This window comes from Notamacropus eugenii, chromosome 1 (genome assembly GCF_028372415.1).
Source record: "Notamacropus eugenii isolate mMacEug1 chromosome 1, mMacEug1.pri_v2, whole genome shotgun sequence".
NCBI classification, from domain to species: domain Eukaryota; kingdom Metazoa; phylum Chordata; class Mammalia; order Diprotodontia; family Macropodidae; genus Notamacropus; species Notamacropus eugenii.
This window is the reverse complement of record NC_092872.1, coordinates 717,408,841-717,480,929: the sequence shown is the minus strand read 5'-3', so window position 1 is coordinate 717,480,929 and position 72,089 is coordinate 717,408,841. Positions and strand designations below refer to the sequence as shown.

The 72,089-nt window shown below is 41.0% G+C and overlaps 1 protein-coding gene across 4 annotated transcripts; it reads right to left on the bottom strand.

Moving 5' to 3' along the window:
- Positions 1-18,285: 18,285 nt before the first annotated feature.
- Positions 18,286-43,846, bottom strand: LOC140521573 (interleukin-36 alpha-like). Of its 4 annotated transcripts, none has more exons than XM_072636757.1 (9): positions 43,640-43,846; positions 36,867-37,054; positions 36,661-36,752; positions 36,478-36,549; positions 29,213-29,530; positions 28,260-28,312; positions 24,586-24,693; positions 22,502-22,638; positions 18,286-19,121 (listed from the first exon to the last, which is right to left on the bottom strand). In XM_072636757.1, exons 6-9 carry the CDS (start codon positions 28,291-28,293, stop codon positions 18,888-18,890), a joined length of 513 nt encoding a protein of 170 aa, XP_072492858.1. In that variant the 5' UTR covers positions 28,294-28,312; positions 29,213-29,530; positions 36,478-36,549; positions 36,661-36,752; positions 36,867-37,054; positions 43,640-43,846; the 3' UTR covers positions 18,286-18,887. The 4 variants fall into 4 exon arrangements, with proteins under 4 accessions (XP_072492858.1, XP_072492859.1, XP_072492861.1 ...); XM_072636758.1 differs by having other exon boundaries at positions 43,656-43,846; XM_072636760.1 differs by lacking the exon at positions 36,867-37,054.
- Positions 43,847-72,089: the final 28,243 nt, after the last annotated feature.

Here is a 72,089-nt window from a genome sequence, read left to right as displayed (position 1 = left end):
ACAGGTCCCCAGACAGATCCTTGAGGCACATCCACAGTTACTGGATAAAGATACAACAAAGAATAAGCAGAAGAAGCAGTGAGGAGGGTAGAAGAGGAACCAAGAGTGAATAATGTCATGATACATTCAGAAAGGAGATGGAAGACAGAGCAATGATGCCCAATAACTCAGAAAGTTCAAGAAGAATGAGGATCGACAAAATGCCATGAAGCTCAATGATTCAGAAACCACTGAGAGCTTTGAAGAGAGTGATATCAAGTGAAGGGTGAAGTTGGAAACCAGATTCAAGAGAGTTTATTAGGGAGTCAGGAGAGAGGAAATGGATGCATCTAATATAAACAGCTTTCTTAAGGAATTCAGTTGAGAAAGAGAGGAGAGATATATAACTATATATGTATATATAACTATATATATATATATATATATATATATATATATATATATATATATATATATATATATATATATATATATATATATATATATACTATGTATACCTATCAGGGATGGCAGGATTCAATGAGGGTGTTGAAGTTTTCTTAAGGATATCATAGATGAAAGAGAGGGACAAATAGGAGAGAGAGAAGAAGAAGAAGAAGAAGAAGAAGAAGAAGAAGAAGAAGAAGAAGAAGATGTCAAGAGGAAGTTTGTCAGTTATAGAGCAGGTGTTGCAGAAGCCATGATGGAAGAGGAAGGCAAATCTGGAATGGGACTTTGGTGGACTAGGTTAGAAGGGGATGAAAATGAGGAATAGGGGAATGGTAATGTCCTTCAGCAGAAGTTCAGAAGGTTGAGGACTGAGAAAAGACCACGAGATTTGTCCACAGAGAACATTAGTAACTGGAGAGAGTAGGTTCAATCAAAACAGTACGGTCAAAAACCTTAGTGCAATGGGTTGAGTGAATGAGAGAAAAGAAAGGGAAGTGATACAATAGACACATTGTTTCTAGGAGTTTATCTAAGCAACAGAGATCTCCATAGTAGGAGCTTGAAGGGATGGTAGTGACAATGTGTTTGAAGAATTATAAATAGCTTGTCTCGTGCAGCTTGAATTTCTTCCTCTAGATATCTATATTTTGAAACATTTTCAATCAACAAAGGTTGGAGAGGAGGAATATTCAGTACAGTGACAAATATTAAAAAGGCTCTTCTTAAAAGATCTGGTTCATTACAATGCTCCAGCTCCACTAAAGTTCATTTATTGATTTACTGAAGATATTTTAGGGTCTGTATTTTTAATACGGAAATTTCTTCTCTCTTTGTTCAAAAAGATGAACACAATTGTGGTTTAAAATTCTGGCCACCTCAGTAACTACAGATAGCTCTGTCACAACTTTAAGAGTTCATTGGAATACTTTGGAAATGTCAGTTTGACTAACAGTTTGGAGAATTTGGGACAGCTAGATGGCACAGTGGTTAGAGTGCTAAGACTGGAGTCAGGAAGACTCATCTTTCTGAGTTGACATCTACCCTTAGACACTGACTAGCTGTGTGACTCTGGGCAAGTTACTTAACCCTGTTTGCCTCAGTTCCCTCATCTCTCTGGGTCTCTGTCTGTGTGTGTGTCTCCGTCTCTATCTCTGTCTCCCCTGTTCTCCCTCCTTCCATTTTCTGGCACTCACTGAGACCTGACTCTGTCCAGAAGACTGGATAATCACTTGTCAGGGATGTTACACTGGTAATTCTTTTGGGATATGGATTAAATAACCACCTAAGACTTTGCAATTGTCTCATTAGGATTACGTGAACTTTAATTCTACAAACGGAAGGTATTGGTGTCTCTCTGAAGGTTTAAGTTTTGGTATGGCCTAGGTCAAAGTAGACAAGTCTCTCTCTTTATCTTCCTCTCTTCCCTCTCCCTCCCTCTGTCCCATCCCTCTCACACTCCCTTCTTCTCCTTACCCCTTCCTCTCTCTCTCTCTCTCTCTCTCTCTCTCTCTCTCTCTCTCTCTCTCTCTCTCTCTCTTTCTCTCTCTCTTTCTCTTCCATTCCTCTTTCTCTCTAGCATATTTTTCTTCCTCTTCCCCTCTCTCCTATTCTCACTTTCTGCATTCCCTCTTTCCATTCTATGCAGCTATCTTTGCACATGTAGCTGTGACTCAGAATCACTGAAGGCTCTTGCCACAGTTTCCTGTCCCTTATGTTCATTTGCTTTAAGCTCCTTGAAAGAAAAAACTTTCAATTTTGTCTTTCTCTCTAGCAACTAGAACAGGACATTTCACATAGTAGGTGGTTGATGAATGCTTGTTTTCCTTGAAACAGTTTAAGTCTAAATCCCTCTTCATTGGGAAAATGGAGCTTTATGGTAAGAAAATGAACTTTTGTATTGGTTCATCCATGACTATGGCAGGCTGAAAGGGAGAGAACATATTTCAACCTACAAGAGAGATTTTACCTAGATAGAGATGAGGCTGAGAAATGTTTGGATGTTGGATTCTATGGTACATCAATATAATGCATCTTGATTTTTATTAATCCAATTAAATGACTCTATAACTATGTACTTGAGGTCAAAGTGACTGTTAACAACTTGTCCTTGGATCCACTAGTTTGATATACAAAGGATAGAGATATGTCTCAATGCCTGAAAAATGATGATTGACTGGTAATTCAAAGACAGAGTCCAGGAGGTAAGAGTAGGGCAGAATGCTGTTCAATTGACAGCCTGCCTGTATTAGGTATCCCTTTTTATCAACTTGGGCAGCTAGGTGGGATTATGGATAGAATGTTGGGCATGGAGTAAGGAAGACCTGAATTCAAACCTGACCTCAAACACTCACGAGGTCAACTTGTTTAAGCTCTGTTTTCTTTAAATCGCTGGAGAAGAAAATGGAAAACTACTCCAGTATCTGTATCAAGAAATACACATACATATTCATGAAGAGTCAGACACAACTGAACAACAACATTTATAGCAGTGACATAATTTTGCACAAGGAACTCAATATCTATTATACACCTACCCATCCATTCATTCATACACATGGTTTCACAGAGATGGCAGTTGGTGAATATTAGTACTCACATCCAGGTAACAAAATGCAGTGAGATCCATCCAGACTTGCTCGTGGCTCAGGACTAATGATGGTTCTGATTATGACACTTATATAGAAATGCTAATGCGACTTGGATGCTTCACCAATACCTTAGTTATCAGACTGCACAATCTTTCATGATGGGTTGAATTATGATTCAAACCATTCGTAACTAAAAGGAGGCAGGAAAGTGCAGGCGTGGAGGTGGGGGGAATCGGGAGTTGGCAGGTCTGGATTCTCATCCAAGTTCTTTTGCAACAAACTGTGAGCTAAGGAGAGACACAACATCTCTAGATCTTTATCTCTGATGTGAGAGGTTCCCTCCCACTTCTGCCTGTGTATGAGGCTGAAAATCCATCATTCCACCTATTTTCTATGAGCCTTTGCCAACATTTATTCAACCTTAGGATGATGGAATCCTGGATTTAGAGCTGCAAGGGACCTCAGAGGCCCACTAGTCCAATACTCTCATTTTACAGGAGGGGAGACTGAGGCCTGGGAGAGGTTAAATGACTTGGCCACAATTATACAAGTAATAAGAAGGACAATGAGAATTTGAATCCAGGTCATCTGAATCTCATTCATTGTCATTATCAGCTATGCTCTGCAACCTGGTCAGGATATGCAAACATTTCATGTGTGTGTGTGTGTGTGTGTGTGTGTATGCATGCTTATGTTTCTATGTGTAATCCATTAAATATAATTTTATATATAAAGGAAACATAAAAATATCAGATACTTATATATAATGAAATATTAAAAAATGAAATGTGTTACTTATACATATGTGTGTGTGTTTGTCCTTTGTTGCCAAAGAAGACCATGCCATAAAAGAAATAATGACATGACTTGCACCTGACTTTCTTGTGAGTGAGGGAGGGCTGTGCAGGTCACCAGCCTCACTTTTTCTCCAGAGCCATCTGAATTCGGTAACCACATATTCATCATGATGGCTAGAGATGACTCAGGATGAGGAAATTGGGGTTAAGGGACTTGCTCAAGGTCACACAGCTGGTGAGTGTCAAGTGTCTGAGGTGAGATTTGAACTCAGGTCCTCCTGACTCCTGCACTGGTGCTCTATTCACTGCACCACCTAGCTGTCCTATGTATACATATATGTATTTTGTGCCTGAATACAGGCAAACATCTTTTTCCAACAACCCTAATATTCTGACCAACTCATTCAGTTCCTATCCAGAGACCTGTGGGGACAGCATCGTTTATATATGTGTGTGTATATGTGTATATGTGTATATGTGTGTGTGTGTGTGTATATATATATATATATATATATATATATATATATATATATATATATATATATATATAAAAGCCTCCTCCTCAGAGCAATTGCAGAAGAGAAACATTCCCAACTACCACCTGACCAAGGGCCCCATGCCTGTTATCAGCCTTCCCCCTGTCACTAGGACCCACTCTGTTGGGTGGCTGCTCCTTGGGAAATGTGAAGGAAATTGGCTGGACAAGTTCAGGGGATGAGATACTAAAAGCCTCATCACAAGGACATCTGTATCAATGACTCCAACTATTGACATATGGGTTTATTTAAATGAGCAATATTAAATGCTAAGCCCCTAGAAGGCAGGAATACATCCTAGTTGTATTCATGTCTCCCAACACAGGCACAAATTTAATACATATGAAGGTGTTTTGGAACATTTGGTATACTGTGTAAGCAGCGCCAGCTTTTGTTGAACTGAAGCTGCATGGCCCAGGACAGGCTCAACTCCTGGGATTTAAATAGCAATTTACATTATCTTTTCCCACATCCTTGGTCATCCTGATGGGTTTCCAATTCTCCCTTGAACTAGAGATGAACTAGCCAGGATAGGCAGCTGACCCATAGGTAGAAGTGTTGCCATTTGCATTTTGGTAAAATACAAAAGACTTCTCTGCTTTTGGGGCATGATATAATTCCATGATGTCCCTTTCCTCAAAAGCAAGAAGGAAAAGCCCACTAAATGGGGTTAGAGAAGCTCAGAATTTGGGAAAGGATCAAAATGACCATCAAGTTAAACATATACAGGAAAAAATTACTACCAAAACCTCCAAAGACTGGGACCCCATCTTGTCCTGAAACTGTCCATCCCACTCTGTGACAACTGTAACCATTAGGATGGGTTTGGGGATATTGCGCCCAAATCTGCCTCTTTTTCCCAAGCTATTTATTTATTTATTTTTAGTTTTCTGCATTTGTTTCCACAAGATTTTGAGTTTCAAATTTTCTCCTCATTTCTCCTCTCCCCCACCCCAAAACACCATGCATTCTGATTATCTCTTCCCCCAATCTGCCCTCCCTTCTATCACACCCTCCCTTCCCTTATCTTCATCTTCTCTCTTTTCTTGTAGGGCAAGATAGATTTTTATACCCCATTACCTATATTTCTTATTTCCCAGTTACATGCAAAACAATTCTCAACATTCATTCCTAAAACTTTGAGTTTCAACTTCTCTCCCTTCCTCCCTCCCCACTCATCCCCACTGAGAAGGCAAGCAATTCAATACAGGCTATATATGTGTAATTTTGCTAAAGACTTCCATAATAGTCATGTTGTGAAAGACTACCTATATTTCCCTCCATTTTATCCTACCCCCCATTTACTCTAGTATCTCTTTTGACCTTATCTCTCCCCGAAAGTGTTTACTTCTAATTACCCCCTCCTTTCATTTGCTCTCCCTTCCATCATCCCCTCACACCCCACTTATCCCTTTCTTTCCTACTTTCCTGTAATGTAAGATAGATTTTCATACCAAATTGGGTGTGCATGTTATTCCCTCCTTAAGCCAAATGTGATGAGATTAAGCTTTACTTTTTCCCTCTCACCTCCCCTTTTCCCCCTTCACTGGAAAAGCTTTTTTTGCCTCTTTTATGAGAGATAACCTGCCCTATTCCATTTCTCCCTTTTTCCTCCCAATATATTCCTCTCTCATCCCTAAATTTTATTTTCTATCCCTTCTTATTCATCTCACCCTGTGCCCTCTGTGTGTGTGTGTGTGTGTGTGTGTGTGTATAATCCCTTCAATGACCCAAATACTGAGAGAAGTTACAAGAGTTACAAATATTATCTTTCCATGTAGGAATGTAAACAGTTCAGCTTTAGTAAGTCCCTTATGATTTCTCTTTCCTGTTTACCTTTTCATGCTTCTCTTGATTCCTGATTTGAAAGTCAAATTTTCTATTCAGTTCTGATCTTTTCATCAAAAATATTTGAAAGTCCTCTATTTCATTGAATGACCATTTTTTCCCTTGAAGTGTTATATCCAGTTTTGCTGGGTAGATGATTCTTGGTTTCAGTTCCAGCTCTTTCGACTTCTGTAATATCATATTCTAAATTCTTCAGTCCCTTAATTTAGAAGCTGCCAGATACTGTGTTACCCTTATTATATTTCCACAATACTTGAATTATTTCTTTTTGACTGCTTGCAATATTTTCTCCTTGACCTGGAAACTCTGTAATTTGGCTGCCATATTCCTAGGAGTTTTTCTTTTTGGATCTCTTTCAGGAGGTGATTGGTGAATTCTTTCAATATTTATTTTATCCTCTGGTTCTAGAATATCAGGGCAGTTTTCCTTCAAAATTACATGAAAGATGATGTCTAGGCTCTTTTCTTGATCATGGCTTTCAGGTAGTCCCATAATTTTTAAATTGTCTCTCCTGGATCTATTTTCCAGAACTGTTGTTTTTCCAATGAGATATTTCACATTGTCCCCTAATTTTTCATTCTTTTGGTTTTGTTATGTAATTTCCTGATTTCTCATAAAGTCATTAGCTTCCATCTGCTCCATCCTAATTTTTAAAGAACTGTTTTCTTCAGTGAGCTTTTGAACCTCCTTTGCCATTTGGTTAATTCTACTCTTTAAAGTATTCTTCTCCTTATTGGCTTTTTGGACCTCTTTTGCCATTTGAGCTAGTCTGTCATTAAAGGTGTTAATTTGGGTCTCCCTTAGCAAGCAATTTGGACTTGCTTTTCATGATTTTCTTGCATTGCTCCCATTTTCTTCCCAAGTTTTCCTCCACCTATATTCTTGATTTTCAAAATTCTTTTTGAGCTCTTCCATGGCCTGAGACCATATTTATTTTGCATATTTGTTTTAGAGATTTTTGATGCAGAAGCCTTGACTTTTAGTTCTTCCTCTGATGGTATGCATTGTTCCTCCTCACCCAAAAGGATGGAAGAAAATACCTGCTCAGCAAGAAAGTGACCTCCTATTGTCTTATTCTTTTTCCCTTTTTTGGGCATGTTCCCAGCGAGTCACTTGATCTTTGAGTTCTTTGTCAAGGGAAGGGTATACTCTGGGAATCTGTAAGGTCTCAGTTCCTCCAAGGTGGCACAATCAAGGGAGAGGAGTTTATTCCTCTCTTGGCTTGCACTCTGGTCTGTGAGAAGTATTCTCTCTCCAGGGTCCCCATCAAATCTACCAGACCAGCACTTCTCCCCACTCCTGGGCAGCCCCTCGGGGCTGAGATCCAGATCAACTGCTCAATCCCTCCAGGGGCTCCAGGCCAGGGTTCCAATATTGGAAGTTCTCATTGTCTGGGGCTGGGGCTAGACCACTTAGTTCCCTTCTCATTCAAGTGAAAGAGCCAGAGAGCCTCATTTATGCCTAATGACTGCCCAAGGTAATCAAAGTATTGTGCCTAAGGGAGGAGCCTAACACAAGTCTCCCTAATGCCAACCTCATTGCCTATCCACTGCGCCACCCAGGTTTGCCTGCAAAGGAATATCACATGGAGGAAGCCCCGATCCCTTTCCTGGATGTCTACAACCTAGGTCAAATCCATTTGCTCTGTCCTTGTGCTCTATTCTGTTCTCCTCCCATTATCCCCTCCTCCCAGCCCCATTCTTCCCATAATGCCCTTTCATTAGAACCCTCCCGGGTTGGATTGCAAAAAGATCAATCCACCTGAATTTCCCTCTCCCTTCTCCATGTTTCCTAAGTTCTACTGTCTCTGTCTTCATGGAACAGCATAGTTTATCTCTAGCAAAGCCCAGCCTGCCCCTCCCTTACCAACATTCACTGTCTGGTATAAGACTTTCCCCTTCTCCCACGTTTTATGCCTAAAAACTGCCCAAATCATCCCTGCAATTTGTTGAGTTACAGGCATCTGTCCTGGGGAACACTATAAAGAGAAGGTGACCCAAAGTGTGAGACTGACCTCAGAGAAAGAAAATAGGGCCAGAGTTCCTACTCACTTGGGTGCACCATTCCACAGTCAGGAACTGAGATGAGAGTCTTCCCTTGAAGGACCATGTGTTGATACAAGTCACAAATTTCCAGCAGGTAAGGTCTCTCTCACACTTTCAAATAAAAATTGTTACAATGCAAATGTCACCGACTGGTGAAGTTTAGAGTTGAGTTAATGGGTTGATTTCCAGGTGCCAATTCTCTGTCAGCACATGAAGAAGGATGGATTAGTGTTGATGGAATACAGTCCCAAGAGAATCTACACATGCCCACTTCTCTCTATATATAAATCCCTCCTGTTATGATCGAAGAGTTGTGACTGTGCATGAGAGAACTGCAGAATTTCAGAAATGGAAGGGAACTTAGACTCCATCCTGATTCAATCCACCCCAAACACTGAGTACATCTAGCAAATAGCCATTCATTAAAAACAAACAAACTTTTGATGATGAGGGACCCACCATACCAGGAGACAGCCCAGTTTCACTTGGGGACATCTCTATTTGTTGGAAGATTTTTCCTGACATTGATTCTAAATTTGCCTCTTTGTAAACCACACCCTTTATGCTTCATTTTTTGACAAGAAAGGTCTAATCCCTCTCCCCAGGTTGGCCTTTAAAGACGTAAAGACAGTTGTTTGACCACTGAGTCTTCTTTTCTCCATGGTAAATGTGCCTTATTTCTGTAAATCAGCCTCACGTGGGATGGACTTGAAGCCTGTCCCTCATTCAGCTGCTTGCCTCTCCCTACTTCCAGCTTCTCTCAATATCCTCCCTTATATCTCAGAAGGAACACAACCTTCGAGGTGTGAGGACAGTCATAATCACCTTCTTGCTGGAAGCTGTGATTAGTTCTCTTAAGCATCGCCATGTCACATCAGAAGTGTGTATGTGTGTGTCTGTGTGGGTGTGATTGCTTGTCATTATCTCACTGTTGTCAATATCAAGACATTGAATTGGGTCTCCCTTCTCTGAGTACTCTCCAGTTTATTAAAGTCCTTACTGGGTGAAAGGCTCAGGTCTTTTTCAGATAAACTGCTACCAAACACCACAATCTAGTACTTTTTAAGTCCATTTTTTAAACCTAATTTTAAGACTTCATTTGTCCCTATTATATTGATTATTATCAGCATGAGAGCAGTCTTCTAGCCTGCCAGAATCTATTTGAAACCTGATTTCATATTTCTTCCTATTGACTATCCCCCCTAGTTCTGCTACCATGTGAAAGTTTGAGAAGCATCCCATTTGTCATTGATACACATGTTAAACGTCCCAGGATTCAGAACAGATTCTTGGGGCACTCCACTAGAGAGCTCCTTCCATCCACTTTTTTTTTTAATTTTGGATTTGTTGTTACCCAAGTCATGTCTGACTCTTCAGGACCCTATGTGAGGTTTTCTTGGCAAAGATACTGGAGTGGTTTGCCATTTGTTTTCCAGCTCATTTCACAGAGGAGAAACTGAGCCAAATGGGGTTAACATTCTTGTCTAGGGTCACATATCTGGTAAATGGTTGGATTTGAATTCAGGTCTTCCTGACTTCAGAGCTGAGCCTCTATCCAGCTATCCATTAATGAATCCAACCAATCCTGAATACATCTGAATTCTACTTGTCCCATATTATGGCCAGAATCTATCTTTCCTCACAGGAATAGCATGAGATCCTTTACTGCTTTGACAAATTCAGCAGAATTTTATCTGTGGCATCTCACTGATCTTCCCTCCAGTTAATCCATCAGACAACGAAATAAATTTAGAAAAATATGACTTATCTTCCTTATAGCCATGCTAATAATCTGTGATCAATGCCTCTTTCTCTAGTTGTTCCTCAAGTATCACTTGAATGGTTTTTTTTACAATTTTGTAGAAATTCAAGACAAATTGACTGGCCTATAGTTGGCAGAGCAGATCCTATTCCTTTCTTGTTGAGGGAAATTAGGATACTTGCCTTTCTCCAGGCCTCAAGCACCATGGCTATTCCCCAGGATCTTTCTGATGTCCCTGACAGTGCCTTCCCCACCTCTGCCAAGAAGTAGCTCACTTGGACCAGGACACATGAATTCAAGAGTTACCCCCTTAATATCTCTTTGCTTGTCTGTGGTCTCCATTCTCAATTACCATTACCATAGAAATGGACAATTGGACCCATCATGTCTCCATTCATGGAGGGCTTAGTGTCAGCAGGGCACTGCATGAGCCTAGGTCAAGCTTCCTCTTACCCCACTCAGGGAATGCAGACAAGCATGCATGGGGAGGGGAGCAAGCACAGCCATGTCTCACCTTTCTCTTGTGATTGTTTTGGTAAACCAGAAAAATAGTGAAAGCAGAAAAATGAAAATCTAGGCACTGTGTCATTTAGAGGCTAAAAGGGGCATGCTGTCCTGCAATCAAAGAATCAACAGGCAATTCTACTATATGGTAGGCCCAATGCCTGCCCACAAACATCTTAAATTCTAACAGAGGAGATAATATGGACACATACAGACAGTTCTTTTTATGTCAGTGTGTTGTTCAGCAACAATGTGAATGTACCTCAGACTTGGGGAAGGGAGGGATGAGGAAGAAAGGGGGCTGTGAAGGGGTTGCCTCCTGGGGAGGGAAAGGGACAGCAGTTCAAGGACAGGGACAGAGAAGGAAGAACAAAAGGAGGAGCAGGAGGCATGGGGGCCAGAACCTAGAGGAAGAACAGGGTAAGGGGCTGGGAGACATGTAGGGGTCTGTCCTTTGCAGAGTTGAGGGTAGTCTAGACTTCAGCTAATGGTGAATTTCATAGAACTGCAGGTTTGGAAGGTTCCTCAAATGTCAACTGGGATCACAGCTTCATTCTTGGGAATCAAAATAAGACTATGATCCCAAAGGACCCAGACTTGCTGTTAAGTGTCCTGAACTTTCCCTTTATAAGGGCTTTTGAGGACTATAAGAAATATGTATAATGAAAATCCAGTTAATCTAAGAAGACTTGGTTTCTTTGACTGATGTCCCAGAAACTGGCCAACCTGAAGCTAGGGACTTGGGGAAGGTGGTTTGAGATGTACAGAAGTAAGACTGGGTCAACATGTCTCCATTTCCTGGACCCTATTTCCACACTGTGTACTGGTGGTCCTCCACTTTCCCCAAGCACCAAGCAAAGGAAGGTACACTGTTTTGCTTATCCCCCTGAAGCAGTAGAAGAATCAGGCTAGGAGAAGATGGACATTCAAGAACCAGTGCAATGTCCAGGAAGAGGTCAAAGTGAATAGAACCTTGTTAGTGCTAATATCCTGGAGACCTGTCAGTCAGAGAAATGTGAATATACAAGCAATCTCATACCCCTAAGAAACTATGCCCAAAACACATGAGAACTGAAGGCTAAAACTGGAACCAAAGGTGAAAACATTGGGGAATCACCAAGTAGATCTTGAATGTTGAGAATGAGAAGATGGCATGATGAAAGTGGCATAATGGATGGAGCACTGGACTTAAGGTCAGGTTCAAATACATCCCATTCAATTTTACAAATGGAAGGTACCAGTGACTCTGTGAAGGCTTAAGGTTTGGTTCAAACCTAAGTCAAAGTAGACTAAGTCTCTCTCTTCATCTCTCTCCCTTTTTCCCTCTCCCTCTCTGTGTGCCCTCTCTCTTACCTTCCTTTTTTCCTGCTCGCTTTCACCATATCTCTCTGTCATTCTCTGTCTCTCTGGCTCTCTCTCTCTCTGTGCCTATCTCTCTGCCTCTTCTTCAGTCTTTGTCTCACTGTCTCTCTTGCTCTCTATGTGTCTCTGTGTCTCTCTCTGTCTCTTTCTCTCTCCTCTCCTCTTCCATTTTCTGGAGACCTGGCTCTGTCCAAAAGATACTACATCCCTGGTTAGAGAAGAAATGGCAAACAACTCTAGGATATTTGCCAAGAAAATCCCAAATGGGGTCATGAAGTGTCAGACACAAACAATAGCAACAAATTAGAGAGTTATGATTGTTATTATGAAGTGTTACCTCTCTTTCTTTATATGAGAAGTCAGTTTGAAGAAAATGTTGACAGTGATAACTTAACAGAACCTGAAGAGACTGTTTTCCTATCATGGTTAGAAAGAAGCTGAGGAAGATAGAAATTCTCTCTTGGTGTCTTAACATTTATTTTATGGAACAGGTGAAGAGAATTCTTGAGTGGAGACTTTGCTTGCGATCTTGAGTAAAATGAATGATGGAACTCTTGTTTCCAGAAGGTAAGGAAAAGTGTTCTGCATCATAATCATGATCTGAGGTCACTCTGGCTACGTGTTTGCCCTTCTGCTGTTTAGTACTGAGTCAATCCTAGCAAATAAGGGTGTTTAATTTGAGAAATAAAAGCAAGTTTTCCTTTAAAAACTGGGGTGGGATTCTGAACTAATTGACTAATTAGTCAGAGATCTTTCAGCTTGCTAATTAATAAGGAAATACCCAAAACTGAATTGTCCTACAGTTCAGGATGATAAAAATGAACAAGCCCACAGGTCGTGTAGCAGACCAAGAAATGACCAGCAAGTGAGGTTTGTTGACACTTGCTCTACTAGGGATTCATTAGGTGCTAAATTTTTGTCACTTGCCCTGATTATTGTATTTTCTACCATTTCCTTGAATACTATATAACAAATGGTAGTCTAGGACAAAATTAATAACAATAATAGTTGCTGTAATTCAACCGTTCTGTATAGTAGGGTTTTGCTAAGAAGTGAGGTGTGTTTAATAAACCAAAAGTTTGTTTTGTCAAAAAGAATAGTGTTTTATCAGTTTAAGAAATGTTTTGTGCTTGCTTGGAGGAATAAATTCTCATGATTTCCATCTAGTGGCCAGATGCAGCTAGTGTCCAATGAAATTCAATCTGCTCTAATTCCCAGATCCAAAGATTCATGTGTTGGGCAGATCATTGTATGGGTAATGGTGCACTGCAGAAACATGATGCCCAGGAGGAATCATAGGGCTAGCCTTGGAAACCCAAACTTTTGAAATGTCATAATACTCAATCACAACAACCCTCAGTATCTGGTTATAACACCAAAATAGCTAAGATCAATACCTAGAAAGGATCAGAGAATCATAGATTCAGAGCAGTAAGGCACATTAGAAGCCATCTAATAGAGGTCCCTTCATTTTGGGGATGAGGAACACAAGACACAGAGAGCTTCTATGATTTGCCCAAGATCACACAAATAATAAGTTGCTGAGGGGATATGTTTAAATGACGAACCCAGACTCTAACTTCAACATTGTGTTCGCTACACATCTCTCTCTCCTTCCACGGTCACCTAGCACAAGTCTTCGTGTTACAGAAGGGGCAAATGAGGGCCAGGGCCATGATAAAACTTGCTTGGTCCCCATTTCTCTCTTCCTCCTTAAGATTTGATGTGACTTTCCTCCCCAAAGTATTTGAAACCTCAAATCAGTCAGTGAGTTAGAGTGGAGTCTACAGCAAACATGTGAAGACTTCCCCTGGCTTGATGGGCAAATGAGAACAATTTGTTCTAATGACCATGAAGGCACTGGAGAGCTTAGAGCTTGCTCAAATATCAAAGATGCCAAAATAATCCAGAGCATCATCTGACTGTCATTGGACTTTGATGACTCTAGTAGACAGTGAGGCTGACTCCTTTATGCAACTCTGCCTCAGTTAAATCCAGTTCATGAGCAAGTCAAGATATCACTCCTTGATGTCATTGGTCCTCTTCAAAACAAAGAATGAACTCTTGAAGTCACTGACATATAAAAATCAGACATAAATTAAGACAAAACCTCAACCAAATTATAAATCGGTGGAAACAGAAGATCCCATTTCAGGGTCATATCTATTCATGTCATTGAAGGAATGTGGAACCAAAGGCTGAATGGAGAGAGTTGGTTCGTGGTTCTTCTCTTTCTGCCTAAAATCCCCCCTCAAAGGATTCCAGGACTCTGCCTAAAACATATTTGCCTCACACACACAGTTCTTTGAAGTGGGTGGCAATGTATTCAATTCACTCAACAATTATTTATTAAGTCCTGATACTGAGATTGGGGGTGGAAATAGATGGATAACAATAAATTGTCCCAAAGTTTACTAGAAGAAAACAAGTCATATAAAAAGAAAGAATATTTAGAAAGTGCAAAATAATTTCTACCATGATTAACATAAAATTAACACATTTCTTTAGACTTGCTGACATTCAGTAATTTGGAAAATACCCTTTCCTTGTGAGTACTTACATTTTGAAAAAAAACACTAAACTTGTCATTATAGGGCTTGTAACCTTCCTGCCTATGCTGTTGCTTATGAAAAGCCCTTTCCCACAAAGACTGAGCAAGCATAATCCAGACAATGATCTCTGCTGGCAATCTTTCATCCACCCCTGCTTCCCCAAAGTCTCATTCCTACCCATCCTTCCATGCCCAATGATGAAGATAAGGGGAGCAGAGAGAGCACAACCCCTGCAGTCAGAGGGCCCAGGGACAATGCCTCTCTCTGATGCTCACTACTTGGGAGACCTTGAGCAAGTGAAGTAGTTTTTTGGGCCTCAGTTTCTTCATCAGTAAAATGGGAGTGTAGGATGGTGCACCAGATGACTCTAAGGCCCCTTCCAGATCTAATTCCATGCTCCCATCATTCCACCTGGGTTCTATTTTCATTTCTCCATGGAACAGTTGCATCAAGATGTACTTTCTTCTCCTTTCTGTCTTCCCCTGACATGTTTTCAAGGGACAACTCTTTTTTCCCTTAAAATGTTCTAAGTTCTTCATTAAGAATAAAAGTTTATAAAGCACCATGTACCACCACAGACCTACCTGCCCTGCAGGAACTCCAAGTTGATTCGTTCTCCACCCCATCCCACAGCCAGAGAAAAAACAGTAGTCCCTGCTCATCAAGTCTAATATCCCATCTCAGGGTCTTACCCTGATTACAGCATTATAAATGCATCACCTTGTACTTGACCCTCCTCCCTCCATGCAGGGTGTGCCCAAATGAAGCTGTCAGGTATGTCTCTGCCTAGGACACCAGCACCCGCCAGGATACCACCCCAACTATGTCATGGCTTTCAAAATGAGTTTATGAAGAGTTTACTGTGTCAGACACTGCCAATGTGCTAGGGAGACAAAAGACCGAAAGGGACATATCTTTACTTTCAGGTAAGTTACACTGCATCAGGGGACACATGGTGGCCTGTAAGTATATAGAAAATATATTGAAGAAGCCCCTACAAGGCAGCAGGAGGAGGAGGGAAATGGTTCTGGGAGCAGGGCTTCTCAGTCTGGGGACACTAAACTTGTTTTTCTTTTTTAATATTTTGATAATGATATTTCAGTGTAATTGCTCTCCTTTGTAATTTTTGTACGTTACCATTTTTCATGAAATTTTAGGCATTTCTTAATTCTCATATCTTCTCTTTATTAATGGTTTCTTATCTATATCTATCCTCTATGTAGATTGCTTTATATGCATTTGTTCGCTTCTTGTTTCCCTTATTAGAATATAACCTCCCAGAGGGCAGGAACTGTCTCTTGACTCTCTTTGCATCCTCAGAGCTAGCATGGGGCCTGACACATGGTAGGTGCTTAATATATGTCTATTGCCTGATTGATTAATTACGTCTTTTGCATTTAAAAGCATGACTGTGAGGAATTCACAGACTTTGCCAGACTGCCACACGGTCATGACACAGACAAAAATTGTTTGTGCTGGAGAATCACATGGGAGGTGATGCTTCACCTGAACTTTAAAGGAAACCAGGAGTTCTGAGAGGCAGAGATCCTAGAAAAAAAATAGTTGGCTAGGAGATAGAAGGGATGTGTCGTTGGAGTCCACAAAGACTTCCTGAAATTTGGAGCCATCAAGGTTTTCAAATAGAAGCTGAATAACCAATTCTCAGTGGTGTTGTAGTGGGAATTCTTTTGGGATATGGATTAAATAACCACCAAAGACTTTGCAATTGTCTCATTAGGATTACGTGAACTCTAATTCTACAAACGGAAGGTATTGGTGTCTCTCTGAAGGTTTAAGTTTTGGTATGACCTAGGTCAAAGTAGACAAGTCTCTCTCTTTATCTTCCTCTCTTCCCTCTCCCTCCCTCTGTCCCATCCCTCTCACACTCCCTTCTTCTCCTTACCCCTCCCTTTCTCTCTCTCTGTCTCTCTCTCTCTCTCTCTTCCACTGTCTCTCTCTTTCACTCTCTTTCTCTCTGTCTCTCTGTCACTCACTCTGCCCCTGTCTCTCTCTGTCCCCTCTCTTCCTCTTTTTCTCTCTTTACCTTCTTTTCCTTCCTCCCTCCCTCTCTCTCTCTTACTCTCTCTTTCTCTGTTCCCTCTTCCCAAACTATGCAGCCCTGTTTGCCCATGTACCTGTAAATGAGAATCAACGATGGCTCCTGCCACAGCCCACTGTCCCTGATGTTCACTTCCTTTAAGCTCCCTAAAAGAAAAGACTATTGCAATGTTGTCTTTCTCCCAGCAACTAGAACAGGCCCTTGCACAAAGCAGTTGGTTAATAAATGCTTGTTTTCCTTGAAACATTGTAGATCACAGTCCCCCTTCACTGGAGTAAGGGAACTTTCTGAGAAGATAATGAACCTTTGTGTTGGCTCTCTCACAACTATGGCAGGCTGAAAGGGGAGGAAACATATTTCAACCTACAAGAGCATTTTGGCCAGGAGAGGGTTGGGGCTGAGGAATGTTTGGAATGTTGGATTCTATGGTACATCTATATACTGCTTCTTATGTTTTACTAATCCAATTAAACCATTGTTTACCTATGTACTTAAGTTCAAAGTGACTGTTAACCACCCTGATCCCTGGATCTACCAATTTGAGATGCAAGGGATAGAGATATGTCTCAGTGCCTGAAAAGTGATGATTGAGGGGTAATTCCTAGACAGACCCCAGGAGGGAAGAGTAGGGAAGAGTGCTGTGCAATTGACAGCCTGCCTAGAGTAGGTATCCCTTTGGTCAGCTTGCACAGTCAGGTGTAATTGTGGATAGAGTACTGGGCATTCAGTCAGGAAGACCTAAATTCAAATCTGGCCTCAAACATTCACTAGCTGTGGGATCCAGGGCAACTTGTCTAACATCTGTTTGCTTTAATTCTCTGAGGAAGGAAATGAAAAACTAGTCCAGTATCTATGCCAAGAAATTCTCAGACAGATTCATTAAGAGTCAGAAACAACTAAACAACATTTATAGCAGTGACATAATTTTGCACAAGGAACTAAATATCTCTTATACATCTGCATTTCCATTTATTTCTACACATGGCTTCACAGAGATGGCAGATGGTGAAATATTAGTTCTCCCATCCAGGTAACAAAAGGAACTGACATCTACGAAGACATTGGCTCAGGACTAATGATTGCTCTGATTATGACACTAGGATAGAAATGTTGATGTGAGCTGGGTGCCTCACCAATACCTTCTTGTCTTCAGATTCTGCACAATTTTTCACAATATGTTGAATTGCGTTTCAAACCACTCACAACTCAGGGACACAGAGAAGAACTGGGGTAGAGATGGGGGAATTAGGAGTTGGCAGGTCTGTATTTTTGTACTATATCTTTCACAACAAACTGTGTGAGCTAAGGGGAGACACAATATCCTTGCATCTTCATCTTCAGAGGGAGAGGTCCATCCAAGTTCCCTCTGTCTTTGAGGCTCAAAAGTGATCACTCCACGTATTTCCTATGAACCACTGCCAATATTTATTCAGCCTTAGGATAATAGGTCCCTGGGTGAGAGATGGAAAGAACCTCACAGTCCAATCCTCTCATTTGACAGGTCAGGAGACTGAGGCCTGGGGAAGTTGAGTGACTGGACCACAGTCACACATGTAACAAGAGGTACAGTTAGAATTTGAATCCATGTTGTCTGCATCTCATTCAGTGCCATTGTCAACTATACTCTGCAACCTGGTCAAAGTATACATACATTCGTGTGTGTGTGTGTGTGTGTGTGTGTGTGTGTAAGTGTGTCTCAAAGTATGTGTGTGTGTGTATAATCCATTAATTTCATATTTTATATATGACATAACTATAAAATATATCACATTCATATGTAACATTGCATTAAATACACAAGTATGAGATATATACAAATTTAATCAAGTTATTTCCTGCCTGAGCATATGCAAACTCATATTATTCCAATAACCCTAACATTCTGACCAACTCTTTCAGTTCATATCCAGAGGTCAGTAGGGACAGCAAATTTTTCTAAGACTCATGTTGCTAATGCTTTTGGTCTAGAAACAGCCACAAAACTTCAGCACCTGGGACAGATCTGATCTGGAAAACAGCCTCCTCAGAGTAATTCCAGAAGACAAACACATTCCCAAATGCCACTTGGCAAAGGCCCCCATGTCTTCTATCAACGTTCTCCCTGTCACTAGGAACTGCTCTACTGGGTGGCTGCTCCTTTTGAGGAATGTGAGGGAAATTGACTGGATAGGGAGTTCAGGAACTGAGGTGCTAAAAGCCTCAGTCACCCAGGACATCTTGTATCAATGACTGCAACAGTTAACAGATAGTTTTATGTAACTCAGTGGTATTCATTGCTAAGCCCCTAGAAGGCAGGAAGACATCCTAGTTATATTTCATGTCTCTCATCATAGGCACAAATTTAATATATATGAAAATGTTTTAGAACATGTGGTATACGGTGCAAGGACAGGTTTTTGTTGAATTTAGGCTACTTGGCCCAGGCCAGGCTCAATCCTGAGACGGAAATAGAAATTTACATTATCTTTTCCCACATCCTTGGTCATCTTGATGGGTTTCCCATTCTCCTTTGAACTAGAGATGAACCAGCCAGGATAGGCAGCTGACTCAAAGGTAGAAGTGTTACCATTTGCATTATGGTAAAATACAAAAGACTTCTCTGCTTTCTGAGTTCGATATAATATCATGATGTCCTTGTCCTAAAAAAAAAAAAAAAGAAAGAAAGAAGAAGAAATTCACTAGATTGGGTTATAGAATTTCAGAATTTGGGAATGGGAAGGGATCTCAATGGCCATCGACTTCAACACATACACACACAAAAATCCCTACTAAAACCTCCAAGTACTGGGACCCCATATTCTCCTGAGGCTGTCCCTCCCACTCTGAGACAATTCTAATTGTTGGAATGGGTTTGCTGATAAACCAAAATCTGCCTCTTTCAACTTCCACTGCTTGATCCCAGTTCTGCCCACTGAAGCCAAATGGATTAAGTCCCTCTTCCAAGAGATAGTCCTTCAAAGATGTGAAGACAGATATAATGTCTCTCTCACACCCCCAAGCCTTTTCTTCTTCAGACTGAGCATGCTCAGTTCTATCAACTCATCCTTAAATGATAAGGAATCAAAACCCTCCACCATCTTTATTATCCTCCTATAGACTTTCTCAATTTTATCAATGTCCTTTTTAAACCATGGTGCTCAAAACTGAATACAATGCTCCATATGAGGTGAGACAGGAGCAGTGTACAATTAGGTTGTCATCCAGCCCTTCCTGGAAATTATTGCTTATAAATGTAGCCAAAGGTTGCATTGAGTTTGTTGTGGGTGTGCACTTTGGAAGGGGGTGGAGGGAGAGCTGCTTCTTCTCCTGAGAATATTAATCAAATTAACTCTCCCACTGGCAGTTTAATTCTGCTAAATGAGGATCAGAAAGACCTAAATTCTAATCCTGCCTCAGATATTTGCTCACTAGGTGACATTAGATAAGTCATGTAACATCCAGTTGCCTCAGTTTCCACATCTTTACAATGTAGATGTATGTGTGTGTGTATACATATATATATATATATATATAAATACACAAGCAGATATACATATATACACTTACACACATACACACACACACACACATTCCCTCCACTACCCTAATACTGAGAAAGGTCTCATGAGTTACAAATATCGTCTTCCCACGTAGGAATGTAAACAGTTCAACTTTAGTAACTCCCTTATTATTTCTCTTTCTGTTTACCTTTTCAGGTTTCTCTTGATTCTTTTATTTGAAAGTCAATTTTTTTAATTCAGCTAATTTAATTCTGGTCTTTTCAACAAGAATACTCAGAAGCCCTCTATTTCATTGTAATTTCATTTTTCCTCTGAAGCATTATACTCAGTTTTATTGGGTAGGTGATTCTTTGTTTTAATCCCAGCTCCTTTGACTTCTAGAATGCCATATTCTAAGACCTCCAGTCCTTTAACGTAGAAGCTGCTAAATATTGTGTTACCCTGATTGCATTTCCATGACACTTGAATTGTTTCTTTCTGGCTGCTTTTAATATTTTCTTCTTGACCTGGGAACTCTGGAATTTGATGACAATATTCCTAGGAATTTCCTTTTGGGATCTCTTTCTGGAGGTGATTGGTGAATTATTTCTATTTTGCCTCTGATTCTAGAATATCAGGGCAGTTTTCCTTGATAATTTCATGAAAGATAATGTGTAGGCTCCTTTTTTGATCATGGTTCTCAGGTAGTCCAAGAATTTTTAAATTATCTCTCCTAGATCTATTTTTCAGATCAGTTATTTTTCCAATGAGATACTTCACATTGTCTTCTATTATTTCATTCTTATGTTTTTTTATAATTACTTGTTTGGTTTTTTTTTGTTTGTTTCATAATTTCTCATAATGTCATTAGCTTCCATTTCCTCCATTCTCATTTTTAAGGAATTATTTTCATCAGTGAACTTTTGGACCTCTTTTTCCATTTGCCCCATTCTGCTTTTTTAAGGCATTCTTATTGGTATTGGCTTTTTGGACCTCTTTTGCCATTTGGATTAGTCTAATTTTTAAAATGTTATTTTCTTCAGCATTTTTTGGGTCTCCTTTAGCAAGCTATTGATTACATTTTCATGATTTTCCTTCATCGCTTTCATTTCTCTTTCCAGTTTTTCTTCTACTTTTCTTACTTGATTTTCAAAATCCTTTTTCAGCTCTTCCATGGCCTGTACCCAATTCATATTTTCCTTGGAGAGTTTGGATGCAGGAGTTTTGACTTCATTGTCTTCTTCTGGTTGTATGTTTTGATCTTCTTCATCACCAATGACATAAGAAAATACCTTTTCACCAAGGAAGTAAGAATTTCTATTCGGTTTTCTCCCTTGGATGCCCATTTGCCTAGTGAATTACTTGACTTTTGAGCTCATTGTTAAGTGGGGGGGCTCCAGAAGCAGCCTACCCTTCTGCATTGGGTGCTACCATCCTGGGGCTGGCACTGAGATCAGGACTGGGGCCAGACCTCACTCACCTTTTAGCCAGGTTAGAGCCCCTTCCCACTGAAATTTGAAGCTGTCTTTGGAGTTTGTGGGTTGAGAAGTCTGGAATCCACCACAACTACTAGTGACTCAGTCCCCTAAGGCCTGTTCCAGCTCCCTCTGCACTGAGGTGACACATACCAAACTGTGCTCCACTCCCAGCTGGTGAACCTTCTAGATTTTCTTGGGCTGGAAATTGCTTCTGTCTGTCCAATTGGGGCTTCAGGTGCTCTAAAATGTGTTTAGAGTCATTTTTACAAGTTTATTGAGGGCTTTCAGGGGAGAGCTCAAGCCAGCCCCTGCTTCTACTCCACCATCCTTGCTGCACCTCCCTAGCCCAGGGACATGATATTTTTTTCAAGAGTCAGATAGCCTTATATGGAGAAGAAGGATTTAAATATTCTCTGCTTGGTCCCAAACAATGGAATTAGGAAGAAAGTGTGAATATTGAAACAAAGATTCAGGATTAATATAAGGTAAAACAATCTAATGATTAAAGATTAATTATTAATAATTAAAGATTAAGGAGGAATCAGTTGCTTTGAAAGGCAATGGCAGGAAGAAGGGAAGAAAAGAAGGAAGGAAAGAAAGGAGAGAAAGAAAAACATAAGTAAGGAAGGAACAAAAAAAGAAGGAAAGAAGGAGGAAGGAATGGAGGAAGGAAGAGAGAAAGGAAGAGAAATGCATTTATTAAGGGTTTATGGTATATGGCAGGAACTATGTCAACTACTATGGTTATATTTATCAACAAATAAGGTAGTGTTGCCCCCAAGGAACTAACATTAAAATGCAGGAAGACAACACATAAAACAAAGCAAAAAGCATATGAGGAGAAGATGGGGTTGGGAAATAGCCAGGAAATGTCAAGATGGTCTGGTTTGAGCAACATAGGGCAAAAGCTCATTTATCAGAACCCAAGAACTTTCATTGGAACCTGGATGACCATTACTTTGTGCCATTTTCTAGGAGATTCTGTTTCAAGTATTAGTTGAACTAGGTGACCTCTGAAATCCTTTCCCATTCTGAAATTTTATGAGATGCTGTGAAACTCACCTCCAGCTTCAGTATGGGCTGCCCTCCACTCTCTGCACAGGACAAACACAGTTTCTGGTCTGCTATCCCCAGGTAAATAGCTGTGCCTTTGCTTTGTTCAAGAGAGTCATCTCGGCATGGTGCAGTCCTCAGTTTGACTGGGAATACAAGAATCAATGACTACAGAAGGTGAACAAAATAACAGGATCAAGAATACATTTCTGACAAAGAGGAAGGTAATGGAGGAAGAGATTATCTGTCTAAAGAAAATAGCAAGGGAATGCTACCGTTGGACTTGAATTTGAGGGATATAAATTTGGAAGTGCGTAGGGAAGGGAAGGAAACTGAAGTACGGAGGTCTATGGGAATCTTCCATTCATTCCTAGATGGAGAGGTCATCAGCTCAGTGGTCTAGTCCTCATATTGATTCAATTTGTCCTTTAGACTTTGGAATCCCTGATAGAAATTCTAGATCCTAAACTCTGAAGCACAGTCCTCACAGGAAGCATCACAGGGTGAGGTACTTTGATCTGACAAAAGAGCAACCTCCCAGACTATTGCATCAGCCAGGCCTGGAATTTGCTTCTCTGATTTCCCATTCAGGTAACACCCTACCGAGGCAGGCTTGGTCAAGTCCTAAAAGATAGTTGTGTGGTGTTGTGAATGGTATACATGAGGGAAATACGACTCCTAAATAACTGAAAAACTTCTGATAGAGAAGCAGGAAAATGGAGAGGCAGAATGCGAGAGAAGGGGTTGATTTTTGGCAAACAGGAGACGCCCAGGAGGAGCTAACACCCCAACATATGTGTTCAAGGATTCCCAGAACGTGCACTCAGAAAGACTACAAAGAGCAGACCTCTTGGGACAGCTTGTTCCCTCTTTTTGGAGCTGAGATTTCATCTCCCTTCCAAATCCTACAGACCTTTGGCCCATATATATTCTTCTGATCAAACTAATTGGTATAACTTACCTAATTTACTTACCGTTTGGTTTCATAGTTATTTTTGCTCATTAAAACATGATCATTTTTGATGTAATTAGCATTTTGTGGAATGGGATATAAGCTGGCTGAGATTACATCAACTGTTACCCTCTTATTCCAGGGTAGGACTACTTACTCCAAGAGTGACTAGCACAAGTGGCGCTTACACTAAAAACCAAAAAATCACTGTAATTCAAGATATTTGATGTGCAATAGATACATATAATTCTAGCCCAGCAGCCCTCTTGAAGATTAGAGAGAAGGGAGTGATCAACTAATCAAAGCCATCCACCAACCTGCCACAAAGGCAAAAAGGACAATATTCTTAAGAGATGTGGTGGTGGGCATTCCTTATCCCAGATCCATCCACTGACATACTACCTGAGGCCTTGGGGTCAAGTTCCAAGTTGCTGCAATAAAGTTATTGAATGAGATCTAGAAAAGATCTTAAGGGTCATCAAATTCAACCCCCTTGTTTTACAGATGAGGAAAATTAGGTTCAGAGATACTTCTTTATGTCTAATGACTGCCCAAGGTGACAAAACCATAAGCTATCTAAGGGAGGAGTATAACACAGGTCTCCCTAATGGAAGTTCATCACCCTATCTGCTGTGCCACCCTAGTTTGTTTATAAAGGAATGCCACATGAAGGAAGCTTCTGACCTCATTCCTGGATGTCAACCACCTAGGCCAAATTCATTTACTCCATCCCTGTACTCTATTCTGTTTCTCTCTTCCCATTACACCCTCCTTCCACCCCTATTCTTCCCATAATTCCCTGGCATTAGAGCCCTCCCAGATTGTATTGTAAAAGATCAATCAACCTGAATTTCCCCTCACTCTTCCATCTTCCCTAAGCATAGTTCTGCTGCTTTTTTGTTCTCATGGAACAGCACACCTTATCTCTACCAAAGGTCAGCCTGCCCCTTCCCTCACCATCTTTCTGTGTCAAGAATAGGAATTTTCCTTTCTCCCACCCTTTATGCTTAATAACTGCCGAAGTCATCCCTAGAATTTTTTGAGGTCCAGGCATCTGTCCCGGGGGACACTATAAAGAGAATCACCCAAGGCGTGAGACTGCCAAAGAGGAAGAAAAAATAAGATCAGGTTTCCTACTCACTTGGGTGTACTGTTCTATCTTCAGCAACCGCTACGAGGGTCTTCCCTTGAAGGACCAAGACTTGCTGATTGATGTCCCGAATTTCGCTGATGTAAGGATTCTCCAATGCTTTAAAATTAAAATTGTTACAATGCAAATGTCATTGACTTAGGAGGATTAAAGCTGATTGAATGGGTTGGTCTCTAGGAAATTGCCTATTCTCTATCAGCACATGGAGAAGGATGGACTGATGTTGACAGAATACAGCCTCAACTGAGTCTACACACAGCCACTTCACTCTATATGTACATCCCTACTGTGATGACTAAAGAGCTGTGATTGTGGAGGAGGGAACTTCAGAATTTCAGAAATGGAAGGGAAGTTAGAGTTTATCCTGATCCTACCCACTCCCAAACGCTGAGTATGTCTAGCAAATAGCCATTCTTCTTTTAAAAAAAAGACAGCCCACGTCCACTTGGGGAGAGCTCTAATTGTTGGAAGAGTTTTCCTGACAGTCTAAATTTACTTCTTTGTCAGTTGCACCCATCACTCTTCTTTTTGCCTTCAGGGACAAACAAGATGGGTCTAATGTCTTTCCCCAGGGTTGACTTCAAATACTTCAAGAGTGGTCATTTCCCCACTGAGTCTTCTTATTTCGAAGCCTAACCTCCCCAGTCTCTGCAAACCTTCCTCGTCTGGGATGGACTTCAGGCCTGTCCCTCATTCAGGTGCCTCCATCTGGCTGCTTCCAGCTTTTCAATGTCCTCCCTCCTGCCTCAAAAGGAACACAACCTTCCAGGTGTGAGGACACAGTCATATAATCACCACCTATTTTTCAAAGCTATAACTGATTCTCTTAAAGAATCCCCTTATCACATGGGGCAGGGTCTTCTTGTGTGTGTTTGTATGTATCTGTATATATGCTGGTGCGAGTGCATATGTGTATGTGGGGGTGGAGAGTGTATCTTTGCCTGTCATAATCTCACTACTGTCAATATCAAGACATGGATTTGGGCCTCCCTTCTCTGAGGATTCTCCAGATAATAAAGTCCTTGCCCAATGAAAGCCTCAGGTGTATTTCAGGCAAACCACTATTTAACCCCTTAGTTTAACACTGGTTAACTGAACTTTTGAAACGTAAGTGTAGAACTTTTCATTTATCCCTATTATATTTAATTTGATTCATGTGAGACCAGACTTCTAGTCTGTCAGGATTTATTTAAAACCTGATTTTTATAGTTCTGCCCCCGCCCCACTCTCTTTTCATTTGCAAGCTTGAGAAGCATCCCATCTCTCATTGACAGAAATGTTAAACAGCCCAGGGTCAAGAACGATCCATGGGGCAGTCCTCTAGAGACCTCCATCAAAGTCTACATTTTGGGGGGGATTTGTTGTTTTTCAGTTGTGTCTGATGTTTCCTGACCTCATTTGGTACTTTCTTAACAAAGACGCTGGAGTGGTCTGTCATTCCTTCTCCAACTCATTTTACATAAGAGGAAGCTGAAGCAAATAAGGTTAAGTGACTCGCCCAGGGTCACACATTTATTCCATGTCTGAGGTTGGATTTGAACTCAGGTCTTCCTGACTCCAGGGCTGAGCCTCTATCCACTTACACATTAATGAATCTCATCTTGAGTCTAATTTTCCAAACAATTCTGAATCCATCTGAATTCTAATTGTCCTATACACTATGCATCACCTCTCTATCTTTTCCCACAAGAATATCATGCCAAATTCAGCTAAATTTTATCTGTGGCATCTCCCTGATTTTCCCTCCAGTTACTGCATCAAACAAGGACACAAATTTAGAATCACATGACTGGTTTTTTTAAACACATGCTAACAATCTGTGATCAAAATCTGTGATCAATGCCTCTTTCTCAAGCTGTTCCTCAAGCATCACTTGAATGGCTCTTTCTACAATTTTATAGAAATCCAAGACAAGTTTACTGGCCTAGAGTTGGCAGAGCAGATCTTATTCTTTTCCTGTTGAAGGAAATTAGCATACTTGCCTTTCTCCAGCACCATGGCCATTCCCCAGGATCTTTGTGGTGTCACTAACAGTGCCTACTCCACATCTGCCAAGAAGTAACTCACTTGGACCAGGAAACTTGAATTCAAGGGTCTCCCCCTAAACATCTCTTTGCTTACCTTGTCTTTCCACTCCCAATTCACCATTACCATAGAAATGGACAATTGAACCCAGCATGTCTCCATTTGTGGAGAGCTTGGTGTCAGCAGGGAATGAGCCTAGGTAAGGCATCCCCTTGCTCCACCCAGGGGGCCCAGACAAGCATGCATAGGGGAGGGGAGAGGGCACAGCCATGTGTCACATTTCTCTTCTAGTGGTTTTGCTACATATGAAATTTCATAAATATGAAAAATATGAAAGCAGAAATATAAAACCTAGCTACTGTGTTATTTCCAAGTTAAAGGGGGCACGATATCCTTTAATCAACCAACAAGCAGTTCTACTATATGGTAGGCCTTGTGCCTGCCCTCAAACAGCTTAAATTCTAACAGATAACATGGACACATACAAACAGTTCTCTTCATGTCAGTGGATTGTTCGGCAGCAATATGAATTTACCTCAGACTTGAGGAAAGGATGAATGAGGCAGAAAGGGGGCTGTAAAGGGGGCTACCACCCGGGGAAAGAAGGGGCCAGCACACAGTTCAAGGACAGGGATAAAGAAGCAAGAACAGAAGGAGGAGCATGCAGGGACCAAGGTCACAATCTACAGAAAGAGCAGGGGAAGGCCCTGGGGGGACATGTAGGTTCCAGATGGACACAGACAAGAGAGGACAGACAGGCTATACCACAGGGAAGACAGACAAGAGGGTGGCAGGCAAAGTAGGGCTAAGTTCTTCTCTCTCAGCACAAGAGCTCTCAAGCCAAGCATTCCATCACACTATAACAATGAATTCTTTCAGAATCCTTTCAGAAAACTGGAATTTGAGTAATTTTATGTAAAGTGAGAACTGTCTATATAAGAAAAAATCCAATACATACAAACTTAATGTGAGGTAGTTTGGGGAGGGAGGGATGCCAGTAGCCAGGGGGAATAAGGAAGCTTCCACCACAGCTGTAAGTGCAAATAAAATGTAAGATACAAGGGTCTTCCATACACTGGTTAGAATTTAGGAGACTCTCATGTGTTCTCACATGCATGACCTCTGGATTCTTTATAACTTGTCTGGGCAAACTTATCGCCTCACAGTGACCATTACACTTCTCATCTCCAGTGACAAACCTGCAAAACATCATAGTCATCATCAAGTCCTACCATCTTGCAAAATCCAATCTTTGACACTTACCAGCAGTGGGACCCTGGGAAAGTCACTTAACCTCTATTTGCCTCAGTTTCCTCAAATATAAAATAAGGATAATAATAGGACCTTCATCCCAGAGTTATTGTGAGGATCAAAAAAGATAATATTTGTAAAGCACTTAGCATAGGGCCTAACATGTAGCAAGTTCTACATGAGTGACACTTATTATTGTTTATCACCATCATCGTCATCATCATTATATGAGGAAACTGAGGCCCAGAGATATTAAATGATTATCTCAAGAGCACACAGGCAAAATCTGAACCCAGCTTCACTAATTTCAGAACAAATGGGTGCTCTTGCCACTGCCCCACAGCTAACCAGCCTCAGACCCAGTGTTGTCCACCATATGGTCTACTTACATTCCTTATGTGGATTTAGGTTCCTTCTATTCATGATAAGATCCTCTCTGCTCCTGCAAAGGGAGATTGAAGGTTATTGATTTGTAGGACTTTATTCATGGCTAGACCCAGTTATAGCCCTATACTTAACTTTACCTCAGCACCGGACAAGCATTTACTAGGAACCTTAATAATTAGAGCTTAAAAAATGCTTGTCCCTGTCATCTCTTCTGCACTCAGTCTGGGCCAGGCTTAGCACTTTACAAATATTACTCTACTAAGCCTCTCCCAATTATCTCATTTAATTCTTATAACAATGAGTAGAGGTAAATACTGTTATCATCCCTACTTTACAATTATGAAAACTAGATTGAGGCAGATAGAGATTCAAACAACTTGCTCAAGGTCAAAGAGCTAATAGTATTTGAGGTCATATTGGAACTTGGGTCTTGACTCCAGGCTCAGCACTCCAGTATGCTACGTAGCTGTGCTGGGGTGAGGAAGCCCTCTGGGCCATGGTTCAGCAGTTCATGGCTACTGGGCTAAATAAATTCGCAGTTGGTTCATCTTCCCTGCACCCCTGGGCACGCCACTCAGCTTCCTCAGCAGGGGTCTCTGACCACAGGCATCATCATCTCCAAGGGCAACACATGGAACAGAAGAGCAATCTGTAGAATGTGCTCCCATTCAAAGATCCTGCTAATGTTGCAATTTTCCCATCTTAGGCAGACATATCACTTAAGAGTTTTCACAATGAACCCAGCTCATCAGCCATCAGTGCCCACTCCCAGTGAACATGGAAGGAATCTGGCACTCCCATGGGCCATAATCAATCTTATAAGCACAGATGAAAACATCCTGATAATAGAAATACTTAGGCTCAGACCCACAGCCCTCCCTGGAACCAAAGGGACAGTAGTGAGAGACAGATCCAGACAAAGACAGTTTTCAGCTGCTGGACAGATCAAAGGTACCTGGTCCAACTGTTCTCTCCAATTTCCTGTGCTCCTGGGCTGTGATGGTTTCTTTAACCTCCAGTGAGATTTTCTGGGGCTGCTTGACTTTTTATCTAGTTAAGAACTGGGTGGTTCTGTAGCTTGGGTGGAGAGACTTCCTCCCTTGAAGCTTAAGTATCTGAGGCTGCTCCCAAGGGTGCCAGAGAATGTTGAAGAGGTGGCTGGGTGGGGAGGGCTGGGTCAGCAGCAACTGGTGCTGCTGGGCTGGGTGCTGAAGGTTCAGCCTTAGTTTAGCTTTGGAAAATCTGTAGATACCTGTGTTTCTGTCAAGGAGTTCTTTTTCGAGCAAGAAAGTGGAGGAAAAAAATTTTACAGCAATTTCTCTGATATAGACTTCAATTCTGAAAAATATAGGGAACTAGGTAAACTTAATAAAAACATGAGAAATTTCCCAGTTGATAAACAAAGGATATGAACAGGCAGTTTTCAGATGAAGAAATCAAAGCTATCTACAGTCATATAAAAAATGCTTTAAATCACCATTGATTAGAGAAATGCAAATTAAAACAATTCTGAGGTACCAGCTCACACCTGTCAAGTTGGCTAATATGACAAAAAAAGGAAAATGATAAATGTTGGAGACAGCTGGAGAAATTGGATGCATGGTTGGTGGAGTTGGGAACTGATCCAAAGATTTTGAAGAACAATTTCAAACTGTGAAAAGAAAAGAAAAGAAAAAAGAAAAGGGTCCTATATGTACAAAAATATGTATACCATCTCTTTTTGTGGTGGCAAGGATTTGGAAACTGAGGGGATGTCCAGCAATTGGGAAATGGTTAAACAAGTTATAGTGAATGATTGCTATGAAATACTATTGTGCTATAAGAAATGACATGCAGGATGATCTCAGAAAAACCTGGAAAATCTACATGAACTAACTGACATAGAGAGAAGTGAGCAGAACCAGAAGAACATTGTACACACTAACAGCAATATTTTCCAATAATCAAACGTGAATGACTTAGTTATTCTTAACAATACAATGATCCAAGACAATTCTTGATGAAAAATACTAAGTACCTCCAGAGAAAGAATGGATGGAGTCTGAATGCAGATTGAACTGTACTTTTTAACTTCTTTTTCTTTGCTTATTTTTCTGGTCTGTATTCTCTTCTGCAATCTGGCTAATGAAGAAACAAGTTTTGCATGACTGTAAATCTATATCAAAATCTGTATCAAAAAACTTGCCTTCTCAAGTGGGGGTAGGAAAGGATAGAGGCGACTTGGAATTCAAAAATTGTAAAAAAAAATGGCAAAAATAGTTTTCTTCGATAAAAAAATAAAACACTTTGGAAGAAAAAATGAATGAATGAATGAATGAATGAAAGAAATTAGTCAGTCAACCACATGGAGACCCAAAACAGGAAAAAATGAAGATTAGTAACAACCACTTCAGAGGATTTGGAGGGAGGGAGAGAATCTTATATAAACTGGTAACGAGAATGGAAACCTGACAAGCTGCTGAATCTCCTATGAGCTGATGTCATTGACTTGGTTGCCTCACCACCTCAACAGCTGCCCTTAGACAGGATACCCCAAAAGTATACTAAAAATTAAATTTACACTAAGACATGAGGCATCCTGTGTATACTTGCTGAATGCTTCTGTGACTTTGTTTAGTGTTGATTTCTGTTTAGTAAAAGGGGGTATGTGAGAGTTAGTACTGAGATTATTCACCTGATTGATTCAACACATTCAGATCCAGAACTTTCATTTGGATCCAGTCTTTCCCTGCTCTAAAAGGGGATAGACATCAAGATTAGGCCAGCCTATGAAGGGTTTTAAAAGCCCAATGGAAAGCCAGGTGTTCTGGTGTATGCCTATCATCCCAGCTACCTGGCAGACCCAGGAGTTCTGAGCTACAATGACTTAGGCCAATTGGAGGTCACAGTAATCATGGCATTAAAATGGTGAGTCCCTGCATGTAGGGGCTGCCTAAGGATGGTAGAACCAACCCTGGTCAAGAAAAGTAACAGGCAGAATTTCCTGTACCCATTAAATGGAACCTGGTGATAAGCTCCTTTACTTCCATTGTAGGAGAGATAAGGAAATCTAGACTTTAAGAAAATGTAAAGAAAAAGCTTTAGACGGGTTTGATCCTGGAGGTAGTAGGTATCCACAGCCTTGTATTGAGTAAAAGAGTCCCATGGTCAGACTTCCCCCTTTAGAGCAATCATTTTGGCCACCGTATGGAAGACAGAGAGAGACTTGGGGCCAGGAGACCAATTAGGAAGCTGGCCAGGAGACCAATTAGGAAGTTGTCACTATGCATGATGAAAGAGGATGAGGACCAGAAGTATATCAATGGCTATGAGAGTGGAGGAAGACAGGGAAAGATGAGGTGAGGTGGAGTCAGAAACAAGCTTTATTCTGAATGTTAAATGACCATCCAAAAGCTCAAGGCAGTCTGATCATAATGATAACAGCTGCCTTACCTGTGCTTATCTCACCAACACCCCCTGAGGCAGGTTAGTTTAAGTATGATCCCTATTTAATAGGTGGCGAACAAGAGATGGACAGAAAGTGTGACTAACCCAAGGGTCGGCCACTGAGGTGGTTGGATAGAAGAGACTTTGTGGACATGGAAGTGAGAGGATGTGGAGTCATGGATAATATCACTATTACAAACCTATGTGACTAGAAATACAGTGGAGCCCTCAGTGGAAAGAGGGAAGTTCAGAGGAGGAGTGTATCTTCTGGGAAAGATAATGTTCTCTGTTCTGGACCTGTGAAGTTTGAGATCTGAACAGAACATCCTACTGGGAGCTGGCAATATGATTCTAGCAGAGGGGGGGACCAAATTCTCAGTGATATACATGGAATGTGGATGAGAAATCACCAATGAGCTCACCATGAAGGAACAGTACCTTCCAGGAGATCTCTATCACACATCCCTCACCCCCATCCATGCATCCTACCCTTCCATGCTAGATAGTTTCCTAATTCCATATAGGTCTGGGCACATCACTGCATGGCTCAAAAATCTGCCAGGCTTTCCCATAACCTACCCCATGAAGCCCAGCTTGATTAGTCAGGCACTGAAGGTTCTCCATGTGTCATCAACCTACTTGTTCAGTCAGAACTCACCTTAGTCCCTCCCCCTCATCCCTGCTACTCTCCACCCTAAATGGACTTCTGTCTCCTCAACAAATCCTATGCTCTCCTGCCACATAGTTTTTGTCATGCCATTCTCTTATCCTAAAATGCCATCCCCTCTCCCATCTACTCTATAACCCTGGGTTCCTGGGCTCCCAGCCCAGAAAGCACTGAACTAGAGATGAGATTCAAGCAGATGGCAGCTATTACAGGGTTCATTAGATAATGACATGGTTTGACTTTGTCTTTGCAGCACTGAATTTTTTTTAGAACATCCTAGAAGAAAGGGGCCAGGAAAGCTGATTCTCCATGTTATCATATCATCAATAAGAGCTGAATACATCCCTACTCTGTGCCAGGTTCTGTGGCTAACTCTGGGGATAGAGAGAAAAGCAAAAATACCCTTTGTTCTCCAGAAGTTCAATATCAAAGGTATCTTGTGGGTGGGCAGAGCTGATCAGTGCATCTAATCTCTGGATACCTTTACCCTGTCCCCACCTTCTAAGACTTCAGTGAGCTACAGATGGAGTGATCAGAGCTTTGAGGTACCAGAAAGGCTAGAGGGACCTGGGAGGGATGGGGGATTAGACAATTCACTGCAACAGTCCATCCTTACCCATAATCCAGGAAAAAGAGCCACTTCTATTAGTTGGTAGCCTTATCTAGGTTCTGTCTCATCTCTCTTTCCATAAAGGGGAATAATACAGGTGGGAGGAAGCTGGTTCAGGACAAGCTTCCAGCTTTTTCTTTTCTAGTGAACTTCACAGTCTGACTCCAACCTATTTTTGATAGTGATGGCACTCCTGGGCCACCTGTGATCCATTTGCTATGGTTAAACACATGTTGTCCCCCTCAAGAGAACGTAAGCACCTGGAGACAGAGTCTGTTTCACTTTCTGTCTCAAGTGCCAGCACCAATATGCTGCTCAGAACCCAGTAGGAGCCTATTAAATGCTGGTAAAACTGACCTTGGTGGAGCTGACACTTCTCTGACAAGCACAACTGCTAGTTTCTCACTTCTGACATTATAGGAAGGGAGACCCCAATTACAATTAGCAAGGGGCCATGGGAGGTGGGAGTTTGGGGCACAGAAATTCCAGAGAATAGAAGGGTTTCCAGTCAGGAAAAAGGGGAGGTGTAGAGCAGAGATAGCCTTTTATAGGAACATCGACCCTGCCCCACAAAAAAGGGACTTCTTAGACCTTTATAAGATGTCAGCCAGGTAGCACATGGAGCTCTGGGCATGACACAGAACAAACTTAAGCAGGAAGACTTGAATTAAAGGCCAGCCTTGGAGTCTTATAGAACATGAGACACTGGACAAGTCACTCAAACTCTGCTTTCCTCAATTTCCTCAAAAGCAAAATGGGGATAATAGCACCTGCCTCTCAGGGACATTTTGAGGATTAAATGAGAGATTTATAAAGCATCTAGCACAATACCTGGTACACAGTAGGGGCTTCATAGATGCTTGCTTCCTCCTTTCCGTGGGAGGGAACAAAGGTCTCCCTTTCTCATTCCTCTACCTGTGTCTCTCTGTAATATGCGGTCCCCAGAACTAGCTAACTCCCTGAATACTTTTAAACCAGAGTATTTACTCAGTCCCTCAATCTCTCTCTCTCTTTCCCTCTCTTTAGCTTCTTGTTGTTCCTCCCTCTCCTACTCTCACTTTCCCCATTCCCTCTTCCCAGTCTATGCAGCTGTGTTTGCACATGCAGCTGTGACTCAGAATCACTGAAGGCTCTTGCCACAGTCCTCTGTCCCTTATATCCACTTGCTTTAAGCTCCCTGAAAGAAAAGACTTTTTCAATTTTGTCTTTCTTGCTAGCAACTAGGATAGGACTTTGTACATAGATGGTGCTTGGCAAATGCTTGATTTCCTTGAAACAGTTTCAGTCTAAGTCCCTCTTTACTGGAATAATGGAGCTTTAGGGTGAGATAATGAACCTTTGTGTTGACTCTCCCATGACTATGGCAGGCTGCAAGGGGAGAAAACATATTTCAACTTACAAGAGTTTTTGCCGGGAAAGAGATTGGGTTGAGAAATGTTTGGACTGTTGGATTTTGTGGTACATCTGCATAATGCATCTTGATTTTTACTAATCCAATTAAATGACTGTTTAACTAAGTACTTGAGGTCAAAGTGAATGTTAACAACCTAGATCCCTGATCTACCAGTTTGAGATGCAAAAGATAGAGATATGTCTCAATGCCTGAAAAGTAATGATTGACTGGTAATTCCTAGACAGAGCCCAGGAGGGAAGAGTAGGGCAGAACACTGTGCGATTGACAGCCTGCCTGTAGTAGATATCCCTTTTTCCAACTTGCACAGCTAGGTGTAATTGTAGATAGAGTTCTGGGCCTGGAGTCAGAAAAACCTGAATTCAAATCTGGCCTCAAATACTCACTAGCTGTGTGACCTGGGTAACTCACTTAACCTGTGACCCAGGTAACTCACTTAACCTATGTTTGCCTTAATTGGGGAAGGAAATGGAAAACTACACTAGTATCTGTGCCAAGAAATCCACATACATATACATGAAGAGTCAGACATGACTGAACAACAACATTTATAACAGTGACATAATTTGGCACGAGGAACTCAATATCTCTTATACACCTACCCATCCATTCATTCATACAAATGGCTTCACAGGGATGTCAGTTGGTGAATATGAGTTCCCATGTCCAGGCAACAAAATGCACTGAGATCAACCTAGACCTATTCTTGGCTCAGGACTAATGATGGCTCTGATTATCACACTTATATAGAAATGCTAATGTGGCTTGAATGCCTCACCAACACCTTTGTCATCAGGCTGTACAATCTTCCATGATGTGTTGAATTGTGATTCAAACCACTCATAACTCATGAGAGGCAGGGAAGTACTGGGGTGTGGATGGGGAGAATTTGGAGTTGGCAGATCCTGATTCTCATCCTACTTCTTTCACAACAAACTGTGTGAGCTAAGGGGAGACACAACATTTCTAGATGTTTATCTGCAGCATGAGAGGTCCCTCCCAGTTCTGCCTGTGTATGAGGCTGAGAAGTCATCACTCCACCTCCACTTCCTGTGAGCCCCTGCCAACATTGGTTCAGCCTTAAGATGATGGTACCCTGGATTTAGAACTGCAAGGGCCCTCAAAGGCCAACTAGTTCAATACTCTCATTTCACAGGAGGGGAGGCTGACACCAGGGGGAGGGTAAGTGATCTGGCCACAGTTACGCAGGTAGTAAAAGGGACAATGAGAATCTGAATTCAGGTCATCTGAATCTCATTCAGTGTCATTATCAACTATACTCTGCAACCTGGTCAGGGTATGAAAACGTTCTTGTGTGTGTGTGTGTGTGTGTGTGTGTGTGTGTGTGTTTCTGTGTGTTTATGCATGTTTGTGTTTCTGTGTGTAATCCATTAAATAAATTTTACATGTAAAAGAAACATAAAATGTATCACATACTTATATACAATGAAGTATTGAACAAACAAATATGGGTCACATACATGTTTATGTATTTGAACAAGTCATTTTGTGCTTGAATACAGGCAAGCCTATCTTTTTTCAACATCCTAACATTCAGACCAACTCATTCACTTCCTGTCATTCATTCTTTCCTGTCATTTCCTGTCATTTTCCTATCATTCCTATCATTCATTTCCTGACCAATGGGGACAGCATCATTAATATTTTTTTTCATTTTCATGATCCTTGGTGCTAAAGCTTTAGGTCTGAGAAACAGTGACAAAACTTCAACTCCTGGGACAGGTCTGGTCTGGAAAGCATCCTCCTCAGATCAGTTCCTGAAGACAAACATTCCCGAGTACCACCTGACCAAGGCCCCTATGCCTGCTATCACCCTTCCCCCTGTCACTAGGAACTGCTCTGCTGGGTGACTGCTCCCATGGGGAATATGAAGGAAATGGGCCAGACAAGGAGTTCAGGAGGTGAGATACTAAAAGCCTCAGTCACGAGGACATCTGTATCATTTACTACAATGGTTGACATATGGGTTTATTTAACTCAGTGGCATTAAATGCTAAGCTCCTAGAAGGCAGGAACACATCCTAGTTATATTTCATGTCTCCCAACGCAGGCACAGATTTAATATATATGAAAATGTTTTGGAACCTGTGGTATAGTGCACAAGCAGGACAGGCTTTTGTTGAACTGAGGCTACTTGGTCCTGGTCAGGTTCAGTTCCTGGAATTGAAAGAGAAATTTACATTATCTTTTCCCACATCCTTGTTCATCCTGATGGGTTTCCATTTCTCCCTTGAACTAGAGTTGAACTCGCCAGGATAGGTAGCTTACTCAAAGGTAGAAGTGTTGCCATTTGCATTTTGGTAAAATAAAAAAGACTTCTCTGCTTTTAGGACATGATATAATTCCATGATGTCTCTCTCCTGAAAAACAAGAAGAAAAAGTCCTTTAGATGGGGTTATAGAATTTCAGAATTTGAGAATGGGAAGGGATCTCAATGGCAATCAAGTTCAACACATATGCCAAAAATTACCTACCAAAACCTCTAAGGACTGGGAACCATCTTCTCCTGAGGCTGTCCATCCCACTCTGAGACAACTCTAACTGTTGGAGTGGGTTTGGGGATATTAAGCCCAAATCTGCCTCTTTCAGCTTCCTCTGCTTGATCCCAAGTCTGCCCACTGAGACCAAATGGAATGTCAAGTCCCTCTTCCATGAGATAGCCCTTCAGAAAAGTGAAGACAAATATCATGTTCCCCTCAGATACCTCCAAGCCTTTTCTTCCCCAGGCTGAGCATGCCCAGTTCCATCAACCCATCCTCAAATGACAAGGAATCAAGACCCTCCACCATCTTGGTTAGTTTCCTCTGAATATTCTCCATATTGTCAATGTCCTTTTCAACCATGCTGCCCAAAATGGAATAAAATACTCCAGATGAGGTGGAACAGGAGCAGAGCCCAAATGAATTGTCATCCAGCCCTACCTGGAAAGCATCCCTCTTAAATGAAGCCATAGGTTTCATTAAGTTTGTTGATTTGGGGAGTTTGTTGGTTTGTTTTTTTGGTTTTTGGTTTTTTTTTGGCTGCTCCTTCTCCTGAGAATTTTAATCAAATTAACCCTCTCAATGGCAGTTAAATTCTGCTGAACTTGGATCAGATCCTGCCTCAGATACTTGCTAGCTAGGGGACATTAGGCAAGTCACTTAACCTCTGGTTGCCTCAATTTCCACGTCTTTACAATAGGGATGATGATAGCACCTACCTCACAGAGTTGTTGCCAGATCAAATGAGATAATATCCATAAATTGCTTTGTAAATGTTAAAGTATTCTTTTAACTCTAACTATTTGTAGCCATTAGCATTGCCTCTCAAAGGACATGCCATTTGGCTACCCTATTGTTGAACTCATACTTGTGACTTCCCAGAACATATCTCCCCTTGCTGGCCAGCACGCCCTTATGTATGGCACTTTCTTAATTAGACAGTAAGCTCCTTAAAGGCAAGGACTTTTCTGTTTGCATTCTCAGTGCTTAGAACAGTGTTTGACTCATAGCAAGTACTCAATTTATGTTTTTCATCCAATCAGTTCTGAGCACCACATTTCAGTAAGAACTTTAAACTGGAGAGTATCCAGAGAAGGGAGACCAGGATGATGGAAGACAGTAAGATCATGCCACATATGAAAGAGATGAAGAAATAGGTGGTGTTTAGCTTGAAGAACAGTTCTATGGAGGACATGATATCTGTTTTCAGGGGTCAGACGGTCTTTCATGCAGAAGGATTTAAATATTCTCTGCTTCGTCCCAAAGACCGGAACTAGGAAGAAAATGAGAATATTGAAGCAAAGATTCAGGATTAATGTAAGGCAAAACAACCTAATGCTTGAAGATTAATGATTAACGAGGAATCGGCTGCTTTGAAAGGTAATGGCAGGAAGAAAGGCAGAAAAGAAGTAAAGAAAGAAAAGAGAGGAAGGAAGAAAAAAAGAAAGGAGAGGAAGGAAAGAAGAAAGAAGGAGAGGAAGGAAGGAAGGAAGGAAGGAAGGAAGGAAGGAAGGAAGGAAGGAAGGAAGGAAGGAAGGAAGGAAAGAAGGAGTGGAGATAGGAAGGAAAAATGCATTTAATAAGGGATAATCACATGCCACATAGTGAGCAAATTGCTGAGGTTTGTAAATTCGTAAAATATCAGCAAATATGACAGTCACTTCCCCCAATGTAAAATGTAAAATGCAGGAAGACAACACATAAAAAAAGCTAGAAAGGATATGGAGATGTGAGGTTTGGAAATGGTCAGGACATGGCGTGATGGTCTGGTTTGAGCAAGACAGAGTAAAAGGTCATTTATCAGAACCCAAGAGCTTTCATTGAAACTTGGGTGACCACTACTTGGAGCCACTTTCCAGGAGATTGTAATTCAAGTACTAGTTGGACTAGCTGACCTCTGAAATCCTTTCCCATTCTGAAATTCTATGAGATGGAATCTCTGATAGGAATTCGAGATCCTGAATTCTGATGCACGGTCCTCATAGGAAACATCACAAGGGGAGGGACTCTCTGATCTCACAAAAGAGTCATCTCCCAGACTGTTGCAACAGCCAGGACTGCAATTTGCCTTCTCTGATTTCCCTTAGTTTAGGACTCCTAAATAGCTGAAAAACTGATGCAGAAGCAGAGAAATGAAGGAAGAGAAAGGCAGAATGAGAGAGAAAGGATTGATTTCTGGAGAACAGGAGATGCCCAGGAAGAGCTAGCACCCCAACTTATGTATTCATTGATTCCCAGCACCTGCACTCCCAATGGTTACAAAGAGCAGACTTCTTGGGAGAGATTGTTCCTTATTTTTGGAGTTGAGATTCCACTTCCCTTCCAAATTCCACACACCCCTGACCCATATGTATTCTTCTGACCAAACTAATTGGTATAACTTTCCTAATTACTGTGTTACTGTTTGCTTTGACAGTTATATGTGCCCATCATACATGATCATTTTTGATGTAATTAGCATTTTGTGGAATGGGATACAAGTTGGCTAAGATTACATTAACTGTTGCCCTCTTGTTCTAGGGTAGGATTACTTACTCCCAGAGTGACTAGCAGAAGTTGGTTTTACTTTACACACCAAGAACACATTGTATTTCCAGAGGGCAAATATCTGGTGTGCAATAGATAGATAAAATTGTGGCCCTGTACTTCTTGTGAAGATTGGAGAGCTAGGGAGGGATCACCCAATGTCAATCATCCCCCTACTTTCTACAAAGACAAAAGTGACATTATTCCTAGGAGAAGTGGAGGGGGGCATTCAATATCCCAGATCCATCCAATGACACACTCCCAGAGGCCTTGGGTCTCATTCAGCCTGCTACAATAAAGTTACAGATTTACACCTAGAAAGACCTTATGGGTCATCCAATCCAAACCCTTTGTTTTACAGATGAGGGAAAGGAGGGTGAGAGAGCCTCACTTATGCCTACTGATGGGCCTAAGGTGACCAAAGTATTGTGGCTAAGGGAGGAGTCAAACACAGACCTCCCTAAGGCCAAGCTCATCACTCTATCTACTGTGTCACCCAGATTTGCCTGCAAAGGAATGTCACATGGAGGAAGCCCCCACCCCTTTCCTGGATGTCTGCAATCTAGGTCAAGTTCATTTGCTCTATCCCTGTGCTCTACTCTGTTCCTCTCTTCCCTTTACCCCCTCCTCCCAGTCCCGTTCTTCCCAAAATGCTCTGGCATTAGAACCCTTCCAGGTTCAATTGCAAAAGATCAATCCACCTGAATTTCCCCTCCCTTCTCCATGTTCCCTAAGTTCTACTAATCTTTTGCCTCTGCCATCATGGAGCAGTACGATTTATCTCTAACAAAGCCAAGCGTGCCACTCCCTTACCATCTTTCACTCTCTGGTATAAGACTTTCCCCTTCTCCTATGTTTTACACCTAATAACTGCCCAAGTTATCCCTGCAATTTGTTGAACTACAGGCATCTGTCCTAGAGGACCCTATAAAGAGAGGGTCACCCAAAGCATGAAAGTGCCTCAGAGAAAGAGAAAATAGGGCCAGGGTTCCTACTCAGCTGAGTGCACCATTCCATCATAAAGAACTACGATGAGGGTCTTCCTTGAAGGACCCTCCATCCCTGAGATGGCATGCAATCTTAAATGGGTTCTACACATACATTCTTGTTAAACACATTTTCACATTAGTTGTGCTACATAGAAGAATTAAACTGAATGGGAGAAACTATGAGAAAAACCCAAACAAAACAAAACATACCACAAGAGGAAATATTCTGCTTCATTCTGTGTTCCAGTTCCATAGTTCTTTCTATGTATGTGGAAGGTACTTTGCCTCAAGAGTTCATTGGGAATTTTAAGCCCTTGCATTGCTGTGAAGGGTTAAGTCTACCAGAAACAGTCCTTGCACATTGTGGTTGTTACTATGTACAAAGTTCTCCTGGTTCTGCTCCTCTCATTCAGCATCAGTTTATATAAGTCCTCTCAGACCTCTCTGAAGTCTTCCTGTTCATCATTTGTTATAGTACAATAGTATTCCATTACATTCATATACCACAACCTGTCCAGCCATTCTCCAATTGATGGGCATCCCCTTGATTTCCAGTTCTCGGCCACCACAAAAATAGCTCCTATAAATATTTTTGTACTTGTAGGACGCTTTCCCATTTTTATGATCTCTTTGGGTTATAGTCCTAGAAGCAATATTGCTGGGTCAAAGGGTATGCACGTTTTTGTAGCCTTTTAGGCATAGTTCCAAAAAGCCTCATTTCTAATATATGTAGAGAACTGAGTCAAATTTACAAGAGTACAATTGACAAATGGTCAAAGGATATGAACAGTCAGTTTTCAGAGGAAGAAATTAAAGCTGTCTATAGTCATATGAAAAAATGCTCTAAATCACTATTGATTAGAGAGATGCAAATAAAAACTCTGATGTACCACATCACACTATCAGATTGGCTAACATGACAAAACAGGAAGAGAGTAAATGTTGGAGAAGATGTGGGAGAGTTGGAACAGTAATTCATTGTTGGTGGAGCTAACAGCTGATCCAGCAATTCTGGGGTTAGCATTATTCTACAGGGTCACATATCTAGTAAATTTCTGGATTTGAACTCAAGTCTTACTGACTCCAGGGCTGAGCCTCCATCCACGTAAGAATTAATGAATCCTCTTTTGAGTCTAGCCATCCAACTAATCCTGAATCCATCTGAATTCTACTTGTCCTATACCATGGCCAGAATCTCTCTATCATTCCCCATAAGAATATCATGAGATCCTTTATTGCTTTGTCAGATTCAGCTGAATTTTATCTGTGGTATCTCCCTGACTTTCCCTCCAGTTACTCCATCAAACAAGGACACAAATTTAGAATGATATGACTTGTTTTCCTTATAGCCATGCTAATAATCTGTGATCAGTGCCTCTTTCTTTAGCTGTTTCTCAAACTGACACATCCGTTGTTTCTTTGTAAATAAAAACCACTTGAATGGTTATTTCCACAATTTTGTAGAAATCTAAGACAAGTTCACTGGCCTATTGGCAGAGCAGATCCCATTCTTTTCCTATTGAGGGAAATTAGGATGCTCACCTTTCTCCAGGCCCCCAGCACCATGGCCATTCTCCAGGATCTTTCTGATGTCAATGACAGTGCCTTCCCTACATCCATCAAGAGGCAGCTCACTTGGACCAGGAAACTTGAATTCAGGGGCAGTCCCCTAAACATCTCTTCACTTACCTTGGCTCTCCACTCCCAACTCACCATTACCATAGCAATGTCTCCGTTCTTGGAGGGCTTGGTGTCCGCAGGGAACTGCATGAGTCTAGGACAGGTTTCCCCTTACCCCACTCAGGGAGCCCACACAAGCATGGATGTGGGAGGGGAGAGGACAAAGCCATGTTTCACCTTTCTCTTGTGTATCTTTTCATAAGTCTGAGAAATAGTGAAAGCAGAAACATGAAAATCTAGGTACTGTGTCATTTCTAGGTTAAAGAGGGCATGTTATCCTTCAATCAATGAATCAGTAAGCAGTTCTACTATAGGTTGGCCCCATGCCTGCCCCCAAACACCTTAAATTCTAACAGAGTAGATAACATGGACACATACAGACAGTTCTCTTTAAGGAAGTGGATTATTCAGCAGTAATGTGAATTTACTTCAGACTTGGGAAAGGGGGAGATAAGGCAGAAAGGGGTCTGTGAAGGGGGCTTCCACTTCTGGAGGGAAGGGGCCAGCACACAGTTCAAGGACTTGGAGAGAGAAGCAAGAACAGGGGAGGAGCATGAAGGGACCAGGGTCAGAACCTAGAGAAAGAACCGGAGAAAGGGGCTGTCCTTCAGCCTCAATTACTCTCTCTCTCTCTCTCTCTCTCTCTCTCTCTCTCTCTCTCTCTCTCTCTCTCTCTCTCTCTCTCTCTTTGCCTTTAGAGGAAATTAATGTTAAGTGAGTTTCTCAGTGTCACAGAGCTAGTGTGTGTCTGACGTAGATTTGAACTCAGATCCTCCTGACCCCTTCATGCTCTATTCACTGTACTACCTAGCTGCCAAGTCACTCTCACAGGGGAGGCAATAGTGGTTGGCAAATAGAGAATTGGACAAGGGAGTCAGAAAAACTGCAGGACAAATCCCACAACTGAGGCTGAGTAGGATCTGAGTTCAGATCTACATCAGACACACACTAGCTCTGTGACACTGAGAAACTCATTTAATGTCAATTTCCTCAGACTCTTTATTAAGAACCCATTTCATCTCTCTCTTGGACCCACCTCTGGGTGGTCCAGCCTTTACTGATTGATTCCCTGTACCCTATAGTCAACACACTGCCACAGATGCTGCTGCTGTCCCTGTTATGTTCCCATGGAGTCAAAGGGCTTGATCTAAGTCCAAGTGGGCTAAGAGGGGTCTGGACAGAGCATATGGCAGAAAAGGGTGATGTGTGCAAGGAGGGTCAGCCTTGGCATCCCAAAGAACAGAAGAGAAAAAGGCGGGGAACACCAAAGAGAAAATCCAGCATCTTCACTGAAATAGCTGTGAATGAGTAAATGAACGAATGAAGCATTTATTAAGTGATTATTGTGTACAAAGCCCTGTACTAAGTGACAAAAACACATATAGAAAAGGAAGAACAGTCCCTGTTCTCTAGAAGCCCAAGTTCTAATGGAAGACATAACACGGAAGGAGGTGTAAGTGCCCCCGCACCCAAATTTCTTGGTTTGTCTTTTGTGTGTATGATATATGTTGAACCTAGCCATCTCTGACTCCTTATGCCCCCGTGGACTATTTTAGGCTTTATATTACCTACCAATCCTTCTTAGTACCTTCTTTTATAGGCACTTTTCCTCAGAGAGACACCATGGCAAGGCAGATGGAGAGCTGGCCCCGGAATCAGGAAGACCAGAGTTAAAATCCCACCTCTGACACATTCCACAACAGTACTGCTACATGCTAGCACAGATATTATGGAAACAGACATAAACTAGAGAATCTGAATGTGCTCGGGGTGGTTGAGTTGGTGGCAACACTACCAGATATTCCGAGAGTCTTTGGAACCTTCTACCCCTGTGACATCAGCAGAGCTAGTTACCAGTCTCCATTGGGCTGAGGAGAAAATCAGAGCTGAAGAAGGTTGAAGTTGCTAGTATCAGAGGTCTAGAACTGAAAGGTCCCTGAGAGACCAAGTCCATTCCTATCATTTTACAGATGAGGAAACTGAGGCACACTGAGAGGAAATGACTGGCACAAAGTCACACAGCAGTAAATGTCAGATGTAGGATTTGAATCCAAGCTCTCTGTCTTTAGAAGCCATGTTGTTCCCATCCACCTCCACACTCTCCCACACTTGCTGAAGGTCACAGAAGCAAGGGATGACCAAGTCCCTCCCTCCCAAATGGATTCTCTCAACTCTTCATCAGAATTTCTGGGAGAGTTGGGTTGTGCACTGGAGTTTTGGTTTCATTACTACAGGAAACTCCTGGGGATAAAACACTTGCTAGCTACACAAATTGGCAACTTCTCTGCCATGTCTAGTCTTGAAGCATTTGATTGTTTGCCCAAAGTCACTTCACACATACTCATCAGAGGCAGAATTGTGGGAGATTCAAAAAAATAAAAATTGGAGGATTAGAGATCCTTCCCTAGAAGTTCACCAAAGATTAATTTCTTCACCTGTGATTCCTGCCTTTTCCTAGGAAATGTACTTTATCTGTGGCCCAGAAACACTCTGCCTGAGTCTCAAGCTGAGACCCTAGGGGCAGATACTCAGAGATGAGTTTGAGGGAGAATGAAGGACACTACCCTCTTTCTGAGCCTATTGGAACAGAAGTCCTTATATGCTAGTGATCACAGACACATTGTTTATTTGTAAATAAAAACCACAAAGCAGCAAATTAAAAATGATATTTCAGACACTAAGTAATGTGGAATTTACTTATAGGCAGATATTCAAAGGAAACTAGGTGGTTCAGTGCATAGAGCACTAGGCATGAAATTAGGAAGACCCATCTTGCCTTTGAAGAACCAAAGCCTCCCCTGGAGAAGGGCAAGGCGGACTAGAGCCCCTGCCTCCTAATTCAGGGTTACACTACCAGAAAGTCATTTGGTAAGACCTGGAGAGTGTGGGAGTCTAAAGTTATGTCTATTTCACCAAACAAAGTTCAATGAGAGGTCATGTGAATAGGGCCATTGTGGCTGCCATCTTGCCCCACATGTTATGGAATGACAGTATTGATTTGCATGTGATAAGCATATCTTGGCAGCTTTGCTGGTGGAAAGGGTTGTATTCTGGAGAAGAGGAATGGGTATAAAGGCTTCTTTGCCAGTGCTCTGGGAGGTATCCAGAGGAGATGGGTAAAAGACAGCTAAAATGGGACCTTATTCCACCAGGGTTTCACAAGGCAAAAGTCCTGATAACAGACGACTCAAGATATGAAGATTTGTCCGGAACAGGACAGTATTGCATACCCAGGAATTCATTGAGGGAGATACCCAGAGAGACAAGTTCTCTTCATTCTTTTCTGTGGATTTATAGTGCTTAGCAGGAGTTCTGTTCCATTCTCATCCTCTTTCCTAGAGAGGGATTCTTGGTGCACACCTTTATTCATTCCTCCTTGGGACTGACATCATGACTGATCTTCTCTCCCCCAACTTTATTCCCAATAACTTTGTGTATCACAAAAGGCAGAAATAAGTATTCTCTTGGGGAAAATGCTAACTTCAGAATAAAGAACCACAATTTCTGTCTGTCCTGTGTAGAATGGAGGGTATTCTAGACTTCAGCTGGTAGTGAATTTCATAGAACTGCAGGTTTGGAAGGTCCCTCAAATGTCAACTGGGATCACAGCTTCATTCTTGGGAATCACAATGAGACTATGAGTCCAAAAAACTCAGACTTGCTGTTGAGTGTTCTGAATTTTCCCTTTATAAGGGCTTTTGAGGACTGTAAGAAATATGTAAAATCAAAATCTAGTCAATCTGGGAAGACTTGGCTTCTTGGACTGATATCTGAGAAACTGGCCAACCTGAAGCTAGGCATTTGGGGGAGAATGGGTTGAGATGTACAGAAGTAAGACTGGGTCAACCTGTCTCCATTTCCTGGACTTATTTTCACGCTGTGTACTGGTAGTCTTTCACTTTTCCCAAACACCAGGCAAAGGAAGCTAACTGTTCTGCTTATCCCCCTGAAGCAATAGAAGAATCAGGCTAGGAGAAGGAGGACATACAAGAACCTGTGAAATGAACAGGGAAAGATCAATGTGAATAGGACCTTGTTGGTGCTGATACCCTGGAGCACTGTGAATATGAGGAACGTGAATGAACAACAATCTCATACCCCTAAGAAACTATGACCAAAACACACGAGGACTGAAGGCTAAAACTGGAATCAAAGGTGAAAACACTGGGGAATTCCCAAACAGATCCTGAGTGTAGAGACTGAGGAGATGGCATGATGAAAGTGCTATGATGGGTGGAGCACTAAACTTAAAGTAAGCTTCAAGTCCTGTCCCATTCAATTTTATAAATGGAAGGTACCAGTGTCTCTCTGAAGATTTAGGGTTTGGATCCAACCTAAGTCAAAGTAGACAAGTCTCTCTTCATCTCTCTCCCTTCCTCCCTCTTCCTCCCTCTATGCCCTCCCTGCACCCTCCTTCCTTCCCCCTCCCTTTAACCATATCTCTCTGTCTCAGTCACACTATGTCTCACTATCTCTGTCTCTCTCTCCAGCTGTCTCTGTGTCTCTCTCTTTCTCTCTCTGTATCTCTATCAGTCTTTGTCTATCTCTTTCTCTGTCTCTTTCTCTCCCCCGTTTCCTGTTCTGGCACTCCCTGAGACCTGGCTCTGTCCAAAAGACTCTACATCCCTGGCAAGAGAAGGAAAAGGCAAACCACTCCAGGATCATTGCCAAGAAAACCACAAATGGAGTCAGCAAGAATTGAACATAAACAACAAGAACAAACTGGAGAGTGCTATTATGAAGTGTTCCCTATCTTTCTTTGAATGAGAAGTCAGTTTGAAGAAAATTTTGACAGTGATAATTTAGAAGAACCTGAAGAGACTGTTTCCCTATCATGGTTAGAAAGAAGCTGAGGAGGATAAATATTCTCTCTTGGAGTCTTAACCTTTATTTTGTGGAACAGGTGAAGAGAATTCTTGAGTGGAGACTTGGCTTGCAATCTTGAGTAAAATGAATGATGGAACTGTTTCCAGAAGTTAAGGAAATCACTATGATGAATAGTAATTATGCATCATAATCATGATTTGAGGTGATTCTGTCTTTGTGTTTGCCCTTCTGCCCTTTAATACTGAGTTAGTCCTAGAAAGTAAGAGTGGTTGTTATGAGAAATAAGAGCATGTTTTCCTTGAAAAACTGAGGTGAGTCTCTGAACTAATTGACTAACTAGTCAAAGATGTTTCAACTTGCTAATTAATGAGGAAATATTCAAAATTGAATTGTCTAACAGTTCAGGAAAATAAAAATGAACATGGCAACAGATCATATAGCAGACCAGAAAGTGATGAGCAAGTGAGGTTTGCAGATACTCGCTATACTGGGGATTCATTAGGTGCTAAATTTTTGTCACTTGTCCTGATTGTTTTATTTTCTGCCATTTCTTTGCATACTATATAACAACAATAATCTAGGCTAAAAATAATAACAATAATGGTTGCTGTTATTCAACAGTTCCATATAGTAAGGATTTGTTAAGAAGTGAGTTCTATTTAATATCAAAAGTTTTATTTGTTTAAAAGAATATTCAGTTTAATAAATGTTTTGTACTTTCTTGGAGGAATAAATTTCCATGATTTCCACCTAGTGGCCAGTTGGAGCTAGTTTCTAATGAAATTCAATCTGTTCTAATTCCAAGATTCTAAGATTCATATTTGGGGCAGATCATTGTATGGATATCAGTGAGTTACAGACACTTAGTAGTTAGGAGGAATCATAGGGCTTGCCTTAGAAGTTCAAGCTTGTGAAATATCATAATATTGAATCACAAAGACCCTCATAATCTGATGATAGCCCCAAAGTGGCTGAGATATGACCTAGAAAGGATCAGAGAGTCACAGATTCAGAGCAGGAAAGCACAAACAATACTTGAAGCCACTGTCATATAAAAATCAGACATACACTAAAACAAAACCTCAGCCAAATGACAAATCAATGGAAACAGAAGATCCCATTTCAGGGTCATATTCTATTTATGTCATTGAAGGAATGTGAAACCAAAGGCTAAATGGAAAGAACTGGTTGGTGGTTCTCTTTCTACCTAAACCCCTCCCTCAAAGGATTCCAGGACTCTGCCTAAAACTCACACTTGCTTTACATGTACAATTCTTTGAAGAGGGAGCAGTGTATTCAATTCACTCAACAATAATTTATTAAGTCCTGATACTGAGATTAGGAGAAGAAATAGATGGATAACAATAAACTGTACCAAAGTCTACTAGAAGAAAACGACTCATATAAAAAGAATATTTAGAAGGTACAAAATAATTTCTGCTGTTTGACACAACCACAAAACTTCAGCACCTGGGTCGGATCTGATACGGAAAACACCCTCCTCAGAGTAATTCCAAAAGATACATTCCCAAGTGCCACCTGGCCAAGGCCCCGATGTCTGCAGTCAGCCTTCCCTCGGTCATTAGGAACTACTCTACTGGGCAGCTGCTCCCTTGGGGAATGTGAGGGAAATTGACTGGATAGAGAGTTTAGGAGCTGAGATGTTAAAATCCTCACTCACCCAGAACATCTTGTATCAATGACTGCAATGGTTGAAAGACAGCTTTATTTAACTCAGTGGTATTAATTGCTAAGCCCCTAGAAGGCAGAAGCACATCCTAATTATATTTCATGTCTTATGAAAGTGTTTTGAAACATGTGGTGGCCTGTGCAAGCAGGACAGGCTTTTGTTGAGTTTAGGCTACTTGGCCCAGGCCAGGCTCAATCCTGGGATGGAAACAGAAATTTACACTATCTTTTCCCACAACATTGATCATCTTGATGGGTTTCCCATTCTCCCTTGAACTAGAGATGAACCAACCAGGGAAGGTAGCAGACTCAAAAGTAGAAGTGTTTACTTTTGCATTTTGGTAAAATACAAAAGACCTCTGTTTTCTGAGTCAGATATAATTCCATGATGTCCCTCTCCTGAAAAAATAGAAGTCCATTAGATGGGATTATAAAATTTCAGAATTTGGGAATGGGAAGGCATCTCAATAGCAATCAATTTCAACATATACACAAAAAGAAATCCAACTAAAACCTCCAAAGACTGTGTCCGCACCTTCTCCTGGGGCTGTCCATCCCACTCTGAAACAACTCTAATTATTGGCATGGTTTTGGTGATATTAAGCCCAAATATGCCTCTTTTAACTTCCACTGCTTGATCCTACTTCTGCCCACTGAGGCCAAATAGAATATCAAGTCCCTCTTCCATGAGATAGCCCTTCAAAGACGTGAAGACAGATGTAATGTCCCCCTCTCACACTCCCAAGCCTTTTCTTTTCCAGGCTGAGAATGCCCAGTTCCATCAGCCCATCCTCAAATGATAAGAAATCAAGACCCTCCATCACCTTGGATGCCTTCCTCTAGACACTCTCCATCTTATCAACATCCTTTTAAAACTTTGGCACCCAAATTGGAATACAATACTCCAGATGAGGTGGCACAGGAGCAGAGTACAACTGGATTGTCATTCAGCCCTTCCTGGAAAGTATCACTTTCAAATGTAGCCAAACATTTCATTGAGTTTGTTGTGGGGGGTGGGGGGAGGGGAGCTGCTGCTTCCACTGAGAAGTTTAATCAAATTAACACTTCCACTGGAAGCTAAATTATGCTGAATTTGAATCAAAAAGACATGAATTAAATATACTTGGATTCTCAGATGCTAGCTAGCTAGGTGACATTAGGCAAGTCACTTAACCTCTGGTTGTCTCAATTTCCACATCTTTACAATGTAGATTCCATTAGCACCTACCTCACCGAGCTGTTGTCAGGATCAAATAAGGTAACATCCATGAAGCGCTTTGCAAACCTTAAAGTGCTGTATCGATGTTAGCTATTACCATTATCATTGCCTCTCAAAGGTCATGTCATTTGACTAGCCTATTGTTGATCTCATGCTGTGATTTACCAGAACACAACTCTCTTTGGTGGCCACCACTACCTTACGTGTGGCATTTTCTCAGTTAGACTGTAAGCTCCTCAAGGGAAGGGACTTTTCTATTTGCATTGTCAGTGCTTAGAATAGTGTTTGGTTCATGGCAAATAATTAATATTTTTCATCCAATCACTTCTGAGCACCACATTTCTGTAAGAACCTTAAAACTGGAGAGTATCCAGAGATTGGAGACCAGGATGATAAAAGACGTTAAGATCATGCCATATAAGAAGGAGGTGAAGGTACTGGAGGTATTTAGCTTGAAGAGAAACAGCTCTGTGGAGGACATGCTATCTTATTTCTTTTAATTTAAAAAAAATTACTGATACCATCTTTTTGTATCCTGACTTTCTTTTATTATTTTGTAATTAATTTATTTTCAGTTTTCAATATTTATTTCCACAAAATTTTGTATTTCAAATTTTCTCCCCATCTCCCCCCTCCCCCCACTCCAGGATAGCATGTATTTCTGATTACCCTTTCCTCTAATCTTCCCTCCCTTCTATTACTCACTCCCATAACCCCTTCCCTTAGATTTTTCTGTAGGGCAAGATAGATTCCTATACCTCATTGCCTATACATCTTATTTCCTAGTTGCATGTAAAAACAATTTTCAACATTCAGTTTTAAAGCTTTGCATTGTACATTCTCTTTCTTTTCCCCTCCCTACACACTTTCATTGAGAAGGCAAACAATTTGATAGAGGTTATACGTCTGTAGTCTTGTAAAACACTACCATAACAGTAATGCTGTGAAAAACTAACTATATTTCCCTCTATCCTGTCCCACCCTCCATTTATTCTATTCTTTCCTTTGACCTGTCCCTCTCCAGAAGTGCTAGCTTCCCATTGCCCCTTTCCCCAACTTTCATCCCTTCTATTATCCACCCTGTCTTATCCCCTTCCCAGAAACTTCCCTGTAGGGTAAGAGAAATTTCAATACACAGTTGAGTGTATATGTTACTCCCTCCTGAAGTCAAATCTGATAAAATTAAGGCTCACTTATTCCCTCTCCCCTTCCCCCCTTCCTCTCTGTTGTGAAAGCTCTTTCTTGCTTCTTTTATGTGAGATGATTCACTACATTGTACCTCTCCCTTTCTCTTTCTCTCAGTACATTCCTTTCAACATTTAATTTTATTTTTTAAATATCATTCCTTCATTTGCAGCTCACCCTGTGTGCTCTCTCTCTCCCTCTCTCTAAATATATATATATGTGTGTGTGTGTGTGTATGTGTGTACCTACATATGAATACACACACATATATATACATATATATGTGTGTATATATATTATATATGTACACATACACACACACACACACACACACACATATTCCCTCCACCTACCCTAATACTGAAAAAGGTCTCATGACTTATAAATATCATTGTCCCATATAGAAATGTTAACAGTTCAAATTTTTTAAGTCTCTTTTTATTACTCTTTCTTGTTTACCTTTTCATACTTCTCTTGATTCTTTTATTTGAAAGTCATTTTTTTTTTATTCAGTTCTGGTTTTTTCAACAAGAATATTTGGAAGTCCTCTATTTCATTGAAATTCCACTTTCCCTCTGAAGTATTATACTCAGTTTTGTTGGGTTAAGTTATTCTTTGTTTTAATCCCAGCTCCTTTGACCTCTAGGATATCATATTAGAAGCCCTCCAGTCCCTCAATATAGAAGCTGCTAAATCTTGTGTTATCCTGATTGTATTTCCATGATACTTGAATTGTTTCTTTCTGGCTGCTTGCAATATTTTTTCCTTAACCTAGGAATATTCCTTGGAATTTTCCTTTGGGGATCTCTTAAAGGAGGTGATTGATAGAATCTTTGTATTTCTATTTTACTCTCTGGTTGTAGAGTGTCAGGGCAGTTTTCCTTGATAATTTCTTGAAAGATAATGTCTAGGTTCTTTTTTGATCATGCTTTTCAGGCAGTCCAATAATTTTTAAATAATCACTTCTGGATCCATTTTCCAAGTCAGTTATTTTTCAAATTAGAAACTTCACATTGTGTTCTATTATTTCACCCTTTTGGTTTTGTTTTATAATTTCTTTCTAGTATTTTCATTTTATAATTTCTCATAAAGTCATTAGCTTCCACGTGCTCCATTGCAATTTTTAACGAATTAATTTCTTCAGTAAGATTTTGGACCTCTTTTTACATTTGGCCCATTCTGCTTTTTAAGGTCTTCTTCTACTCATTGGTTTTCTGGACCTCATTTGCCATTTGTGTCAGTCTAATTTTAAAGATGTTATTTTCTTCAGCAATTTTTGGGGTCTCCTTTAGGAAGCTATTAATTCCTTTTTCATGATTTTCTTTTATATCTCTGATTTCTCTTCCCATTTTTCATCTACTTCTCCTACTAGATTTTCAAAATTCTTTTTGAATTCTTTCATGGCCTGAAACCAATTCATATTTTTCTTGGAGGCTTTGTATACAGTAGCTTTGACTTTGGTGTATTCTTCTGGTTGTATGTGCTGACAGTCCTCATCACCAATGACATAAGAAAATACCTTTCCACCAAGGAAGTAAGAACCTACAGTGTGTTTTTTTCCCCTCTTTGCTCATTTGCCTAGCTTTTGAACTCTTTGTTAAGTGGAGGGCTCCAGAGCAGCCGCCTAGCCAATTACTTGACTTTTTAGCTCTCTGATATGTGGAGGGCTCCAGAAGGAGGACCTACTTTCTTCAGTAGCTGCCACAATCCTGGCACTGGGGCTGGGACCAGACCATACACCCCCGTCAGCCAGCTTAGAGGCCCTTCTCACTGAAATTCAAATCTGTCTTTGGAGTTTGTGGGTTGAGGTCTGGAATACACCACAGCCACCAGTGATTCAGTCCCCTAAGGTCTGCTCCATATCCCTCTACACTGGCACACACCACACCAAACTGCACTCTGCTTACAGCCCAGTATGACAGACTCTTCCTGTCAACTTTCCAGATTGTATTGGGCTGGAAATTTGCTTCAGTCTGTCTTTTTGTGGCTTCTGCTGCTCTAGAACTTGTTTAGTGTCATTTTTACAGGTTTTTTTGAGGGGTTTCAGGAGAGAGCTCAAGCTGGTCCCTGCTTCTGCTCCACTATCTTGGCTGCACCACATACACTTCCAAGGACATGATATCTTTTTTCAAGAATCAGATGGTCTTTCATGCAAAGAAGGATGTAAATATTCTCTACTCGGTCCCAAAGAGTGGAACTAGGAAGAAAGTGTGAATATTGCAGCAAATATTCAGGATTATTATAAGGCAAATCAATCTAATGATTAAAGATTAATTATTAATAATTAAAAATTAAAGAAGAATCAGTTGCTTTGAAAGGCAATGGCAGGAAGAAAGGTGGAAAAGAAGGAAGAAAGAAAGGAGAGAAGGAAAAAAGAAGGAACAAAAAGAAAGAAGAAAAAAGGGAGGAAGAATGAAGGAAGGAAGAGACAAAGAAAGGGAAAATGCATTTATTAAGGGTTTATCATATGCCAGACACTATGCAAAGTACTAGGGTTACAAATATCAGCAAGTAAGATAGATGGTGCCCCCAAGGAGCTAAAATTAAAATGCGGGAAGACAGCACATAAAACAAAGCAAAAAGTATATGGAGAGAAGATGAGGTTTGGAAATGGCCAGGACATGGCATGATAATCTGGTTTGAGCAAGATAGGCAAAACATTCATTTATCAGAATGCAAGAACTTTCACTGGAACCTGAATGACCATTACTTTGTGTCACCTTCTAGGAGACTGTGATTCAAGTATAAGTTGAACTACATGACCTCTGAAACACTTATCCATTCTGAAATTCTGTGAAATGTTGTGAAACTCACCTCCAGCTTCAGTGTGGGCTTCCCTTCACTCCACAGCACAGACACAGTTTTTGGCCTCCTATTCCCAGGTAAATAGGAATGCCTTTGCTAAAGCCTGTCTGAACAGACTGATCTCGGCATGGTGTGGTGGTCAGTGTGACTATGAATACAAGAATCAGTGACTAGAGAGGGTGAGCAAAACAGCAGGATCAATAACCCATTTCTGACACAGAGGAAGGTAATGGAGGAAGAGATCATCTGTCCAAAGAAAAGAGCAAGGGAATGCTACAATTGAACTTGAATTTGAAGGATATAGATTTGGAAGAGTTAGGGAAGGGAAGGAAACTGAAATACAGAGGTCTATGGGGATATTCTATTCATTACTGGATGTTTAGGTCAACAACTCAGTGGTCTAGTCTTCATATTGATTCACTTTGTCCTTTGAAGTGTGGAATCTTTGATAGGAATCCTAGATTCTAAACTCTGAAGCACAGTCCACACAGGAATATCACAGATGGAGGAACTCTCTGACCTCACTGGCATCAGCCAGACCTGCCATTTGCTTCTCTGATTTCCCTTCAGATAATGCCTAATCAGGTAGGCTTGATTGAAAGATAGTCCTGTGATGCTGTGGATGGTATACATGAGGGACATATGACTCCTGAATAGTAGAAAAACTTCTGACAGAGAAGCAGAAAAATGGAAAAAAGAGAGGTGGAAGAGAGAAAAAGTATTGATTTTTGGCAAACAGGAGATACCTAGGAGGAGCTAGCACCCCAACATATGTATTCATTCATTCGCAGAACTTGTACTCCCAAAGACTACAAAGAGGAGACATCTTGGGAGAGATTGTTCCCTCTTTTTGGAGCTGAGATTTCACTTCCCTTCCAAATCCCATAGATACCTGACCCATATGTATTCTGCTGACCAAACTAATTGATATAATTTCCCCAATTACTGTTTTACTGCTTCCTTTGATAGTTATATTTGTACATTATATATCATCATCTTTGATGTAATTAGCATTTTGTGAAATGGAATATAAGCTGGCTGAGATTACATACTCCCTACCTTCTTGTTCTAGGGTAGGACTTCTTACTCTTCAAGTGCTTGTGCCCTAAATACCAAGAAATCACTGTAATTCAGGATGGCAGATATTTGTTGTGCAATAGATAGACATAATTTTAGCCCTGTAGCTCTCTTGAAGATTGGAGAGTAGGGCATAATCAACCAATCACAGTCATCCCCCAACTTGCCACAAAGGCAAAATTGGCAATATTCCTAAGAGATATGGTGGTGGGCATTCCTTTTTCCAGATGCATCCACTGACATACTGATGCTTTGGGGTCAAGTTCAACTTGCTACAATAAAGTTATAGAATTAGACCTAGAAAAGACCTTATGGGGCATCAGATTCAACCCCCTCATTTTACAGATGAGGAAAATGAGACTCAGAGAGCCTCATTTTGTCTAATGACTGCCCAAGGTGACAAAACCATAAGTTATCTAAGGGAAGAGTGTAACACAGGTCTCCCTAATGCCAAGTTCATTGCTCTATCCACTGTGCCACCCTAATTTGCTTATAAAGGAATGCCACATGGAGGAAGCTCCTGACCTCTCCCCTGGATGTCAGCTACCTAGGTCAAATCCTTTGGCTTCATCCTTGTACTCTATTCTGTTCCTCTTCTCTCACTACTATCTCCTACCAACCCAGCATTAGAGCCCTCCCAGATTGGATTGTAGAAGTTCAATGAACCTGAATTTTCCCTCACTCCTCCATCCTCCCTAAGCATTGTTCTACTGTTCTTTTGTCTCTTTTCTCATGGAACAGGACACCTCGTCTCTAACAAAGGCCAGGATGACCTTTCCCTTACTATCTTTCACTACCTGGTATAGAAATTTCCTCTTCTCCCACCTATTATGCCTAATAACTGCCTAAGTCATCCCTGGACTTTGCTGAGAATGATGGTAATCAAATTAGGAATTTTTGCTGGTTTTGTTTTACTAGAAGTGCCTCAAATTGAATAATGTGATTAACGAAGATCTTCCCCACCCATTAATGGTCCTGTCCATTGAGGGAAGCTAAATTAGGGGAGTTGTTTTGTAGGAGGGTCCCAAGTACTCTTTCTTTTTCTATTGAGTCACTGCCCTCTGATTCTGAAAAGTGAGATTTTACTTTGGGGTTTACTGACAGGAAGTATTTGGCCAGAGGAGGACTCTGGGAAGTCACTAAGGTGCTCCCCAGCTTGGAAAACCCAGATGTCCGTGCTTCCCTCTTTGGTAATTATGGTCAGACATTTGGACCTGTCTGTTGATGGTCAGGCAGAGGAAGCCATGTCTGCTGACTTTTGATTTCTCTGTGTTTTCTTTGAAGTTCAGGGTGCTGACCCCTCTGAATTAGGTGAATAACATATTTTCTTGGTTAAAGAAATGATACATGTACTTGATTAAAGTAATTGTTAACCACCTCAAAAGTTGCCTTTCCTTTTATGAATTCAGATCTAAGAATCTGTGATAGTAGACCCCCCTGTTACACTGAGCTATAAGGGGACACTGTAAAGAGAGGGTCAACCAAAGCATGAGGATACCTTCAAGAAAGAGAAAATAGCATCAGGTTTCCTATTCACTTGGAAGCACCATTCTATCTTCAGGAACCACTATGAGGGTCTTCCCTTGAAGGACCAACACTTGCTGATTGATGTTACAAATTCTACTGATGTAAGGTCTATCCAAGGCTTTCAAATTAAAATTGTTACAATGCAAATGTCATTAACTTATGAGGATTAAAACTGACTGAATGGTTGGTTTCCAGGAAATTTCCAACTCTTTATCAGCACATGGAAAAGGATGGACTGATGTTCACGGAATACAACCCCACCAGAATCCATATATGGCCACTTCTCTCTGTAGATAAATCCCTACTGTGATGATCAAAGAGCTGTGACTGTGAAGGAGGGAACTGAAGAATTTCAGAAATGCAAAGGAACTTAGAGTTTATAGTGATCCAACACACTCCCAAACACTGAGAATGTCTAGCAAATAATCATTCTTCTTTAAAAAAAAAAAAATACCTTTAATGAGGAGGGACGCACCATACCAGAAGACAACCCAGTTCCTCTTGGGGAGAACTCTAATTATTGGCACGTTTTTCCTGACACTGAATCTAAATTTACTTCTTTGTCAGTTGTACCCATCACTCTTCTTGTCACCTTCAGGAGCAAACAAAAGGGATCTAATCTCTCTCCCCAGAGCTGGCTTTAAATACTTAAAGATATTGATCATTTCCCCACTGAGTCTTCTCTTTTCCAAACTAACCTCCCCAGTTTCTGCAAACTGTCCCCACATGGGATGGATTTGGAGCCTGTCCCTTAACCAGGTGCCTCCATCTGGCTGCTTTCAGCTTTCCAATGTCCTCCCTCATGCCTCAAAAGGAACACAATCTTCCAGATGTGAGGACAGAGTCATAATCAGCACCTTATTTTTTGAAACTGTAATTGATTGTCTTAAAGAAACCCCATATTACATGGGGCAGGGGTGTTCATGTGTGTGTTTACGTGTGTCTGTGTATATATGGGTGTGAGTGCATATGCGTATATGGGGTTGTATGTATGTTTGCCTGTCATAATCTCACTACTGTCAATATCAAGACACAAAATTGGACCTTCCTTCTCTGAGTACTCTTCAGTACATTACCATCCTTATTGAAAGAAAACCTCAGGTCTTTTACGGGCAAATGACAATCTAACCCCACAATCTAGTAAGGGCTGTCAATTTTTAAAACCTAAGTGTAGAACTTTGCATTTATCCATTATATTTAATTTGATTTGCATGAGACCAGTCTTCTAGTCTGTCAGGATTTATTTGAAAACTTATTTTTATAATTCTGGGTACTGGCTACCCCCTTTGACTCTTTTAGCATCCGCAAGCTTGAGAAACATCCCATCTGTCATTGATAAAAATGTTAAACTGCCCAGGGTCAAGAACATATATCTGGGGAACTCCTCTAGAGATCTTTATCAAAGTCTACAATTGGGAGGGGGGATGGAATTTGTTGTTTTTCAGTCATATTTGACTCTTCCTGACTTCATTTGGGGTTTTCTTAGCAGAGACCCTGGAATGTTTTGCCATTTCCTTCTCCAACTCATTTTACATAAGAGAAAATTGAAGCAAATAAGGTTAAGTGACTCGCCTATGGTCACATATCTAGTCAATATCTGAAGCTGTTTTTGAACTCAAGTCTTCCTGACTCCAGGGCTGAGACTCTAACCACCTAGGCTTTAATGAATCTCTTTTAAGTCTAGTCATCCAATTAATTTTGAATCCATCTGAACTCTCTATCTTTTCTCACAAGAATATCATGAGATCTCTTATTGCTTTGCCAAATTCAGCTGAATTTTATCTGTGGCATCTCCCTGATCTTCTCGTGCAGTTATTCTACCAAACAAGGACATAAATTTAGAATCACATGACTTATTTTCTCTATAATCATGCAAGTAATCTGTTGTCAATGCTTCTTTCTCTAGCTGCTCCTCCAGCTTCACTTGAACGGCCGTTTCTACAATTTATAGAAATCCAAGACAAGTTCACTGGCCTACAGTTGCCAGAACAGATCCTATTCTTTTCCTTTTGAGGGAAATTAAGGCACTTGCCTTTCTCCAGTCCCCCAGCATTATGGCCATACCCCAGGATCTTTCCGATGTCACTGACAGTGGCATTTCCACATCTGCCAAGAGGTAGCTCACTTGGACCAGGAAACTTGAATTCAAGCAAACATCTCTTTGCTTACCTTGGCTACCCAATCCCAATTCACCATTACCACAGCAATGGACAGTGGAACCTATGGTATCTCCATTCTTGGAGGGTTTGATGTTAGTAGGGACTTGCATGAACTAGAACAAGCATACATGCTGGAGGGGAGAGGGCACAGCCGTATCTTACCACTCAGGCTTGCTAGTATCCCTGAACCTGAAAAACAGAGAAAGCAGAAACATAAAAATCTAGGTACTGTGCTATTTCCAGGTTAAAAGGGGCATGTTATCCTTCAGTCAATTAACAAGCAGTTCTGCCCTCAAACAGCTTCAATTCTAACAGAGGAGATAACATGGACACATATAGACAGTTCTCATATGAGTGAATTGATCAGCAGTAATGTGAATGTATCTCAGACTTGGTGAAGTTGGGAATATGGAGAAGGGAGGGATGAGGGCAGAAAGGGAGCTGTGAGGGGGCTGCCTTCTGTGGAGGGAAGGGGCCAGCACACAGTTCAAGGACAGGAATAGAGAAGCAAGAACAAGGGGAGGAACATGAAGGGACTAGGGCCAGAACCTAGAGGAAGAGCAGAGGGAGGGGCTTGGGGGACATATAGGGGCCAGATGAACCCAGACAGGAGAGGACAGACAGGCTATACCAGAGAGTAGACAGGCAGAAGATTGGGCAGCAAAGTTGGGCAAAGGTCTTCTCTCTCAGCCCAAGAGTTCTCAAGCCAAATATCCCATCCCACCATAGCAATGGGGGGGGGGGGGGGGGGCGGTTAGGGAGAGGGTTGGTCTCTGATTCGTTCTTCTGCTTTCTCTTGAAAGAAAGGGATTGGGAGATTCTTTCTTTTTGGTGGGTGAGGAAAGAAAGGAGAGGCCACCAAGAACCCAAGGCAATAGGCAGGAGCTGGGAAAGAGAGAGAGCAGGGTACTCTAAGGTAAAATTAACAGGGTCATTTTTGGAATGCAGATTTCTTTAAGATAACTTAAATTTGAGTAATTTTATGTTAAGTGAGAACTGTCTGTATAAGAAGAAGCAGAATATATACCCACTTAATTTGAGGTAGTTTGGGAAGAGAGACAGCCAGGGCAAATAAGGAAGCCTCCACCACAGATGTAGGTGAAAATAAAATGAAATGGGACACATAGGTGTCTTCCACGCACTGTTTAGAATGTAGTGGGCTCTCATAAGTTTCCATAAGCATGACTTCTGGATTCTCTAAAACTGGTGTGGGCAAACTTATCATCCCACAGTGACCTTTACCCTTCTCCTCTCCAAGGTAGACACAGATCACAAATACAAAGCTGCAAAAGATCATAGTGACCATCAAATTCAATTCATTTTGCAAAACCCAACCTCAGACACATACCAGCTATGGGACCGTGGACAAATCACTTAACCTCTTTTTGTCTCAGTTTCCTCAATAATAATAGGAACTACCTCCCAAAGTTGTGAGAATCAAATGAGATAATATTAGTAAAGCACTTAGCACAGTACCTGCCCCATAGTAGGCTCTACATAAATTATAGTTATTACTGTTTATCATCATTGTCATCATATGAGAGAATAAGACCCAAGGATATTAAACCCAATAGCACACAGGCAATAAGGACCAGAGGAAGGATCTGAATGCAGGTTCACTAATTTCAAAATCAGTGAGTACTCTTGACATTGACCACAGCAAACTAGTCTGAGAGCCAATGTTGTCCGCCATATTGTTGCTTACCTGACTCACTTATATGGAATTTGTCTTTATTCATGATAAGATTCTCTCTGCTCCTGTAAAGGGACATTGAAGATAATCGATTTGTAGGAACTTATTCAGGGATAGACCCAGGTATACACTCATATTTAACTTCACTTCAGCACCTCTATCCAGAGAAGTGTGGGAGGGGAAGGAAAGAGATGGGAATTTATTTGGAACCTTAATAAATGGAGCTTAATAAATGCGTGTTCCCTGTCCTCTCTTCTGCACCTACTCTGGGCCAGGCTAAACACTTTACAAATGTTACTGTGCTAAGCCTCTTACAAATACTACCTCATTAGATCTTTATAACAACCACTGGAGGTGGTTGCTGCTATCATCTCCATTTTTCAATTGAAGACATTGAGGCAGAGAGAGATTGAGTGACTTCCTCATAGTCAAATAGCTAATAGTGTTTGAAGTCAGATTTGGACTTGGATCTTGACTCCAAGCATCGCATTCCAGCGTTCCACTTAACTGTGCAAAGGTGAGGAAGCACCATGGGCCATGATTCAGCAGTTCATGGCTGTTGTGCTAAATAGATTCACAGGTGGCTCACTTTTCCTGGCATCCCTAAGCACGCCACTCAGCTTCCTCAGCAGAGGTCACCCCATGACCACAGGCACCATCACCTCCAGTATCACCCTGGGCAAAACATGGAACAAAAGACCAGCCAGAAGAATATATTCCCATTCAAAGATCCTGCCAATGTTGCAGTTTTCCCATCTTAAACAGATATGTCACTTAGAGTTTCCACACTGAATCCAGCTCATCAGCCTTCAGTGCACACTTCCAGTGAGTAGGGAAGGGATCTGCCACCCCCATGGGCCATAATGGACACTATAAGCAAAAACCAAATCATCCTGGTAATAGAAATACTTAGGCTCAGACCCACACGCCTCCCTGGAATGGAAGGGACAGCAGTGAGAGACAGATGCAGATACAGACAATTTTCAGCTACTGGACAGATCAAAGGTACCTGGTCCAACTGCTGTCTCCAATTTCTTGAACTCCTGGGTTCTGATGGTTTCTTTAACCTCCAGTGAGATTTTCTGGGGTTACTTGGCCTTTTATACAGTTAAGAACTAGGTGACTCTGTAGGTTGGATGGGGACACCCCTTACCTTGGAGCTTAAGGAGAAGTATCTGAGGCTTCTCCCAAGGATGCCAGAGAAAGTTGAACAGGTGACTGGGTGGAGAAGGCTGGGTCAGCAGCAGTGGAAGGAACTGGGCTGGGTGCTGAAGGGTCCACATTAGTTGAATTTTGAAAAATCCATACATATCTGCAATTCTGTCAGGTTCTTGTTTCCTTGCAGGAAAGTGGAGGAAAATTTTATGTTCATGGTACTTGATAGTAACAATGTACTTGGTAGATGGTAATATAGGGCTAGAGCTTTAGGAGAGTGATTAGGTCTGTATATATAGATCTGTATATTATCTGCATAAAGATGATAATCAAGTGATGTGAACTTGATGAGGTTCCTGAACAAGACTGTAGAAGGAGGAAAGAAGAGGAGAAAAGAGAGGAGAGGAGAAGAAAAGGATGGAGAGGACAGGACAAAAGAAAATCTTGGGATATGACCATGGTTAGGAGATTTGAAACAGATGATGATAAAACAAAGAAGACTGAGGAGTGGTCATAGAAGAAGGAGGATAAGAATAGACCAATTTCTACCCATACAAATATACTCTTTGCTCATGGAAACAAATTACGAAAAATATTATTATATGATTAGAAAGTTTTGACTAGAAAAAGGATAGTCACCTAACACTGCCTGCTTGGCACCTCAACCTGTATAATAACTGAGTTTTAAGTGGGTATGTTGGCACCAGGGACAAGCAGAGAACTGAGGGTGGGATGGGGAGGAGGGAGGCAGAGCCAGGGGTGGGAGGGTGGGGTAAGACTCCACAGTACTTGTAGCCTTCTGCATCAGGACTTGGGAAAATTGTCCTGCATCAGACTCCTGGGGCCTGGCAAAGGGGCATGCCACAAGAGTCCTCACTTCCTATCCTTCCACCTCTCTCTGGGCCTCACTCTTCTTAAACCTCTTAAACCTTACCAAGAGCTCCACTCCCTCCATCCTTCAGTGCTCTCACCCTGAAATCTCTTCCATGGTTTTATTTCCTTCCCAGCCAAAGTTCTCCCTAAGCAACATTGTGACTAGGAGTGTCCACACAAAATCCACTTCAGGCAAGGGATAAGCTACTCTATAGATCCAGCTGGATGAAGAAGTGTAGAGCAGAGATAGCCTTCCACAGGAACATTAACCCTGCCCCCCCCCCCCAAAAAAAGGGACTTTTTAGACCTCTACTTGATGTTAGATATGTTGGACACATGCTTGACACTATTGAAGTATCAGGGAAAATTTATTGCAGAAGAGTTCAGAGGAATTGAATGCATTGACCAAAGTGGGCTCAAAGTGCTCTGTCCCTCTTCTTAGGAAGAAAGATGAGTATTAACTCAGTATGCTAACTTTCCAAACCTCCATCTAACTATCTCCATGCTATTACTAAGGATTAAAGGACCCTAACTTTTTGTTGTTGGTCTAAAATCTTAAGCCTAATAGTCTAACCTTAGACTTACATCTTAACTTCAGATGTTTCTCTACCAACCTATTATTTAACAGATCTGGTATTATGCTTACAAAATTGTGATTATAGGAAATTTCCATTAAGAGTAGGGACATATCTGGAGCAAGGGAACATTTTCTTAACTTCATGTCAATTCTAGGCAGAAGTTATGTAGATTGTTAACTGGCACTTAGCCAGGCTTAAGTCTCCCAGGTGTCTCTGGGGAAATTGAGTCAGGAGAATATTACTTTAGATCAGGAGGAAAAGTTGTTCTCCTAACCTTCCTATGAGATCACCTTTTTGCCATTCATACCAACATCTCACAGGCTCAGTGGCATTATTGTTCAGTGGCTCAGATAGCCTTTTTTTATATCTACACCTGGAGTTAGACTCAGAAGAACTGTCAGTTAATAATCCCATGTGTGTGTGTGTGTTCGTCCTTAGTTGCCAAAAAAGACCATGCCATCAGAGAAATAATGGTATGACTTGCACTTGACTTTGTTTTGAATGAGGGAGGGCTGTGTAGGTCACCAGCCTCACTTCTCCTACAGAGCCATCTGAATCCAGTGACCAGATATTCACCAGGATGACTGGAGATGATCTAGAATGAGGCAATTGGGGTTAAGTGACTTGCTCAAGGTCACACAGCTAGTGAGTGTCAAGTGTCTGAGGTGAGATTTGAGCTCAGGTCCTCCTGACTCCTGCACTGGTGCTCTATCCACTGCACCACCTAGCTGCCCTAATCCCATAAAATCTTGAAATAGCAAACTCCAATAATCAGTCTCTGATATGACTATAATTTCACATTGGTTGAGGAGCATCTTTAAAGTAAGTCTTAAGTATCTTGTATGCCTTTCTATACGTATTCTAATCCCTGAATAAATAATAATCAAACTCAAATTACCATTAAAATCATAAGTTATTGTTCTAATAGGTTTACATGTTTTCAAAACTTCTCCATCCTTTTCTAACCAGTCAGTCTAGAGAATGAGTTACACATATAACTTCAACTTATGTTTAGGTAATGGAATGAATTCAAATCAAACAGAAACATTTAACTTTTCCATTAATGCAAAATGTTACCAGAGGTTACCTACCTCTAAGAACCTTACACTGAAATTCTTTTTCCCAAACTGAAGATGTCTCTGATCTAGTTTCAGTAATTAGTTCAGTCAATTGTATTAAAACCTAATTGCTCTTATATCATTTTGTAACATGTAAAAACATTATTCCATACAGATATGCCTTTATCATTGTTAATTGTACCTTTGTTTCCTTTCTTTTATCTAATTGTTTCTATATCATTCAGAAAGAATGTTCTTATTCTGGAGAATTTATCCTTTGCAAGACTATACAAAAATACCCTATTATTGGATTGAAAACAGAAAAATTCCATATGCTTGCACTGTGCTCACATTTTCTCCTACTTGTTTTGATTTCAGAAGTATTCCATAAAAAGGAAAAGCATGGACATGACTAGATAATCAGACTCAGGAATAAGTCTCTCTCTCTCTAGCTCTCTCTCTCTCTCTCTCCCTCTCTCTCTCCCCCCCCCCCTTTCAGAAGTTAATGGCATTCCCCCAGATACTGATTTAATGCAGACAATTATACCTAAATTCAGACTCAAAACAAGATTAATTACGGTCCCAAGAACTCAAACAACACATTTTACCAATCACAGCTTAGAGCCAAATACAGTAATTTTATTCTCATGGAGTTGGAATAAGCAATAAAGATTTACCAGAAATCACATATATAAGGGATTCCATTTAACATCTTTCCTTCTCAAATTTTCAATTGTCCTGGTATAAAAGCCAATTGTTAAAAAAAAAAAAAAAATCCTTTCCTTTCTTAGGAACTACATAACCCAAACAAGTTCTTTTCCAGGGGCTGATGTCCTTGCCCACACAGATGGTTTCCAAGGACCTTGGCAATTTTACAAAATAGGGGGAATCAGCACAGACCCCAGGGAGGAGGGCTGATGCTAGTGCACCTGCCCACTGACTCTCTTTACCTACAGGAGGATGGTTCTGAATGGACAGAACCAATACAAATAAAGTTTTCACCTAAATCCCTCCTTTCCCTACACAGTAATCAATTAACAATTTTAGGTTTTAGCATTAAAACAGCAACCTCAAATAATTTATTTAACAATCTCACAAGTTTCATAAATGATAGCAAAATCATTGACAAAAACTTCTCCCTTAAAGCAAAAATAAACCTTTAAACATTGGAATTAATTAAAACCACTCTAAATCCTATTTATTCCTAAATTATTGCAGAATTAATGTAGTATAGCATAAACCTCCAGATTAACATACACAAATACATCCTTAGATGAAACAAACTTAAAAATCACACTTATTTTCTTTCAAGGATTCTCATTTCTTCAATTGCAAATTTACAGCACAGAAACTTTTACAGAGAATTCATAAGAACTTCCCCTTATTTAGCAGTTTCTTAACCCATTCATCATTTTTCTCTGACAGTATAATTAAGAGAAATTGCTTTTAAGGCTGATAATTATTTACCAAATCACACAATTTAAAAATGTCATACATTATTATGTATTTAAAACTTGAAACATCCCATTACTCAATTTTTATGATAACTTAGACAACAGTTCCTGTAAATTGCAGTCTCATAAAGTCCTAAATAGTAAATAAACATTGGCTGGTATCCTTCAGATAGGGCTATCTCAAATTTGATTGAGCTATTAATTATCAAATCAAGTTACCTAATTTTTCTCTCCTCTTAAAATACTTCCTCACACCCTCATAACATACGTAAACTGTCTGAAACTGTCACAAAGGTACCCAGAACAACTATCTAGGGACAGGAGGGATTTGAATAACCCCCATTTGTTCCCAAACCTTCTTATCTGCCTTCCATATTTTCAATCAAACCTTTATTCATCTTTTCATATCTCTCAGTCCCATTATTCAGATTATTCAGCTTTCCTTTACATTTTAACCATAAGATAGCTCATAAGTTATTACTCTTCACTAGCTTTGCTGTACTGCCTTAAACAAAAGAGGTTCTGACTTGAACCTCACAACTAAATAAAGGTACAACCTTGTTTCACAAGCTTGTTTACTCTTACCTAATTATATTCACTTTAGAAGAATGAGGTACTTCAGGAATTACCTCTTTCTAGACAAGATTTCAAATGATAATATAGCATTACATATCAAACATGAGTGTTCTCACTGCTTATTTATAACCAAATATAACAGTCTCAAATTATCAAATAATACAGTTTAGAAACACATGTCAAATGCATTTCCAGAAATTACCTTATTACTTTTGGCATTCAGAACCCATTTCAAAGTTACCAGGTGTGGAACAATTATCTTATACTGTAGTCTTTTATGTTGAGAACCTTACAATCGTAAATGACAAATAACAATATATATGCATTTTAATCATCTATATACAAATATGTATGTAAATTCAATCTGAACAACCTTTCTCTTACTTTCTTAAAAAGTCTACAATGTGCTTAAGTTAATGTACTTAAGCTAATATTCTAACTGTCTTTAGTCCAGGTAAAAGAGATCATATTAATATTGAACCAATGCTAACTAAGTTCATTCTCCATCTTATCATATCATCAGTAAGGGATGATTACATCCCTACTCAGAGCCAGGTACTGTGGCTAAATCTGAGGATATAGAGTAAGGCAAAAATAGCTCTTGTTCTATAGGAGTTTAAGATCAAAAGTATCTTGTGGGAGGGCAGAGCTGATCGGTGCTTCTAATCTCTGGGTGCCTTTGACCTGCCCCCACCTTTTAAGACTTCACTGAGCTATAGATGGAGTGATCAGAGTTTCGAGGTACCAGGGAGACTACTGAGACCTGTGAGAGGTGGGGGATGAGACAATTCAAGCTCTGCACCAGGTCATCTCTATCTCCAATCCAGGAAAAAGAGTCTCATCTAGGTTCTGTCACTCTTCTCTTCGCACAAAGGGGAATAATCTAGGTAGTTCAGGAGAAGCCTCCAGCTTCTTCTTATTGAATGAATTTCACAGTCTATTCTTCTATAGTTATGACACTAATGGTCCACTTATGATTCATTTTGCTGGGGTTAAACACGTTGTTCCCCTCAAGAGAATATAAGCACCTGGAGACAGGGTCTATTTCACCTTCTATTTCTACAGCTCCAATACAAAGCACAGTGCTCAGAACACAGTAGGAGCCTATTAAATGCTGGTAGAACTGACCTGGGTGGAGCTGACACCTTTCTGACAAATATAACTGTTTGTTTCTCACTTCTAATATTATAGGAAGGGAGACCCCAATTACAGTTAGCAAGGGGCCATGGGAGGTGGAAGTTTGGTGCACAGAAGTTCCAGAAAAAAGAAGGGCTGCCAGTAAGGAAGAAGGAGCAGAATACAGCAGAATAACTTTTCATAGGAACATTGACCCTGCCACCCCAAAACAGGGGGCTTTTTAGATCTTTACAAGATGTCAACTAGGTAGCACATTGAGCTCTGTGCATGATACAGGACAAACAGGAAGCAGTAAAAACTGAGTTTAAGTCCAGCCTTGGATACTTACAGACTGTGAGACCATAGACAAGTCATTCAACTTGTTTTCCTCCACTTCTTCAATTGTAAAATGGAGATATTCGCACCTAACTCCCAGGATCATTTTGAAGATGAAATGAGATATTTCTAAAACACCTAGCACAGTACTTGGTACATAGTAGATGTTTCACAAATGCTTACTTCCTTCTTTCCATGAGGAATCTACTTGATTCTCTCCACAATCCGTGGTTCCCAGAACCAACTCCCTGAATACCCTTAAAAAGGGGTGTTTCTTCTAGCCTTTATTTAGCTGAATTATTCTCTTTGTCTCTCTGTCTCTCTGTCTCTCTGTCTCTCTGTCTCTCTCTCTCTCTCTCTCTCTCTCTCTCTCTCTCTCTCTCTCTCTCTCAGAAATTGATATAAAGTGACTTTCCCAGGATCACACAGCTACTAAGTGCATGAAGCAGGTTTGACTCAGATCCTCCTGACTCCATGGCTGATGCCCTATCCAATGAACCACCTAACTGCCCAATCACTCTCATAGGAGTGCCAACAGGGGATGGCAGATAGAGAATTGGATGTGAGAGTCAGGAAGATTGGGGTCAAAGTCCCACAACTGAGGTTTAGTAGCTAGGTGACCTTGAGCAATTCACTTCATTCCCATGAACCTCATTGTTCTCATCTGTTAAATGGGGATAAAAATTCAGGCATGCCCTACATGAAGAAGACAGACTATCTTTGGGGGCCATCTTGAAGTGTATGCACCTGACTCTTTATTAAGAATACATTTCCTCTCCCTCCCACACTCACCTCTGAGTGGGTCCAGCCCATACTAATTGATTCCCTGTGCTCCATAGACAGCACACCATCACAGCTACTGCTGCTGACCCTGCCATGCCCTCAGGGGGTCAGAGGGCTTGATCTAAGGCCAAGAAGTTTGGACAGGGCAGATAGCAGAAAAAGGTTATATGTAGAAAGAAGAGTAGCCTTGGGATCCCAAAAGGCAGAACAGGAAAAGTCAGAGCACACCAGAGAAAAAATCCAGCATCTGTCACTGAAACAGGGTGAAGGACTAAATGAATGAATGAATAAATAAAGCATTCATTGTGTTTATTGTGTACAAAGCAGTGCCCTAAGTGATAAAGACACAAATAAAAAAGCAAGAAAAACCCTATCCTAAAGAAGCTCCCATTCTAACGGAAGAGACAACTGTAACTGTAAGCACACCACCATACACAGGAGAGAGTCAGCCACTCAGGTTCTTAGATCTGCATTCATAAAAGGAAAGCAACTTTCAAGGGGTTAACAATCACTTTAATTAAACACATGTATCATTCACCTAGTGCATGGGAGTCAGCACCCTTAACTGCAAAGAAAATATGGAGAAATCAAAGATCAACATACATGACTTCCTCTGCCTGAATTCAACAGACAGTTGGACCCCAACTGTCTGACCATAGTTACCAGACAGGGGCACTGACATTTGGGTTTTCAAAGCCAGGGGACTCCTTAAAGCAGCTTCCCAGAATCCTCATCTGGCACTCAACCCTCCCTATAAAAACTAAGCCTCAAAGTAAAACCTCACCCTCAGAGTACTTACACACTTTCTAGAGCCAGAGGGCATAATCCTCTGACCCAGAGCCTCAGCAGATAAAACAAAAGGTACTTGGGACCCTCTACAAAACAACTCCCTAATCAAGCTTCCTACAATGGGCAGGCCCATCAATGGGTGGGAAAGATCTTCTTTAATCACATTATTCAATCAGATGCACTTTTCCTAAAACAAAAACAGCAAAAGATCCTAATTTGATTACCATCACAACAACACAGAATGAGCTGTAAGTGTCCCTGCACCCAAATTTCTTTTGTGTTTATTTTATATGTTAGGCCTAATTGTGTCTGACTCTTTGTGATCCTACTGTCTATGGATCATACTGTCTATGGAGTTTTCTTCAAGGATGCTAGAATGCTTTGGCATTTCCTTTTCTACCTCATTTTACAGGTGAGGAAATTGAGGCAGTTTTAATGGACGACTTCATAGGCTAATGGGAAGAGCATGACCATCTAGACAAAGGGACAAAGCACAGAAAAGTGATCTAAAAGCCCTAGAGATTAGGAGAGCCAACAATGTTACCCAAGAGCATCCTCTTATGTCGTTTGGGTGAGGAAGAGAGATGGTAAGTGATTTGCCCAAATCACACAGCTAGTAAGTGTCTCAGGCCAGATTTGGAGTGGATAAGGGAAGCCTTCCTGATTCCAAATTCAATGCTCTAGCCACTATATCACCTGGTTGCTTGAGTCAGAGAACATAAGTTCATATTCCACCTCTAATTCTTGACCCATGTGTGACTTTGGGTGACTCATCTCCCTTCTCTATAAAATAAAGAAGGGTGGTTTCAAAGACTCCAAAATCCCATCTCCAAATCTGTGATCTTATCAATCATGGGAGGCAATCCAATCACTCCTCATGGCAGACCTTCAAATACATAAAGATAATAATCATGTTGTCCCTGAGTCTCCAGGCTAAATCTTGTCCTGGGTCCCCATAATGCATGATTCAGACCATATCTGCAGTGTGATGTTCTGTTCTCAGTGGCACAGTTTGAGAAAAGCATTTGGAGGAGGCCAGTCAGGATGAGGACAGCATCTGCTAAAAGAATGAATGGAGCTGATTAGACTGGAGAAGGCTTAGGGAGACACGTGAGAATTTGGGAGAACTTGACTCCCAAGTTCATGAAAGACTGTCTCCTAGAAGAATATTCTCCTTGGTCCTGATGGAAAGAAACCAGAAAAGCCAAGACAAGTCACAAAAAGAAAAATTGAAATGCCAAGGGAAAAAATGGAATTTTGAGAGTTGCCCGAAAGTGGTTGTGTTGTTGTGGTTTGTTCTTCATTCTCCAAAAGGGGCCCCAAAGTGGAATGGGCAGACTCAGGAAGCAGTGAGGCCTTTAGCCAACTGGGAAGACCTCTTATTAATCAGTCAGTCAATCAAGAAACATTCATTAAGCACCCACTTATGTGCCAGGCACTGCTAAGTGGAGAGGATACAATGAAAGGCAAAATTCAATCCTTGGTCTCAAAGGAGAGTCCAGGCTAATAGGAGGAACAGTATGCAAACATCTGTGTACAAATAAGGTACAGATAATGGATAAATTGGCAATTATCAACAGAGGGAAAGCACTAGGTTGGAGGGAGAATCAGGAGGGCTGAATTGCATGAATTCTGGGGAAACTTCTAAAGCTGATATTGGGTGGCAGATGAAACCTTCTACAAGGTTGCATTTATTTTTTCCCTCTCTTTCCCCCCCCTTCTCCCTCGCCTCCCCGCCACTCCATGCTGCCCTCTTTACCTATGTAGCTGTGACTGAGAATCACTGAAGCCCTCCTGTTCCTTATGTCCACTCATGTCAAGCTGCCTGAAGGAAAACACTTTCCATTTTGTCTTTCTTTCCCTAGAACAGGGCCTCACACATAGTGGATGGATACCAAATGCTTGTTGTCCTTGAAACAGTCTAGGTCTCAGTCCCACTTCAATGGTATAAGGGAACTTTATGGTAAGATAGTGAGCCTTTGTGTTGGCTCTCCCACAGCTATGGTAGACTGAAAGGGGAGAAAACCTATTTCACCTTAAAAGAGTTTTTTGCCTGGAGAGGGTTGGGACTGAGGAATGTTTGGATTATTGGATTCTATGGTACATGCATATAATACTTCTCTATTTTTACTAATCCAATTAAGTGACTGTTTAACTATGTACTTGAGGTCAAAGTGAATATTAACAGCCTAGATCCCTGGATCCACCAGTTTGAGATGCAAAGGATGGAGGTATGTCTCCATGATTGATGAGTGATAGTTGATCGGTAACTCCTCGTCAGAGCCCAGGAGCTAAGAACAGGGCAGGGTGTTGTGCAACTGATAGCCTGTTTGTAGTATATTTCCCTTTTGTCAACTTGGGCACCTCGATGGAATTGTGGATAGAGTGCTCGGCCTGGAGTCAGGAAGACCTGAGTTCAAATCTAGCCTCGGATACTTCCTACTTGTATGACCTGGGCAAGTCATTTTATCTTTTTACCACACAATCAAAATAAGATGGTGTTCTTGTCCAGGTGTAGATGACTCTTAAATCTCTTTTCTCTATTCTTCCCCTTTTTCTAGGTGGTGATGCTCATCCCATTAGCATTAACCTATGAACTTTTAGTATATGGATGTATCTTATTAGACCCATCCTCTGGAAAACACAGTCCTCTTCCCTTTCCCTTCCCTTTCTGTTTCAATAGAGTGGATACCACAGACAAAGCATAACTGAATTCATTTCTTTATTTATAATCACTGGAGAAAAGGAATGAAAACAAATGTATTTAGCAACCACTGCATGATCTATATTCCTGTCGTTCCTACAGCCTTTGGATTATACTGCCTTGGAATCATAGACAATCTACAACCCAAGTTCAAGGATTGGGATTCATATTCAAACCTCCCCATTGTACACAGGTAAGTTTAAAAAAACAGGGGTTCAAGCAAAGGGAGGGTGACTCAGATTCAAACCTCTCAGCCTTTGTGCATTGAGGGCTCAGCACTCAAAGAATCCAAACTAGAGGTCTCCATCAGCTCTAGCCACAAGTCATGTCCTATCTGCTTTTCAACACTTACCACCCTAAAACTGACAAGGTCTGGGCTCATGGGTATTCTTTGCTCTCCATCATATATCAGGTGCCAC

Excerpts from the sequence above, each read along its gene's own strand:
- LOC140521573 (XM_072636757.1), bottom strand. The coding sequence starts at position 28,293 with ATGAATAGAAGGAACCTAAATCCACATAAGGAAT. Across the intron at positions 24,694-28,259 it reads CCTAAATCCACATAAGGAAT|CATTGGAGAATCCTTACATC; the intron begins GTAAGTAGACCA and ends TTAATTTTAAAG. Across the intron at positions 22,639-24,585 it reads AGATAGAACAGTACACCCAA|TCAAACTGAGGACTGCACCA; the intron begins GTGAGTAGGAAA and ends TTGTATTCCCAG.